The following is a 71791-nucleotide window of genomic DNA, read 5'->3' on the forward strand; positions in this document are numbered from 1 at the left end:
TATTTTTAAGTGCATGTGGAACATTCTCCAGGAGAGACCACGTGTTAGACTGTAAAACAAGTCTCAATAAAAAAAAGGTTGAAAGCATACAAAGAATGCAGTCTGACCACAGTGAAATGTAGATAACAGAACAGAAGACTCTGTTGTCTGCTGGAAAACTCAAAATATGTGGAAATGGACACTTCAAAACCTGAAGGATCAAAGGAGAGACCACAAATGAATTACAGTATAAAACACTACACAAATTGTTTTTTGTAAGCAAAATTATTTTTTAAATTTTATTTTTGGCTGTGCTGGGTCCTTGTTGCTGCACAGGCTTGTCTCTAGTTGGGGCGAGTGGGGTCTAAACTTTGTTGCAGTGTGCAGGCTTTTTATTGTGGCTTTTCATCTTGTGGAGCACGAGCTCTAGGGCGCTTGGACTTCAGTATCTGTGGTGTACGGGCTCAACGGTCGTGGTTCCTGGGCTCTGGAACATGGGCTCAATAGTTGCGGCTCATGGGCTTCGTTGCTCTGCAGTATGTGGGATCTAACCTGTCGTCTCCTGCATTGGCAGATGATTTTTTACCACTGAGCCCCCAGGGTAGCCCTACACACCAAAATTTAATATGCAATTAAGCAGGAGGAGAAGGGGACAACAGAGGATGAGATGGCTGGATGGCATCACCGACTTGATGGACATGAGTCTGAGTGAACTCCAGGAGTTGGTGATGGACAGGAAGGCCTGGCGTGCTGCGATTCATAGGGGCACAAAGAGTCAGACACAACTGAGCGACTGAACTGAAAGCAGTTTAGGGAAATTTATAGCTGTAAATGTCTACAGATGAGAGGACTCAGTCAACCTAACTACAACCAGAGGCAGTAGAAAAAGCTAAATCCAGAGCTCATGGAAGGAAATAACGGAAGAGCGAATAGGAAAACAATAGAGAACCATTGTCAGCAAAGTTGTTTCTTTGAAAAGCAACAGAATGAAAAAACCTTCAGCTAGACTGACTAAAGAAAAAGAAATGACCAAAATAGGAAATGAAATTAAGAGAAATTACTAACGAGCTCACCTTAGGAGAATCAGTCAGTCAGTCAGTTGTTCAGTTGTGTCCAACTCTGTGACCCCATGGACTGTAGCACTCCAGTCCTCCCTGCCCATCACCTGCTCTGAAGCCTATTCAAACTCATGCCCACTGAGTCGGTGATGCCATCCAGCCATCTCATCCTCTGTCGTCCCCTTTTCCTCCCACCTTCAATCTTTCCCAGCATCAGGGCCTTTTCAAGTGAGTCTGTTCTGTGCGTCAGGTGGCCAAAGTATTGGAGTTTCAGCTTCAACATCAGTCCTTCCAATGACTATTCAGGACTGATTTCCTTTAGGATGGACTGGTTAGATCTCCTTGCAGTCCAAGGGGCTCTCAAGAGTCTTCTCCAACACCACAGTTCAAAAGCATCAGTTCTTTGGTGCTCAGCTTTCTTTATAGTCCAACTCTCACATCCATACATGACCACTGGAAAAACCATAGCCTTGACTAGACAGACGTTTTTAGGCAAAGTAACATCTCTGCTTTCTAATATGCTGTCTAGGTTGGTCATAACTTTTCTTCCAAGAAGTGTCTTTTAATTTCATGGCTGTGGTCACCATTTGCAGTGATTTGGGGGCCCCTAGAAATAAAGTCAGCCACCATTTCCCATCTATCTGCCATGAAGTGATGGGGCCACATGCCATGATCTTTGTTTTCTGAATGTTGAGCTTTAAGCCAACTTTTTCACTCTCCTCTTTCACTTTCATCAAGAAGCTCTTTAGTTCTCTTTCTGCCATAAGGGCGGTGTCATCTGCTTATCTGAAGTTATTGATATTTCTTCTGGCAATTTTGATTCCAGCTTGTGCTTCATCCAGCCCAGCATTTCTCGTGATGTACTCTGCATATAAGTTAAATAAGCAGGGTGACAATATACAGCCTTGATGTACTCCTTTTCCTATTTGGAACCAGTCTGTTCATGTCCAGTTCTAACTGTTGCTTCCTGACCTGAATACAGATTTCTCAAGAGGCAGGTCAGGTGATCTGGTATTCCCATCTCTTGAAGAATTTTCCACAGTTTATTGTGATCCACACAGTCAAAAGCTCTGACATAGTCAATAAAGCAGAAGTAGATGTTTTTCTGGAACTCTTGCTTTTTCGATGATCCAGTGGATGTTGGCAATTTGATCTCTGGTTTTTCTAAAACCAGCTTCAACATCTGGAATTTCATGGTTCATGTACTGTTGAAGCCTGGCTTGGAGAATTTTGAGCATTCCTTTACTAGCGTGTGAGATGAGTGCAATTATGTGGTAGTTTGGACATTTTTTGGCATTGTCTTTCTTTGGGATTGGGATGAAAACTGACCTTTTGCAGTCCTGTGGCCACTGCTGAGTTTTCCAAATTTGCTGGCATATTGAGTGCTTTCACAGCATCATCTTTCAGGATTTGAAATAGCTCAACTGGAATTCCATCATCTCCAGTAGCTTTGTTCATAGTGATGCTTCCTAGGCCCACTTGACTTCACATTCCAGAATGTCTGGCTCTAGGTGAGTGATCACACCATCGTGATTATCTCGGCCATGAAGATCTCTTATCCTTAGGAGGGTAAGAGAATATTATAAATAGTCGTGCACCAACAAATTATATAACTTAGGTGAAATGGTCTGATTCCTAGAAGCACAAATAACCAAAACTGGCCCAACAAGAAACAAAATATGAGCAGACTTACCAGTCCAGAGATTGAAACTATAATTAAACCTCCTCCAACACAGAAAAGTTGTGGGGGCACATGGCTTGTAGGGTGAATCCTACCATGTAAAGGATTACACCAACTTTCCTCCCACTTCTGTAAACATTGACAAGGAGGGAATACTTAGAGTGTTTCTTAGAGGCGGCTCCCTCCGTTGACAGCCTTGTCTCCCTCTAGGTTTGGCGGTCTGTGTCCTCTCCCTGGGGCTTCCAAAGAGGTGCTAGTGTAAAGAACCTGCCTGCTGAAGGAGGAGGCAAGAAATGAGGGTTCAATCCCTAGGTCAGGAAGATCCCCTGGCAGAGGGCATGGCAATCCACTCTGAATCCAACAGACAGAGGAGCCTGGTAGGCTACAGTCCATAGTATCAAACAGAGTTGGACACCACTGAAGTGACTTAGCACGCACAGCACGCACACATGTCCTCTCCTTGCAGTGAGGGGCCGCCATGCCACCTCGTTCCTCTTAGCTCCACTCACTGCAACCCCAGCCTCACTGCCTTTCCAAGCTTGGGTGGCCGTTGAGAGTGTCCTTACCTGCCACAGGTTCAAGGAGAGAAGGCAGGGACGGTAGGGCAATGGTCAGAGGGAGAAGTCTAGACAGCATTAAGGAAGTGTTTCATCGGCCCAGGGACTGTTGAAGATTTTCTCTTTTTTTTACTGTTTACTTTTTGTGTTGGAAGTCATTGGCCTGATTCATTTGTTTAACTTGACATACAGAAGTGAGTTCTCTAAGGTCATGCACCCGTGGATCCACTGTCACAGTGAAGACAGAATTTTCTACCACTCCCCCCACCCCCTCAGCTATCGCTGATCTGGCCTCTTTCATCAGAGATTAATTCAGCCTGGACTTGAGCCCAATATAAGTGAATCATCCCTTGGTTAGCTGCCCCTTCCTTAAAGTTCATGTTTTTATTTCCATGTAAGTTGCTCCTGTTTCTTCATTCTTAGCTATGACTAGCAGTGATTGACACTGCTCCCCCAATGAGACACCCAGCTCTTTCTGGCCAGGGCTCTCCTCATTAAAACCTTCTCCATGGGGTGTTAGCCACCACCCAGTTGCAGGTGACTGTGACCCACTCAGAACCAGCTTATGAAAGAAGGGTTCGAAACTACCATCCTGAAAGGACCACCAAGGACCTTGGGGCGAGACAGGCTGGGATCCTGGGCCCTTTGCTGCTATGCTGGTACCTGGACAAATGTCTCTTTGAGCAACAAAATACAAAGAAACTATATGGGACTAAAAACAACTGGGTGCATGTGCAGCTGGAGCAAATTATGGACAAAAAGATACAAAGAGCCCCAAAATCCAACTGCCATTTTTGAAGAGCTGGGAGGAAAAAGTGGGTGTTGGGAGCGAAAGCAGGGTACTGCATATGCCCCTTGCACTCAACACCATCCGAGGGATAGGCAAACCACCTAAGCCACCCCTCCAGCTCAACCCCTGAACATGCCCCTACCCTCCCTCCATATAAGGAACCAACTCACCCCTCCAAACGTTTCATCTCTACATACTCCAACATGCACCTTGAAAAAACAAAAACGTTTTCTTCTACCATTATCACACCTAAGAAAATGAACAGTAATTCCACAGCCTCACCTATTACATTCAAAGGTCCCATTTGTCCTAAAATGCAGCCCCCAGTTTTTTGGTTACATGTACCCCAATGTTCAATGCAGCGCTATTTACAATAGCTGGAACATGAAAGCAACCTAAATGTCCATCGACAGATGAATGAATAAAGAAGCTGTGGTACATATATACGATGGAATACTACTCAGCCATCAAAAGAAACACATTTGAATCTGTTCCAATGAGGTGGACAAAACTAGAGCCTATTATACAGAGTGAAGTAAGTCAGAAAGAGAAATGTAAATATCATATGCTGATACATATATATGGAATCTGAAGAGATGGCACTGATGAATTTATTTTCAGGGTAGCAATGGGAAAACAGACATAGAGAACAGACCTATGGATATGGTGGGAGGAGAGGAGGGAGAAGAGATGTATATAGAGAGCAACACAGAAATTTATAATACCGTTTGTAAAATAGATAGCCAATGGGAATTTTGCTGTGTGACTCAGGGAACTCAAACAGGGGCTGTGCAACAGGCTAAAGGGTTGGATGGAGAGGGAGGTCCGGGAGAGAGGGGACCTGGGTGTCCCCTATCTATGGCTGATTCTTGTTAATGTATGACAGAAAACCGCAAAATTCTGTAAAGCAATTATCCTTCGATTTAAAAATTTAAAAAGGATCCCCCCAAAAAATGCAACCCCTTTTTTTGGTTGCATTGGGTCCTTGTTGTGGCTTACAGGCTTTCCCTAGTTGCAGCGCATGGGGGCATCTTTCGTTATGCGGCACAGGCTCTAGAGCGCACAGGCGCAGCAGTTGCGGTGTGCAGGCTCTCTAGTTGAGGCACGTGGGCTTAGTCACACTGTGGTGTGTGGGGTCTTAGTTCCCCAACCAGGGATCGAACCTGCATCCCCTGCACTGGAAGGCAGATTCTCAACCACTGGACCACCAGGGAAGTCCCCGAAAGCATTTTATCACTTTCTTTTTCAATCTGGGATCCAATCAAGGTTTACTTTTGCAACTGATTACTGTGTCTCTTTAGTCTCATTTAATCTAGAACAGTCTTTGGCCTTTTTTCCCCTTACATTGATATTTTTTTAACAGTTCAGACAAGTCACATTATAGAATGTCCCACATTCACCTGGCTGTCCCCTCCTACCATTGCTCAGTTTTCTCCTTTATCTCCTGCGTGTCCTGGCACCTACCATGGAAGTCTAGAGCTTGATTAAACATTTTTGGGCAGAGGAGATCATAATTTTTATCTGTTATTCCCCCACAAGACTGTGAACTCCCTGAGGGCAGGGACCAGATCTCTCCTGTGTCCCGATTTATTCCGACGCCCAGAACATTTGTCAAAGAGATTAAGGCAGGAACAAATAGAGTGGATGCAGAGCTGCCTTTGGGAGGTGCTGTGGCCTGGCCCACGCTCCCCAAGGGCTGTCACATCTGCCCATTGCTAAGCATCTCACAAGCACACTGCGCTCTTGTTGGCATCTTCTCCATTTAGGTGTCCAGGGGGCATTTGCAGGTTTGATTGAGGAAGAGTTCTGCCCTCTGTTTTGATGCTTGGTGGCAGAGCAAGACCTAGACACGGTAACCTTGCCCTCCCCTGGAGAAGCAGCTTCCTTCCTGGCTCCCCTGAAGCTCCTTATGGCCCCTTCAGGTGCTGAGACCCTGGCTGGCTTCAAGGGGCTGTCTCCTCTGTCCTGCTCTTCCCTCCTGCTGCTGGATGTGGGCGGGGGTCAGGACTGGACCAGGAGGTGGAGGAGGGTGGAGCAAGCTCCACCAGATGGACTGGCCAGCCAACCCTGCTGACGTCAAAAGAAACCATGTGACCTGAACTGGTGTTGTTTGGTGTTTCCAGTCTGTAGCCAAAATCCCTGCTGACTGCGACGGAGTGGGACCACAGAGCCTGAGGTCTCCAGAGGCTGGGGACTGCTCTTTTTCCCACCCTATCCACAGGAGCCCATATAAGAAGAGTCTGAAGTGGAGCCGCTGCCTACTCCCAACAGTGTCACTGTCTGCTTGACTTTCTTGCAACACGAGCAGGAAATGCTGCTTTCGTACAGTAAATACACACTCATAATAAAAAATAAAACACCAAGACAACAGGAACCTTCATCCACTGCTGGTGGGGATGCAAAATGGTCCGCCCACTTTGGAAAACAGTTTGATGGTTTCTTATAAAACTCAACATGCTCTTACTATACAATCCAGCAGTCAGACCCTTTGATATTTATGCAAAGGAGTGGAAAACATGTCCACACAGAAACTTGCACACAGATGTTTATAGCACCTTTATTCACAAGTGCCAAAATCTGGAAGCCACCAAGATGTCTTTCAATAGATGAATGGATAAATAAACTGTGGAACAATCAGACAATGGAATATTATTCAGCACTAAAAAATGAGCCATCTGTTGTACACCTGCAACTTTTATAATACTGTGCATCAACTACACTTCAATAAAAAATCTTTAAAAAGAAATAAGCAGCTGAACTACACAGAGGAAACTTAAACGCACATTACTAAGTGAAACAGTCAACCTGAAAAGAATACATACTGTGTGATTTTCATCATATGACATTCTGGAAAAGACAGAACTATGGAGACAGTAAGAAGATCAGTGGTTGCCGGGAGTTGGGGGCTGGGAGGTGAACAGGTGAAGCACAGAGGATTTTTAGGGCAATAAAAATGTTCTGTGTAATCCTTAAAAGTTTAGTTCAGTTCAGTCGCTCAGTCGTCTCCGACTCTTTGTGATCCCACGAACCGCAGCACGCCAGGCCTCCCTGTCCATCACCAACTCCCGGAGTTCACTCAGACTCATGTCCATTGTGTCGGTGATGCCATCCAACCATCTCATCCTCTGTCGTCCCCTTCTCCTCCTGCCCTCAATCTTTCCCAGCATCAGGGTCCTTTCAAACGAGTCAGCTCTCTGCATCAGGTGGCCAAAGTATTGGAGTTTTAGCTTCAACATCAGTCCTTCCAACGAACACCCAGGACTAATCTTCTTTAGGATGGACTAGTTGGATCTCCTTGCAGTCCAAGGCACTCTCAAGAATCTTCTCCAACACCACAGTTCAAAAGCATCAATTCTTCAGCGCTCAGCTTTCTTTATAGTCCAACTCTCACATCCACACATGACTACTGGAAACACCATAGCCTTGACTAGATGGACCTTTGTTGACAAAGTAATGTCTTTGCTTTTTAATATGCTGTCTAGGTTGGTCATAACTTTTCTTCCAAGGAGCAAGCGTCTTTTAATTTCATGGCTGAAATCACCATCCACAGTGATTTTGGAGCCCAGAAAAATAAAGTCAGCCACTGTTTACACTGTTTCCCCATCTATTTTCCATGAAGTGATGGGACCAGATGCCATGATCTTTGTTTTCTGAACGTTGAGCTTTAAGCCAACTTTTTCACTCTCCTCTTTCACTTTCATCAAGAGGCTTTTTAGTTCTTCTTCACTTTCTGCCATAAGAGTGGTGTCATCTGCATATCTGAGGTTATTGACATTTCTCCCGGCAATCTTGATTCCAGCTTGTGCCTCTTCCAGCCCAGCATTTCTCATGATGTACTCTGCATATAAGTTAAATAAGCAGGGTGACAATATACAGCCTTGATGTACTCCTTTTCCTATTTGGAACCTGTCTGTTGTTCCATGTCCAGTTCTAACTGTTGCTTCCTGACCTGCATACATGTTTCTCAAGAGGCAGGTCAGGTATGGACACTTGTATTTATATGTTTGTTAAAACCCATAGAAGGGACTTCTCTGGTGCTCTGGTGGTTAAGACTCTGTACTTCCAAAGTAGATGGAACAGATGGGTCCATCCTTGGTCAGGGAACAAAGATTCCACAAGACACCAGGCATGGCCAAAAAAAATCCCCAAATCCCATAGAATATACAACACCAAGAGAGAACCCTAATGTAAACTGTGGGTTTGGGGAAGTACAAGGTGTCAGTGTAGTTTCATCAACTGTAACAAATGCACTACTCTGGTAAAGGATGTTGATAATGGGGGAGGCTGGCAGAGCAGGGGATGGGTGGGCGGGGACAGGGAATGTACAAGAAATGTCTGTACTTTCCCCTCAGTTTTGCTGTGAGTCTAAAACTGCTTTTAAAAATAGTTTATTTTTAGAAAGTCTGTTTAAAAATTGGCATCTTATGTATTATTTGTAAATACAATTCTTAGTTATTATTGCTGACTTAAAAAAAAAGGCAAAACAAGGACTTCCCTGGTAGTCCAGTGGCTAAGACTCCAGTGAAGGGGGCCTGGGTTCAGTCCCTAGTCATAGAACCAGATCCCATAAACCTGAAAGTAAGACTTGGAGCAGCCAAATAAGTAAATAAATAAATACCTTTAAATAAGTGAAGTCTCTGCCTTATGACACAGGCCTTCACTGGGTCTGGTTCTATTGACTGTTGTCTTTCTAGATGATGGGTCACTTTATCTAGTGTGTGTTTGTTTGTTTTTTTCTTTTTCCTTCTTTTTGTGTCTATATTTAGTTAGAGTTCTCCAGAGAAACAGAACCAACCGGGGATATGTGTATTTGTTTGTTTATTATGAGGAATTAGTTCACATGAGTATGGAGGCTGACAAGCCCCAAGATCTGTGGGGTGAGTTAGCAACCTAGACATCCAGGAGAACCAACAGTGCAAGTTCCAGTCCAATGGCAGGAAAAAGTCAATGCCCCACTTCAAAGGCAGTCAGGCACGAGGGATTCGATACTGAATTCCAGACACAGTGTGTAAAGCGCAGCAGCGGCTGAAGTAAAGCGTCAGGACACCCAGGAAATGGAGCATCCTTGCTGTCAGCTGCTGGGCTCAGCCCACCTGGCCTGTGGGTGAGCTCTGTGGCAGCATTAGATTCAGTTCAGCACAGACAGCAGGACTGGGCCTTCCTTTGCTGGCATCGGCATCTGAGTGTGTGAGCGTCTCTTGCAGCAGGCCCTGGGCCCCTGCACCGTGGCGGGTGGTCTCACTCTGCTCTTTCACCTCCTCAGGGCAGCTGGCCAAGTCCTGCTGTCAGGACATAGAGGCCCCACATGCCTGTCCTTCGGGAGGTCTTGTCTCTCCTGCCACATCCCCAGTGGCACGTGGTGTCAGGCCTGGCATGGTTACTCTCAGGCTCCAGGAGCCCCACATGCTTGAGCCTCAGACCCAGGCCTCACTCATTGTCCCCTGAGGGGCAGACAGTCACTGCCGGGTGCTTACTGCCAAGCCTCTGTCGTTGGAGGGTGTCTCAGGCCCCTGTTCCTCCCCCAGAGCCTCAGGTAGTCTTCTCCATCTCCTGGACCAGCCTCCACTCTTCCTCATGAGCACTTGGTGATGGCCTTGGAAAACAGTCAGGGGGTGTGTGTAAAGTCCCCTGTGCCCAGGGCTCCCAGGCACCTGATGCTTTGCCACCAAAGGCAGTGGCAGAGCTGGCTTCAGGAGCCGCCTGTAACCCCCGTACCACCACCCCCCCCCCGCACTTGGTTTAATATTCTGCTGTCTCTGTGCTGGAACCCTTGATAATTTTTTAACAAGGGGCCTCACATTTCATTTTGCTCTGTGCTCTGTACATGATGAGCTTTCCTGGTGGCTCAGATGGTAAAGATCTCCTTGGAATGCAGGAGACCTGGGTTCGATCAGTGGGTCAGGAAGATCCCCTGGAGAAGGGAATGGCAACCCACTCCAGGATTCTTGCCTGGAGAATCCCCATGGGCAGAGGAGCCTGGTGGGCTACAATTCATGGGTCGCAAAGAGTGGGACACGACTGAGCAACTGAAACAACAACACAACGGTATGTGACGTAGGTGCTCCTGGGCAGTGGGCTGGATGGTCCTTGCCGCAGTTCCCTCTGCTGGTTCTGCCTTCACCTGCTGAAGTTCTGCCTTCAGCATTAGAGAAAGAGGCCTAGATGGTCACCACAGACACTTGGCTGAAATCACCCCAGGAACTTGGAGAACTGGGCTCTGTGGGTAAAGTGACCTTCCCTTTCTGGTAGGATTCAAATACACACCAAAACTGAGTGTGACTTATCACACACCCAAAGATGAGATCAAGATAATGGCTACAACCTGGGCATTCAAAAAAAAAAAAAGACACTATCAACAGAATGAAAAGGCAACCTACAGAATGGGAGAACATATTTGTAAATTATATATATGGTAAGCAAAGAGTCGGACACGACTGAGCGACTGAACTGAACTGAACTGAAGGGATTAATATCCAGAATATGTAAAGTCTTCCTAAAACTCAACAACAAAAAGCCAGACAACTCACTTAAAGAATAGATTAGGCTCGAACAGATATTTCTCTGTTCAAAGAAGACATACAAATGGCCAAAAGCATAAGAAAAGATGCTCAACAGCACTAATCATTAGGGAAATGCAAGTCAAAACCACAACGTGGCACCGCCTCACACCCATTAGGACGGCTATCATAAAAACAAACAGAAAATAACACGTTGGTGAGGATGTGGAGAAATTGGAACTGTTGTGCATGGCTGGAATGAATGCAAAATGGTGCAGCCGTGGAAATGGTGCAGTATGGAAGTTCCTCAAAAACTTAAAGCAGTATTATTGTCTGATTCAGCAATTCTACTTCATAGAATATGCACAAAGAAATTGAAAGAAAGGACTCACCAATGTTCATAGCAGCGTTATCCTCCATAGCCAAAAGATGGAAGCAACCTAAGTGTTCATGGATAGAAGGATGGATAAACAAAGGAATATTATTCAGCTACAAAAAAGAAGGAAATTCTGACACATACTGCAACCTGAATAGAGCTTGAGGACATTATGCTAAGTGTAATAAGCCAGTCACAAAAGGACAGATACTGTATGACTCCACTTATGTGAAGTTTCTAGAATAAGCAAATTCATAGAGGCAGAAAGCAGACTGATGGGTGCCAGGAGCTGGGAGTGGAGGATGGGTAGTTAGTGTTTAATGGGGACAGTTTCAGTTTGGGAAGATGAAAAAGTTCTGGAGATGGATGGTGGTGATGGCTGCATAGTAATAGGAACGCACTTTATGCCTATGAACTGTACACTTATTAGTTAAAATGGCAAACTTTATGTTACACATACTTAACATGATTTAAAAAAATTTCAGGACATGGCATGACAGTGAGTAGCACAGGACCCAGAGCCAGGTAGAATGGGCATCAACCCTGGCTCTCTCTCTCCGAGGAAGTTACTCAGTTTCTCTGAGCTTGTCTCCTCTTGTGAAAAATAGCAAAAATAATAGTACTTACTTCAAAAGACTGCTGTGAGAATTAAATAATGATCTTAATAATGGCACCCGATACCTCCTGGAATCCTGACTTCATTATCTTAAGCCTTATTTATCCTTGTTTGGTTACTGTGCCCCTTTCTGTATTAGGGAAATGCCCCACCTTCTGAGTGGGAAATGCATGAGAACAGCAGACACCACTTTTCCCAGCCTCCTGTGATCTGGGGTGATCGGGGAGATTGGAATGATCTGGGCTCCAGTAAACAGATGCAATCCCCACTGTGCCATCAGATCCAACATTTCTGGTGTGTGTGGGGGGGTGGCGGCGTGGTCCTCCCCAGCCAGGCTGAGTGGAGTTTCTCCCTGTGCCCTATTGTGCCTGTTTCCTAAGGACTGAGAACGCCCTCATCCCTCCCAGTCTATCCCTTTCCTGCTGGGTGACAATAGTTGGTGCCTTGGATGCTATCTGTTATCTCCCAAATCATCCATTTTGCCTTCCTTCTTACTAACAGAAGCCGGGTGGCTCGGTTGGCAATGTGCCCAGATCAAATTATTCATCTTCCTGGATTCCTGCAGCCAAGGGTGAAAGCCACTGGGCAGGGCTCCTGGGAAAGCTTAGCCAACAGGATTGTGGTGGCATAATTCTCGGGCCTTCTTCCCCTTTCCCTTTCTCCTTCTTCCTTAGTCTTCGCAGCAACCAGACTATCTTGAACTTGGGGCGATGCAGGAGGGGAAGGGAGGTGGTGGCATCATCCAGAACTGTGAAGTGGCCATCCTGAGGACAGAAAACCAAAGGCCCCAGGGCCCTTGACATGTAGATTGGAGTCCTGCAGCTTCTTTTTTATGTACAAAAGCTACTCAGTGTTTGTTATATTTTATATTTGTTTCATCATGTTTTCACAACTGATATTTAACTTATTAAACTACCATTTTAAAACCTAGTTCTTTAGCTTGTACATCATATTAGTCTCTTTATAAACATGGCAGATTTGAATTCTTTTACTACATCTTCCAACATTTAAACTGCATTTATAGGTGTAATACATTTGGTTTCCTTTTGAAGTACTTAATTGTCCAAATTAGCAAAGAAAAAAACCGCCTTGAGCATTAAATAGTTCTAATAGACTTTTGAATATGTTGAACCTAAAGTTCTCTTAAATGTTTAAACACAATATATAAACTTTATAGTATTTCCATTTCAAACCACAAGTCTAAATCACTTTTTAACTACAGAATTTTAAAAGCAGTTACTGAGTGGAAACAAGGAATTACAAAAAAAAGGGCACAAGGTACTTGGGGTGAGGGACACGTTCTAAAATTAGATTGTGGGGGTATTTGCACTGCTCTGAATTTGCTAAAAAATTACTGAATTGTATGATTATAGCAAGTGAATTTCATGGTATGTAAACTACATCTCAATAAAACTTACACACCATGAAATTCACTTGTTAAAAGCTGTTAAAAAAGAAATGCAGGGACTTCCCTGGCAGTTTCTGAACCAGTTAAGACTCTGAGCTCCCAATGCAGGGGGCCTGAGTTTGATGCCTGGTTAGGGAACAAGATCCCACATGCCCTAACTAAAAATCCCGCATGCCACAACTAAGACCTGGAGCAGCTATATAAATTAGAAGGAAAAAAAAAAAGGAAATGCAAGGAATCTCCTGGCAGGCAAGTGGTTAGAGCTCTGAGCGTTAACTGCGGAGGGAATGGGTTCGATTCCTGGTCAGGGAACTAAGATCCCTGCATGCTGGGCAGTGCAGCAAGGAAAAAAAATTGCATAACTAAGTCAAAGAGAGAAAGAAACCTACTGCACATTTTAACACCTGACTCAGGTGAATAAGGGCCAGGCTGGCCTGGCTGCAGACAGACTCCTTTTGGCCTGCCGCAGAGGCCCCCATCTTGGTCCTGCACAGAACAGTCTGCCTTCCTTTCAACTTGAATGAATCCTCAGCTACATAAACATCTTTTCTGTCAACATCTGATCATCTCTGTATGTGATAGGCATTCTGAACTCCTGTATAGGCTTCACAGGCCCACATAACTCTCAGGGATGGGAAAGTGGTCCTGCTGGAATTTTGATCATTCCATGCGGCTTTCCTGATTTCTAACCACAGCGCAGTAGGCCCATCTATTCAGTGCTACTCTGATCTGCGCCCTGCCCTGGATTTCTATTGTTGAAACTGGCTCCTGCCTGAGGTTTCTCCTGCTTGCTACTGAACAAATTCTGAACAGCAAGGTGGGTACCTGGGGATGAGAGCGCAGAACCCTGCAGCATGATGGGGTCAAATGCCAGTGGTCATAAAGCAAATGAATCTCGAGTTTATAAACGTGAGGTCCCTGGAGGCCTTGGCTAGGGCAGCTTGGGGTTAAGGGTGGGAGCAGGAGTCTGATGACATGTATGAAGGGGGTAGTGATTGGACAGGTCACAGAAGCGTGGACTACTCTTACGAGTGAATTAGGAGGGAAGAGGAGGGTTGCAAGGATGTGGTCTTCAGGGACTGGTGGATAAGGAAGATCCAGGCAGCCAGAAGAGCTGCAGGAAGCTCTTTTCCTCTAAGAGGGAAAGGAAGAGCAGCCATGGGGCTAGACAGCCTGGATGGGCCTGGATAGATGTGGACAGGAGGGAGGATGGAACCAGCAAGGAGTGAGGGTGCGGGCAGGCGTCCCCCGCAGATGGGCGGACAGTACGGTGGGGATGAAGTGAACGTCTTCAGCGCCTGAACGATGTTTAGTGAGGAGCTGCTTGTCAAGTGGCTGGATGATTACTGATGCCAGAGTGGGATGCAGAGTCATCAGCTCTGGGCAGTGTGTGCAAATTAATTAACAACCCTACTGAGGAGTCGCACTCCAGGGCCCACTTTTGTTTTTGTTTAAGCAGTGTGGCATGTGAGATCTTAGTTTGCCCACCAGGGATTGAACCCTTGCCTCCTGCTGTGGAAGACCTGAGGACCACCAGGGGAGTCCCCAGGGCTAGGTTTTGGTTGGCCCTTTCTTCATGGATTTATGCATTCATTCAATACAAGTCTTCTGAGTTTTGAAGCTGCAGACCAGACCCAGTACCTCTGGGAGAGCCAAGGAAGATTTCCCATGGGGACCACAGGGTGAGGTTTGGTGGCACAGGCCATAGGCAAAGAAGGAGTATACTGGAAAGGGAGGGTCGGGGTGGTAATGAGAAACAACGTGGCAGGAAAAATCCCAGCCAGGAGACTGAAAAGCAAGTTAAGACCAGACTGTGAAGGGGCTGCCTGGTCACTATGGGTGACCAAGAGGTTGTACAGCTTGGGAGTTACAAAATCAGATGACTTTGCGAATGACCATTCTAGAAATAACAAGAAAACCTGGGCCAAGTAACCAGTTAGGAGGCTGCTGCAAAAGGCCAAGCCAGAGTTGTTGCGGTGGGGAGGGAGAGCAGGCCTAGGGACGGGGAGGACTGGGGAAGAGGGTAGGTGGCAGAGCTCTGTCTGAGGGTTTATTCTTGAGGAGAGATCCAGTGGGCAAGGAGGAGCCACCTGGAGCTCTGGAGTGAACGTGGGCCTGGAGCTTGGTTGAGAAGTTACCTGAGAATCTGAGCCATGAGAGTGAATAAGGTTGACCATAGCCAATGTGTAAGGAACAAAACAAGATCAAATATATGACTATGACAGGACAAATGTGTGGACAGTTCAAGAGGAAAAGGTCAGGGTTGCAGATATGGGAGAGAAAAGTCCAGCCCATCAAGGAAGCAGGAGGTGGTGCCTGATGAAGAGTTATATCAGGAAAGATGTGGCCTGGAGAAAGCCATGGGTATGTGAGTTGTGATGTCACTGCGGGTCTCAGCAGAAGCCATGTGGCAGAAGCACAAGAGAGGCCCTGAGCCTGTTTTTATAATTTTGAATAACCTGACTTTTCCCCGTTACATTCTCTCTAGAGACATTTTTGAAGTAAGCATTTGTTTATAATATGCCCCATGGAGAAAGTCACAGACTTCTGCTTACCAGTTGGTGGTTGGTAAGCTAACCAGATCAGGGCTCTGTTGAATTCAGTTGGATTTGCTTTTGGTCAGAATCATCCAAATAAGGCACTGGACGGCCTCACATTCCTGAGGTTCTATGTCTGCTGAAAGTTTACTGGGTAAGGAAGTCCTATTCAAGAGATGATGCTAATAAAGGATCCCCTACAACACTGGCTCCCCCTTTAACAAATAGAACACGTGCATTTATTTTCTTGAGTGTACATATGGTATACCTGTGTGAAGTGAGAGGATGATAGTAAAGAGAAGACTAGACTTTGAATAGTAATGTGAGGGAACCCATAAGTGATGCTCTTACTATTCATTCATTTATTTCTTAGGAGGGATTCCTAACTGTTTTAAGATTCAGAGCGAAGGAGATAGAAGTTGAGGGAGTTTACCCCTGAGGGCCTCGGGTCATTTTTTCTGTGTCAGATAAAGACAAGCAGCTTCCTCAGGGTCACAAAGCAAAAGGTGATGTGGAATGAGTGGGGGGGGGGGGGGGGAGGCAGTTTCCAATTCTGGCTTTGTTAATACTCCTAAACTGGTTATTCTGAGCAAGCTATTTAACATGGAAGATGCTCTCTTTCCACTTTTCTGTAAATGGGGATTATTGGGTGGTTGTGAGAACAAAACCACACTCTATAAATTCTGAGCACATGTAAGCTCACAATGCCATTATTAATAATGATGGCACGATGCCAGACACTGGATTTCATCAGTCATAAATTCTCATTTGCTTCTCAGATCCCTATCCTGGTTTTGCAGATGAAGAAACTCAGTTTCAGAGATATTAAATAACACTCTGAATGTTGCAACTAATGTTGGAGGATATATAAATTTTCTTCTCAAGGTTTTCTGAAACAAAAGACCAGGGTCATATAAGTGCATTTAGTACTGATAGTAAAAGCATTATTAATATTTTTGACTAAGGGAATTCATTTTTAAGTTGTGGGTTTGTCTTTCACCCAGAACTCAATTCTGCCTCTGAAAGACGGGGTGCGGGGTAGAGAATTTAAAAGATTTAAAAGGAAGGCAAAAGTGCGCAGTGTGTCTCTATAGATGAGTCTGCCAGCCTCTTGCTTTAATGTCTTCCTCCTGGAGAAAATTCAAGTAGAGTGTGCAAGATATTTTCGGAAAGTAGGACATTTTGGAAGCATTTCATAACCTCTCAGACTAGAAGGGAGAGGGGGAAGCAGAGGGGGAGGCGACTGGGCCTCAACCTCATCTGCAGTGAGAAAATGGTCATGGCCAAGGCCACCTAGTCTCTCAGAGAGGCGCGCTCCCTGCACTCCAAGCGACCTTGGCGGGCGGCGCGACCTTGAGGCCTGCGTTCGCCTCAGTTGCCCCCTCTGAGCAATGGGGAGACGTCCTGGTCGCGAGGCCGGGCAGGTGCACGGCCCTCCAGCTCCTACCGGCCCACCAGGGCGATCGCCACGCCCGACCCCCGTCCCCACAGCAGTCGCTAGCGCGCGATCCCACGCCGCAGCGCGGAGACGGAGCCCGCGGGCGGGAACCTTCCCGCATCGCCCAGCACGCACGCGCGTCTCCAGTCCTGCCTCTCGGGCGCCATCTCTACTCATAGGCCAGCCATGCCGTCATTTCGACTGACCCGTGGTTGCGATTGGCCAGAGATGAGGCGCGCGACCGGCTGTAGGCGGGGCTTGAACTGACTATAAAAGAGGAGGGCGGCGGGGCTCGTGCTGCCTTGCAGACGCCGCCACCTCGGAGCCTCCTTCACTGTCTAGCCATGGTCAACCCCACCGTGTTCTTCGACATCGCTGTCGACGGCGAGCCCTTGGGCCGCGTCTCTTTTGAGGTTGGGGCAGGCGGTGACGAGCCGGGTGGGCCCGAGCGGGCGGCGGGGGGGGAGAGGCTGAGTAACCGGGTGCGAGCACCCTGCTTGAGGAACGCGGGCGGCGCGGCGCCATTTCCTGACGAGGGGCCATTTTGGGAGGCCGGGGGCGGCGGGTAGACAAAGGCGGGGCGGGCGGGGGAGGGGCGGCCGCGCCCTTCCGGCCGCGCACGTGCTCGGGCTGCTAGCTGTTGGTCGCCACGCGGGACCGCAGGCCCCAGAGGGTCGACAACGCCCTAAACGGAAGGCAGACGCCGGCCCCAGGCCGCTGCGACCGTCCCGAGGCCACCCTCGAGGCCTCGGAAGCGGCTCCCTTCGCGCTGACCCGACGGTCGCACCTGAAGGCTGCTTTTCCCGCCCCGGGCGCGTCAGGGTCGGTGGGATTAGCAGCCTAGCCCTGGTCCCGGAGGACGCCTGCTAGTTCAGGGTTGAGTTATAGAGCTGCGGGTCTAGCTCCAGGGTTTCCCCAGATGTCTTAAAATCTTGAGATAAATGTAGAAAGAGGTCCCTCGCGCCCCTCCCGGCCCCCACCTCGAGCGGAAATTTGCAGGCGGCCTTCCCTCCGCTGGCGCCGAGGCCCGCCTTCCGCTGCGGTGACTGGGTGGGAGGCGCCCGGGCTCCTCCCGGTCGTCGTCCTGCAGAATGGACTAGTCCAGACTGGCTCCGCGGCAGGCCACCTCTGATGGTTTCTTAACTAGTTAAGGGATATTAGGAGTACTTATTAATCAGTTTGTGATTACAGCAAGGTAGCTAAGTAACTCGGCGTGCTCTTGAAACGGTAAATGCGATTCCGTTCCAGTTAACCGGGAGGTCTTGAAGTGTCCATTCGCTCAATCGTGTCCAACTCTGACCGCATGGACTGCAGCACGCTAGGCTCCTCTGTCCTGCTGTCTCACTAGCCCTAAGTGGTTTTATTCTCCTTAACGACCTCTCAAAAGCTGTCAGTGGTTAGTTTTAGGATCTTATTCAAGGATGGATGAGGGCAGAGGGTTTCCTGTCATGATAACTGTCCACGTTGGAGACACATAGAAGACGCCTAAACCCTTGTTGGAGATAACATTAGGTTGTATTGAGCCTATACCCTACTCGTACTGTAGTCAGAACTAAGAATTGGTAAGGACCCACGTGGAAGCTTGCCCTGAGGTAAAACTTTTCGGAGAAATAATAGATCCTATTGATCTACGCCCCACTGTTATCTGTAGTCAGCTGATAATTGATCCGGAGCCACGTGGAAACTTGGCCTAAGCCTAAGGCTTCCTAGAGTGTGTCTCGCGTTAGCCACAGGGCTTAATGGAAATGAGATAGGAACTCTTGGCATATCCATTGGTGAGAATAGAGATGGAACTGCCAGTACGGACTTTTAACTTTAGTAACGGTTTACAAGGGAAGCGGGTGACAACAGGGTTTGAGAAACGTTAGACTTAGGAGAGACCATATGTTTTACATACAATACTTAGAAGCTAAATAACTAGATCTAAGAAACATACAGGATTTCAATAGATGATTTAGTCACAGATCTCTGGAATAGTTAGTAAAATATTATAAAGGGTTTGTTTAAGCATGATGTTTAAGCGTTTTTGGCCAAAATGTTTTATATATGCAGGAAAGGTTTGAAGCAGTTGTACTAGAAACCAATCTTTATTTTTTACCCCACTACTAGGTAAGGGACCTGGAAACCAAGAAGTGACTGCTCATCCAATCCATAAAGCTATGTTAACAGATTGGAGGTAGTAGCATTTTCATTACCAGTGACTGAAATTACACCTGTTTACTCCCTGATCAAACAGGAGTACTTGCTATTCCTGAAAATCTTGTCCTTAGGTTCAAACTGAAGTTGGGGGAGGTGATGTACATTTGAGAAGCCATGTATGTGTTAAGAAGTAGGTGTGATAACACATAAAAGTTTTAAGTCACTTTTTAGAAGCCTCACACTATTTGAGTCATCGCTGGTTCTGGATTTTTGGCACGTCTTTGGGTCTCATGTTGCTAACCCAACACCACAGGACTTAAGGCTGTCAGGAACAGTTCTTATTTGGGATTCAGAGCAATTACTGAAGAAGCATTCTGTTCTTGTGAGAAGACGAATTTATGATTCAGAAACCCCTAAAGACAAGGGTACTAAGCAACAAAATATGCAAACAGATGTTAATTAACTGTCATTTTTCTCTTACAGCTGTTTGCAGACAAAGTCCCGAAGACAGCAGGTTAGTTAAACAAAGGTATTCTGATTATTAACTGTTCTGTGTGTGTCATCTTCTCTCTCTCTCTATATATATATATATGTGTATATATACTTTTATTTTAACAGAAAACTTTCGTGCTCTGAGCACTGGAGAGAAAGGATTTGGTTATAAAGGTTCCTGCTTTCACAGAATAATTCCAGGATTTATGTGCCAGGTATGAAATAGACTGATACTTGACTTGGGTTGTCTTAATTTAGGATTGAACTAGAATATTCCAGAATGTATATATGGTTTGTCTGCACTGGTGCCAGTCTGTTAAACTTTTCTGGTCCATTTGTTTATTTTATGATTTTGCACTGATAGGATGCCATCTAAATTGCTATAGTTGTATAATGTTATTAAAAATACATGCACATATGAAGTGCTATTCTACCATTTTGGTTCCAAGTGACCTCCTAGTTTCATTTATGTAATATTCATTTATTTGGCTGTGCTGGGTCTTGGTTGCAATGTGTGGGATCTAGTTCCCTGACAAGGAATTGAACCTGGACCTGCTGCATTGGGAGCATAGTCTTAGCTACTGGACCACCTGAGAAGTCCCTTGACCTTCTTGTTTTGAACTTGAGTCTTAAAGTTTGGACTATGTAGACATGGCGTATTTTCTAACTGTGTCTAAAAGTGACATGTTTCTCTTTATGTTCACAGGGTGGTGACTTCACACGCCATAATGGTACTGGTGGCAAGTCCATCTATGGCGAGAAATTTGATGATGAGAATTTCATTCTGAAGCATACAGGTCCTGGCATCTTGTCCATGGCAAATGCTGGCCCCAACACAAACGGTTCCCAGTTTTTCATTTGCACTGCCAAGACTGAGTGGTAAGACAGGAGATGGCAAAGGCACCCTTTCCCTGCTGTTGCCTGCCCTAAGGTAGTGGAAGGGCATGGACCATAGTTAAAATTTCTGTAGTGTGCTTATAGAAAGTAAGTGGAGATACTCTAGCAAAACAGGGCATTTAGCTGATTGGTTTAGTTACCAGTGGTGCTTTCATCTAATTGGCTTGTGATTTGTTAGCTCTTTTTAAGGGGTCTGTTCTAAAATTAGGATTCCTAACAGTGGAGACTCTTTTATGTTTTTTAGACTAGCCTAAAGCAATCTATTGGTGTTGTAGTTTTTTTAGGTAGAATAAAATGTTTCCAGTATTTAACATCTCTGGTCACAGGTAGTAATGTTTATTCTGTTTCTAGGTTGGATGGCAAGCATGTGGTCTTTGGCAAAGTGAAAGAGGGCATGAATATTGTGGAAGCCATGGAGCGCTTTGGGTCCAGAAATGGCAAGACCAGCAAGAAGATCACCATTGCTGACTGTGGACAAATCTAATAAATTTGACTTATGTTTTACTTAACCACCAGACCATTCCTTCTGTAGCCCAGGAGAGCACCCCTTCACCCCATCTGCTCGAAATATCCTATAATCTTTGTGCTCTCGCTACAGTTCTTTGGATTCCATATTTTCCTTATCCCCCTCCAAGTTTAGCTGGATTGCAAAGTTAAATTTATGATTATGAAATAAAAACTAAACAATTATCTGTCTTTGTTTGCATTAGAGTATTGATGTAGGTTTCATTTTAAGCAGCAACAGGTTACTTCTAAGACAGAAGTGTTTAGAATCAGCTTTTGTTTAGTTGCTAAGTTGTGTCTGATTGACCCTGTGGACTATATTAAGATGTCAGGCTTCCTTGTACATGGGATTTCCCAGGCAAGAATACTGGAGCAGCTTGCCATTTCCTCCTACCCAGGGATCTATTTGAAAATTGCTCAGACATGTCCGACTCTGCAGCTCCATGTACTGTAGCCTACTAGGTTCCTCTGTACATGGAATTCTCCAGGCAAGAATACTGGGATTCTTCCCTACCCAGTGTTTGAAACCAGTTCTCTTGCATTGCAGGCAGATTCTTCACCATCTGAGCCACCAGGGCAGTCCCTAGTTGGCTGTGTGTTCAGTCGCTCAGTAGTGTCAGATTCTTTGCAGCCTCATGAACTGTAACCCGCCAGCCTCTGTCCATGGAGTTTTCCAGGCAAGAATCCTGGAGTGAGTTGCCATTTTCCACCCCAGGGGATCTTCCCAACCCAGTGATTGAATCTGCATCAGTGGATTCTTTATCCCTAGCGCCACCTGGGAAGCCTATTTGATTGTTAGCTGTCTTTTAAATCTAGAATAGTCCTACTTTCTAACAATTTCTATTAATATTAAAAACTTGGTATTATAATGTGTAATATACACTACATAATATACCATGTGGTGCTAGTGGTAAAGAATCCTGCCAATGTAGGAGGTGTTAAGTAGATGTAGGTACAACCCCGGGCTGGGAAGTTCCCCTGGAGGAGGGCATGGCAACTTACTTCACTATTCTTGCCTGGAAAATCCTCTGGACAGTGGAACCTGGTGGGCTACAGTCCATGGGGTCACAAAGAGTTGGACACGACTGAAGTGACTAGGCAGGCAGGCAGGTGTATACCATATATGGTATGTACATAATATACAGTTCACCCGTTTTAAGGGTACAGTAGTGAATTTACTAAGTTATGCAACCATCCCTGTAATCCACCACACTAGGAAGAACCTCATGCCCCATTCGCAGTACCTCTGACTTCCACTCTCAATGCCTGGCAAACTACAAGACTGTCTCTAGATTTGCCTTTTCTCTGTTTCATATAAGTTGAATTCTACACTGTGGTCTTTGACCTCTTTTTTTAATGATGTCAACTCCTTTAAGTCCAGCACATTGGCTGTGGAATATCACCTTTGGAGCTGCTGCCAATGTCTCCACTTTGTGTTACTTGCTTTTTCTTCTCGTTCTTGTATTTAGAGAAGCTTCAATGGACACAAGTTCCTAACTTTTAAGCAGAAAGTCTTTCGTCAGTTCAGTTCAGTCACTAAGTCGTGTCTGACTGCAATCCCACGGACTGAAGCACACCGTTTGCCTGTCCATCACTGACTCCTGGAGCCTACTCAAACTCATGTCCATTGAGTCTGTGATGCCATCCAACCATCTCATTCTCTGCGTCCCTTTCTCCCGCCTTCAATCTTTCCCAGCAACGGGCTTTTCCAGTGAGTCAGTTCTTCACATCAGGTGGCCAAACTTGGGAGTTTCAGCTTCAGCATCAGTTCTTCCAATGAATATTCAGGACTGTTTTCCTTTAGGATGGACTGGTCGGATCACCTTGCAGTCCAAGGGACTGTCAAGAGTCTTCTCCAACACCACAGTTCAAAACCAATTCTTCAGCACTCAGCCTTCTTTATAGTCCAGCTCACATCCATACATGACCACTGGAAAAACCATAGCTTTGACTAGATGGACCTTTGTTGGCAAAGTAATGTATCTGCTTTTTAATATGCTGTCTAGGTTGGTCATAGCTATTCTTCCAAGGAGTAAGCATCTTTGAATTTCATGGCTGAGTCACCATCTGCAGTGATTTGGGAACCCCCCAAAATAAAGTCTGTTTCTGTTGTTTCTCCATCTGTTTACCATGAAGTGATTGGACCGGATGTCATGATTTTAGTTTTCTGAATGTTGAGTTTTAAGCCAACTTCTTCACTCTCTTTCATCAAGAGGCTCTTTAGTTCTTCATTTTCTGCCATAAGGGTGGTGTCATCTGCATATCTGAGGTTATTGATATTTCTGGTAATCTTGATTCCAGCTTGTGTTTCTTCCAGTCCAGCGTTTCTCATGATGTACTCTGCATATAAGTTAAATAAGCAGGGTGACAATATACAGCCTTGACGTACTCCTTTTCCTATTTGGAACCAGTCTGTTCCATGTAGGTTCTAACTGTGGCTTCTTGACCTGCATACAGATTTCTCACGAGGCAGGTCAGGTGATCTGGTATTCCCATCTCTTGAAGAATTTTCCACAGTTTATTGTGATCCACACAGTCAAAGGCTTTGAAATAGTCAATAAAGCAGAAGTAGATGTTTTTCTGAAATTTGCTTTTCCTATGATCCAACTGGTGTTGGCAATTTTATCTTTGCTTCCTCTAACTTTGCTAAATCCAGCTTATACATCTAGAAGTTCACGGTTCATGTACTGTTGAAGCCTGGCTTGGAGAATTTTGAGCATTCCTTTGCTAGTGTGTGAGATGAGTGCAATTGTGCAGTAGTAGTTTGAGCATTCTTTGGGATTGGAATGAAAACTGACCTTTTCCAGTCCTGTGGCCACTGCTGAGTTTTCCAAATTTGCTGCCATATTGAGTGCAGCACTTTCACAGCATCATCTTTCAGGATTTGAAATAGCTCAGCTGGAATTCCATCACCTCTACTAGCTGTCCATACCATTTCCTAAGGCCTACTTGACTTCTCATTCCAGGATGTCTGGCTCTAGGTGAGTGATCACACCATCGTGATTATCTGGGTCATGTAGATCTTTTTTGTATAGTTCTGTGTATTCTTGCCACCTTTTTTTTTGTTTTTCTGTAGTGGTTTTGCCATACATTGACATGAATCAGCCATGGGTGTACGTGTTCCCCATCCTGAACCCCCCTACCACACCACCTCTTCTTAATATCTTTTGCTTCTGTTAGGTCCATATAATTTCTGTCCTTTATGGTACCCATCTTTGCATGAAGTATTAGTTTGGTATCTCTTACTTTTTTTGAAGAGGTCTCTAGTCTTTCCCATTCTATTGTTTTCCTCTATTTCTTTGCAGTGATCACTGAGGAAGACTTTATCTCTCCTTGCTATTCTTTGGAACTCTACATCCAAATGGGTACATCTTTCCTTTTCTTCTTTGCCTTTCGCTTCTCTTCTTTTCACAGCTATTTGTAAGGCCTCCATTTTTCCTTTTTGCATTTCTTTTTCTTGGGGATGGTTTTCCTGCACAATGTCACAAACCCTCGTCCATAGTTCTTTAGTCACTCTATCAGATCTAATCCCCTGAATCTATTTCTCACTTCCACTGTATAATCATAAGGGATTTTATTTAGGTCATACCTGAATAGTGGTTTTCCCTACTTTCTTCAACTTAAGTCTGAATTTGGCAATAAGGAGTTCATGGACTGAGCCACAGTCAGCTCCCGGTCTTGTTTTTGCTGACTGTATAGAGCTTCTCCATCTTTGGCTGCAAAGAATATAATCATATTTTGTAGGTGATGCTATATGCACTTAATTCTGCCTCTTGTCAGCTGGCATATGAGCTTAGACTTAACAGACCATCAGCTGCTCCACTGGAAAGGTAACTTTGTACACTTCCTGCTCAGTAGGTAACCTGTGGGATGGTACTTTGCCTGTGTGAACTCTGTTCCCAGATCTTTCACCTGATTGTTTTGTTTCAGTATCAATTACTGGTCTTCACCTGAATCAATTTAAAAAAGGTTTTGGCTGCATCAGGGTGGCTTGAAGGATCCTATTTCTCTAGTCAGGGAATCAGGGACTGAACCCATGCCCTCAGCAGTGAGTGTGTGAAGTCCTAATCTACTGGACCACGAGGGAATTCCCCTGAATCAATTCTGTGGTTGCAAAAAATTGAGGAATCTTCTAATCTGTCCCTCCCTCTATAACAATAGACTCAAGGATTTCCATTCAATGTATTACAATTGCACACATTATTTTTGATGTTAGAATCATCCCACTAGTATAAGCCCCCCTAAATTGACCTCTGTGTGTCTTTGACAGAATTCCAGTAGCCTTTAGGCCGTCCCAAAGTTCATGCTTCCATTAGAATACAAAGCAGAGGCCTGGGAAGTGTCAGGGATATTCAAATTTTCAACAACCCAAAATGAAACTCTCTGTGTTAACATGTAAAATGGAGTTTAAACTTAGATGCATTTTTCACATGCACAAACATCTGATGTTTGGAAGTCAGTGGGGCAGTCTCAGGCATTTTAACACATGCAGCACTACCCCCATCTATTGGCAGAGGCCCACAAACTTTCAAACTGCCTTCAGGCTAAAAATCACTGACATAATGAGATAGGATGTAGTGGTTAAAAGAATAAGGTAGTGCATCTCCAGAATAGTGTCAACTAGACTTTTAGGTGAAAAAAAAAAGAGCAGTAAAATACCATATAACATATACTGTTGTGATTAGGCTAAGTCGTGTCCGGCTCTTTTGTGACTCCAAGGACTGTAGCCCGCCAGACTTCTCTGTCAATGGGATTTCCAAGGCAAGGATACTGGAGTGGGTAGCCATTTCCTCCTCCAGGGAATCTTCCTAACCCGGGATCAAACCCAAGTCTCCTGCATTGGCAAGCGGATTCTTAACCACTGAGCCATCAGGGAAGCCCTATAACATGATAGTTTTTGTAAAAAAGCAGAATAAAGTGTATCTTTGTGTTTTTATATATCCTTCAGAGAATACAGAGAAATGTTTTCCAGTGGGTGTCTTTGGGTAGAGGGGTGAAGGCCTACGGGCAGAGAGGATTTTAATCACACATTCCTTTTACCTGTACTAAATATTTAAAATTTCAAAAACATTAAAACAAATCTATAGCACAGTTTGTCCTCCATATCCACAGAGTCATCCAATCATGAATCAAAAATATTCGGGAGGGAGCTTCCCTGGTTATCCACTGGATTCGCCTGCCAATGCAGGGGACATGGGTTCAATCCCTTGTCTAGGACAATTCATGTTAAAGGGCAACTAAGCTTGTGCATAACTACTGAACCTACATGCCCTAGAGCCTGTGCTCCACAAGAGAAGCCACCACAATGAGAAGCATGCACACAACTAGACGAGCCCCAACCCTCCACAAGAGAAAATATGCCCTCAGCAGTGAAGACCCAGCATAACCAAAAATACTGGAGGGACATCCTTGGTGTCCAGCAGTTAACACTTTGCTCTCCCAATGCAGTGGGCCCAGGTTCCATCCCTGGTCAGAGAACTAGATCCCACATGCTGCAAATAAGAGCTGGTGCAGCCAAAGTAAAAAATATTGGAGAAAAATATTCCAGAAATTTCCAGAAAGCAAAACTTGAATTTGCCATGCACTGACAACTATTTACAGAACATTTACACTGTATTTACAACTATATATAGTATTTACAGTGTTTTAGGTATTATAAGTAATCCAGAGATGAGTTAACGTATCTGGTCCAATCTTGTGTGCAAGTGTTATGCCATTTTATATAATGAATTTGAGCATCTTATGGATCTGAGTATCCAAGGGGTCCTGGAACCAATCCTGCATGGATTCTGAAGTATGACCAAATTTGGCTCACTTCAAATTGTTTATTATTGGGACTGCCCTGGCAGTTCAGTGGTTAAGACTCCATGCTCCTAAAGCAGGGGCTCAGGTCCCTCCTGAGGGAACTAAGGTCAGGGAACTAAGATCCTGCATCCCACTCAGTGTCAGGGGAAAAAACAAAAAATACACACACACATACAAAAAAACATGTAACACACACACATACATATAAACCCTTCCTAGTTACCTGTGAAGGTACAATAGATGAAATATGATGGTTGGGACACACTTTACAACAAGCCAGTAGGAGGAAGCGGTGTACAGATGCAGCAAGATGGACCAAACGTGAGGCTGAGGCCCAAAGTACCTGGCCCAATCGCTCTAGTTTTCTTCCATTAGAAAACAAAAATACAATCCTGGGGAACACAGTACATAGCAAATAATTACATTACCAAAATTTGAAGCAAATCTCTAGAGAACTCTATAGTAAAACTCTAGTCTTAATTCTGTTAAGATTATTTTGCCTTCTCTATTGCTACTTTGGTTTCTAAAAACTACCAAACTTCACACATGACAATTGTAGATCTTCTCAATATAGAAGCTTCTTCAAAATATGTGCCAAGATTTAGTAAAATCCACACTTAAGAGACAATCCTATAGAACTGTTTCTTCAAAAAAAAAGAGAGACCTATAGATTGAAGAGAAACTTAAGAGCTATCAGTAAAACGGAAGACATACGGTATGGATCCTGATTCAAACAAACCAATTGTAAAATTAGGAAACAATCAGGAATATATGAATACTGACTGGATATTGGCTATTAGAAAATGTCTCAAAATAATGGTATTGTGGTTATAGTCTAAAAAGTACCCCTTCTTTAATGACACATACTTAAGTATATAGATACGAAAATTATGCCTGGAACGGGATTCAAACTAATCAACTAACATGAGGGCTTGAGGAGGGATATAGGTAAAACAAAATTGACCACAGGATAACTGGTGAAGTTGGAGGATGAGTACATGGGTGTTCATCATACTATTCTCTTTATTTTTGAAAATTTCCATAATAAAATAAGTTTTAAAAAATGAGAGTTTTGTACTGATACTGTTGTATTAGAAAACATTCAAGAATTTCCATTGTCAATGAAGACTTCCAGGCAGAAAAAATATAATTTCCTGATGGACCATTAACTGGTACATTAACTTAAATCTTACAACAGTTACTTAGAAACTGACAAAAATATTTTTAAAATATTGTACAAATTACCGAATATTACTGTACCAATAAAAGATCACTAAAGGCTGGAATTTTAAGCCAAAAGCAGACAACTTACATAACCTTCACTTCAATTCTAGGTTTAAGTGTGTGGGTTCTGCAGTCAGCCAAATCTAGGTTTGTATCCTACTTCTGCCTTTTTCTATCTACTAGATAAATTTTTCTGGCAAGCCATTTAACTTCTGTGAGCCTCAGCTTCCATACCTTTAAGATGGAGGTAAAGCACTTAGTACAGAACCTGCCATATATAAGTCCTCATTAAGTAATTTAAATAATTTCACTCTCATATTTCATTTCTTGAACATGTTTTTATATTCTAAGATCTCTGAAATTTGGATGCATCTTATAATTGATGGCATATCATGGTTTAATAGGCAGTTTTTCTTTAGTGGTATGTAAAATAATTGTTACATACTACAAATAGGTACCATCTAAGATCCAATATAATATGGTATCAATGATAGAAGCAGATTCCCAATTTCTGATTGTTCTGAATATATAACCAATTTGAAATATTAAAAATTTCAAAGGATGAGCAAAATATTTCCAACACAGCACAAACAGAACAGTTTTGAGACGTTAGTTTTTTTAAAAAATGGTTTATCAATTCCATTTTTGTATAAAACACAAGGGAGAAACCTAGCCAATCAACACAACTGTTGCCACATGAAAAGGTACTTTTATCAAACTTCAATTCTAAGAACGTACAAATGTTTCTTTTATCATGTCTACAGTAATTGTCTATGGTTTTCCATTTAACTGTTTTAAAAATTCCACATAACCCCATTATTTCTTCTGTCCCGTTACAGTACAACGACAGGGAGGAAGAGCGTTGGTTACGACAACTCTCTAAGCAGTTTTCTGCTGTCCCTTCTTTCCAATCAGAGACTTGTGGATGTGAGGGATCACTCCTAGAATGAGATGAAATGAAACTGTATTAGCAGAAAAACTTTTATCAGTTCAGCCCCTCAACCCCAAAGAGCAATCCACAAAGAATGAAGGTGTTTTTTTTAAACTGAAGGATAACTGCTTTACAACGCTGTGCTGGTTTCTGCTGTACAGCAACGTGGATCAGCTCTAAGTATACACATATCCTCTCCCTCTGGAGAGCCCTCCCAACCCATGAGGTCATCACAGTGCAGGGGCGAGCTCCCTGTGCTGTCCAGCAGTTTCCCACTAGTCATCTATCTCACACATGGCAGTGTATGTATGTCAAGGTTACTTTCTCAGTTCCTCCCATGCTCTCCCTCCTCCCACTGTGTTCACAAATCCATTCTCTATGTCTGAATCTTTATTCCTGCCCTGCAAATAAGCTTATCAGTAACATTTTTCTAGATTCCATATATATGTTAATATACGGTATTTGTTTTTCTCTTAGAATGAAGTTTACTTAAGTATCTATACCAAGGGATCTTCATCTTGGGGTCTGGGAACCCCCTTTAAAACTGTATGTAAAATGGTGTGATTTTCTGTGTTTTGTTTTTTTTTTGAGAAGAGTAACCACAGCTTTCAAGAGGTTCTCCAAATGTAATCCAAAAAGGATGAAGAACCACCACCTTATATCTCACCTTCGCTGATTCTGACTCATTCAGTTACCCTCAGTCTGACTTTTAAGAGCATCACATTATGCAATTTCTCAAGATGATTTTATTGAAACACAGTTTAAAGGATACAGGAAATATTTTAAACACTTGGTTTCAAATCTCATCTATGAAATTTAGCTGAAGAACTTCCTTTTAAAAACAGCATTGTATGTGGAGAAGAAATTTTTATTCAGGTCATGAGAAGAAGCCTAGAACAGTAACAGACTTAACACTTTTGGAATTTAACTTTCTATGTTCTCAGTACTGGATCACTGATCTGAATTACGTATTAGTCATTAAGGGCAATAACAGTCTACGTTATTGAGTAAGAGTAAATAATACATACCACCCCCAGCTATGGTAGCTTTGATAAGAGAATCCAACTCTTCATCACCACGGATTGCAAGCTGCAAGTGGCGTGGAGTGATCCGCTTAACTTTGAGATCCTTGGATGCATTACCTGCCAGCTCCAGCACCTACAAAGCACCCATGAGATAGCATATCAAACAAGGGTGAAGTGTGTAAGGATTCTGTTTAGACTTACAATTATAGCTAAAAGATCACTATAGCATCTACACATAAAATACAAAAGATACATAAACCAACAATAATTTATTTCCAAATTTCTACAGTAAGGTTATAGAACTCTTAGTACTTCATTTGGTCCTTTTATATTAATTCTTTGCAAAATAACTAGCTGCTAAGTCACTTCAGTCGTGTCTGACTCTGTATGACCCTATAGATGGTAGCCCACCAGGCTCCCCCATCCCTGGGATTCTCCAGGCAAGAACACTGGAGTGGGTTGCCATTTCCTTCTCCAATGCATGAAAGTGAAAAGCGAAAGTGAAGTCGCTCAGTCATATCTGACTCTTAGCGACCCCATGGACTGCAGCCTACCAGGCTCCTCCATCCATGGGATATTCCAGGCAAGCGTACTGGAGTGGGGTGCCATTGCCTTCTCCGCAAAATAACTAGAAACGAGCAAAAATCATCAACTTCTATAGCAAGAAATAAGTGTTATTATCCCTTAGCCAAGATTCTAATTGTGAACATCTAGAAAATGATTATATTTTAATATACCCATGTAGTCTAATTTTTCATAGCCCTTAACAGCTGAAATTTATTGCTTACGACTTGTAGAAAAGTTTAAAAGTATAAAGATAATTCCTTTTTCAGAATTTCTAACACCGCTGGGCTTTATAATCTGTAGGGAGTATGCCAGAAGCCCTTTATTCTATAATGGGAATTTTCAGCAAGAGTAATTTCAAAGTCCCAGCTGGCCATAAAACTGCATTTCTCTTTTCACCTCCACAGACTGTACTGGTATTATAAAACTTTTGATGGAAACAATACAAAACTAACTCCACAGAGCCTCCTGATTTAAGCAGAGTGGTGGAAAGCCTTGGTATACATCTGGAGCAATCAGTACGCTTTAAAAACCACCAGTACTCTATTCCATTCTCCAATGCAACTGTGAGTGGACAGAGGTGAGGTCAGGCACCACCATCTTTTGAAAGCTTTTGCAAGTGATTCTAGTGTGAAACAAACACTGGAAAGTTAATTACCTCCAAACTTAAGATTTCATTATTTCCTTTACTTCTAAAACCCCAAACTTAGATATCTGGAAGACGTTTTGATTATGTATGTATACATGCTTGTGTGTGTGTGTGAATGTGTATATTTATTTCATTATTTAATCTTAACCTAAAAAGTCATAATCAAAGTTCCTAAGAACAAAGAAAATGGGAGTTCAGATGGCACATGAACGTTCTGAAGCAGAAGCCTGTATCTTCACGAGTGAACAAAATGCATACCTTTCTGAAAAGCCTACAGCTAAACAAATATTAATGAAAACTGATATAAAAGTGATAGACGAGAAAGGCTAACTAGTACCAACAAAAATATTACCAACACAAAAATCCCTCCTTGTAACACAGTAAAGTTGAAACTATCAATGTTAAAGTAAATGTTAAATCTCCAATGGGAAAACAAATGATTTGGTAAAGTTAATGAAATGACAGCAGTGATGATTAACACACAGGTTAAACCTAAATCTTTCAACCTAGCTCCCAAGCACATCTTTCCCAAGTGAATCTTCCCCTTGCTTCTACTAGACTGGCTAACTCTATCACTTGACTTGCTTGCTACTCAAATTACTCTCCTGGTTTGGAATGCAGTTGAAGGAGTCTCATGATGTCCCTTTTGTTTTACTTAAGAGGGATTACTATGGAGGAAGTGATGGTCCATGAATAAAGAACTTTTGCCCAAATAACTTCTAATTTCCTGAAAAGTCAAACTGAGTTAAGATACAGCATTTTATGTGTATAACCACACAGAGCACCAGGACTGATTAGGTCTTTTACCAAATTTCATGTCATCATATCATCATAAGAGTTGCGATGGACTTCCTTGGTGGTTCAGTGCTGAAGAATCTGCCTGCCAATGCAAGGGACATGTGTTTGATCCCTGGCCTGGCAAGAGTCCACATGCCGTGGAACAACTAAGCCCATGTGCCATAACTACTGAAGCTTGTGCACCCTAGAGCCCATGCTCCACAACAAAAGAAGGCAATGCAGTGAGAAGCCTATGTACTGCAATGAAGATCCAGTACAGCCAAATAATAAACATAAAAAAATGTAAGATCACATTGCTAAAACTTTACTCCACCTCAAATTTTTATTAATTAAGAGTTATCCTATAACTTCACAAATACTACTTTTTTGGGGGGGAGCGGGGGCATGATGCCCAGCATTTGGGAATCCTTCCTGACCTGGGATCAAACTTCCCTGCAGCGGGGCGCAGAGTCTTTACCGTTGGACGGACCATCAGTGAAGTCCACAAATATCACCTACTGCTTATATACATAGTTCAGAATTTGTTTAATTAGCAGTATGGTATTTAAATTATTTTACACTTGTTTGTCAAGTCAACTTAAAAACATGGATTACTGACCCTCAGTTCAGGCTTTCCTGGTAGCTCAGCTGGTATAGTTCAGTCGCTCAGTCATGTCCGACTCTTTGCGACTCCATGGACTGCTGCATGCCAGGCTTCCCTGTCCATCACCAACTCCTGGAGCTTGCTCAAACTCATGTCTATTGAGACTGTGATACCATCAAACCATCTCATTCTCTGTCATCCCCTTCTCATCCCACCTTCACTCTTTCCCAGCAACAGGGTCTTTTCCAACGAGTCAGTTCTTTACATCAGGTGGCCAAACTATTGGAGCTTCAGCATCAGTCCTTCCAATGAATATTCAGGATTGATTCCCTTTAGGATTGACTGGCCTGCTCCTCCTTGCAGTCCAAGGGACTCTCAAGAGTCTTCCCAAACACCACAGTTCAAAACGTGCTCAGCTTTCTTTAAGGTCCAACTCTCACATACATACATGACTACAGGCAAAACCACAGCTTTGACTAGATGAACCTTTGTTGGCAAAGTAGTGTCTCTGCTTTTTAATAAACTAAGTCAGTCATAGCTTTTCTTTCAAGGAGTAAGTGTCTTAATTTCATGGCTGCAATCACCATCTGCAGTGATTTTGGAGCCTCCCAAAAATAAAGTCTCCCACTGTTTCCACTGTTTCTCCAACTATTTACCATGAAGTGATGGGACCGGATATCATGATTTTAATTTGAATGTTGAGTTTTAAGCCAGCTTTTCACTCTCCTCTTTCATTTTCATCAAGAGGCTCTTTAGTTCTTTTCTTTCTGCCATACGGGTGGTATCACTTGCCTATGTGAGGTTATTGATATTTCTCCCCGCAATCTTGACTCCAGCTTGTGCTTCATCCAGCCAGGCATTTCAAATGATGTACTCTGCATATAAGTTAAATAAGCAGAGTGACAATGTACAGCCTTGACATACACCTTTCCCAATTTGGAACCAGTCTCTTGTTCCATGTAGTTTCTAACTGTGGCTTTTTGACCTGCATATAGATTTCTCATGAGGCAGGTCAGGTGGTCCGGTATTCCCATCTCTTTCAGAATTTTCCAGTTTGTTGTGATCCACACAGTCAAAGACTTTAGCACAGTCAATGAAACAGACGTAGATGTTTTTCTGCAACTCTCTTGCTTTTTCGATGATCCAGAGGATGTTGGCAAGATCTCTGGTTCCTCTGCCTTTTCTAAATCCAGATTGAACATCTGGAAGTTCATGGTTCATGTACTGTTGAAGCCTGGATTGGGAGAATTTTGAGCATTCCTTTGCTAGCGTGTGAGATGAGTACAATTGTGTGGTAGTTTGAGCATTCTTTGGCATTGCTTTTCTTTGGGACTAGAATGAAAATTGACCTTTTCCAGTCCTGTGGCCACTGCTGTGTTTTCCAAATTTGTTGGCATACAGAGTACAACACTTTTACAGCATCATCCTTTACGATTTGAAATAGCTCAACTATTTGAAATTCCATCACTTCTACTAGCTTTGTTCATAGTGATGCTTCCTAAGGCCCACTTGACTTCACACTCCAGGATGTCTGGCTCTAGGTGAATGATCACACCATCGCGGTTATCTGGGTCATTAAGATCTTTTCTGTATAGTCCTCCTGTGCATTCTTGACACCTCTTTTTAATATCTTTTGCTTCTGCTAGGTCCATACCATTTCTGTCCTTTATTGTCCTAACTTTAAAAGTGAGCACACCAAAGTTCTGTTTGACACTAGTACTGGCTGATAAGATCCATCTAAAAACCGCTATTAAAAGAAACTAACAAGAGTGAGTCTTTTTGTTTCAAACTCATTTTCCATGGGTTTCAGCCATTTATGTCTAGGACAACTCTGGGATTCCAACACATAATTATTTCCACCACTAACCTCAGCGGTGAGGTACTCCAGAATTGCAGCACTATACACTGCAGCAGTGGCACCGACCCTTCCATGGCTCGTGGTACGAGTCTTCAAATGTCTATGGATGCGGCCCACAGGAAACTGAAAGAGAGACCATCCAAACGGGAAACACTGAAGTTTTAACATCATGTTACTGAACATAATGAACAGCTGAATGACATAAATCCAGATAAAAAATTTGGTTACACTTATTAGAAGTCAAAATTATTTGCCAATTAACAGTTCTTTGGGCTTGTAAGTTAGTATTAGTCCTAATAATTAGCCCCAAATGGCCATGACTAATTTTACACCCCCTGAAGACAGAATTTAAAAACAAAAACCACTCACGGTTTTACAAATTCCTGCATAATATGGAGTCATTATACAATAAAGAGAAACTATGCAGTATAGTCACCAACTACACATTCTACAGGGCCTAATAACCGTATTCGTATTTAATTAATTCCTTCACATAACAGGCTCATGTGACTATGAACCTCTACCACCTTCTTTAGGCCCCAACTTCATTCTTCCTTCCTCAGTTTCAAGAGGTAACCTGATAGTTAAGAAAACCAACATTGTGACTTCCTACTTTCTGAGAATAGGTACCTTCTCATTTCCACAGTACCCTAATCCCACTTGTCTATGCCTCTGACTACACCCACCCCCCGCCCCCCGACTTTAAGGACCTTCCTCATCCTGTTACTTCTCCATCATTCAACAACTCAATTACCTCCTTTTCATGGCTCCTTTCCTTCTGCACAGTTCAAAGGTCTCTACATGTCTAGTCTACTGTAACTGCCTCCAGTTACAGTCTAGACATTCCTTTCCAAAGGCAAAATTTAAAAGTAAACTTGAAACCTCTTTCTTGTCACCCATTTTCTCCCAATCAAAACTTGGCTTCTGTTAAACACCATTCTTAAAGATCAGCAGTAACATTTTAATTACCAAATCTACTAGCCACTTCCAGATTGTGTGCTTCAGAAGAAAATGCATGACTGTTCTATTTACATTCCTTCCCTAATTCTAAGGTCCCAAAGACCAGGATCTATGCCTTACTCGCTTTTAGATCCTCAGTGATTGACATGTTGTCTGACACAGAGGACCTTGAAAACCATTCTTCTCAGGCTACAAGGATTACACAGTTCTAACACTAACTCTGACTACTCCTCAGTCTTCATTGTTTGACTCAAATATGTCAAATACGGTGAGGAGTCCACCAATGTCTTTTTGTTCTTTTCTCAAGCACTACTGAGGAAACTCATCCATAGCACAAACTACCAATTTTACTGAAGTGATTTTAGATTTGTAATTCTTTTGATCACTTCTCTTGGAAAGCTAGACTCAAATCTTCAATTTTTGGATATTTTCACATGGTTATTTTACTGGAACTTCCAAATGATTCCACTCAAAATTCTTATTTCATAACTTGCTCCTACTACAAACTCCCCTTAGGGTCTAGGCCTTAGAGAAACTTCTGACCTTCCTCTCAAACCTATACCTCTCCTCTCATTTTTTAGGAGCATATATATGCCTTCTGTTCTTTTCCATACCACTCAAGTTCAAGTTGGAGAAGGAAATGGCAACCCATCCCAGTACTCTTGCCTGGAAAATCCCATGGATGGAGTAGCCTGGTAGGCTACAGTCCATGGGGTCGCAAGGAGTTGGACACGACTGAGCGACTTCACTTTCCTTCTTTCTATAGTTCCTTTTGGAGAAGGAAATGGCAACCCACTCCAGTGTTCTTGCCTGGAGAATTCCATGGACAGAGGGGCCTGGTGGGCTACAGTCTATGGGGTTGCAAAGAGTCAGACACGACTAAACAACTAACATACACACACACACACACATAAGCTCAAGTATGCGTTACCTTACTCCTAAACCACTGCAATAACCTGTAATCTGTCTTCCATCTCCAACTTCAAGGTAAGGATACTTAAATAAATTCCACTTGTCTTTTTTTTGGCTATGCAGCTTGCAGGATCTTAGTTTCTCGACCACGGATCAAACCCGGGCTCTTTGCAGTGAGAGCACCAAGTCCTAACCACTGGACTGCCAGGGAATTCCCTCAAATAAATTCTAATGGATATTTGCAATGATGTTCCAAAACAGAAAGTACCCATAAAGGTTAAGTTCTTGCCCTCCCATTTCCTTCAGTACCACTCAGAAAATGTCATCTTCTTCCTTAAAAATTTTGCATCACTACCTTATAGTCTGGCCTTCAAACTTTCCTGTTTAAAAAGTATCTCTTACACGTAAAGCAATTAATTCTTACTCATCCAGAAAAATTTGAGTTTCTGGATTAAAGTTACAGCAATTCATATATACAAAATCTAGTGTTCTTGAGGATATATAACTCAGTCTACATTTGAAGGTATTGGGGAAAGACTCAGACGGACTAGTGGACAGTCCATTCTATTTCATCCTGAAAGCTGATATACCACTAGAAACACCTTCTTCAAAATGAAAGCAACAGCATACTCACTTCAATATGATAGTTTATAAAAGTACTAGGAACATAATTATAATCTAGAAATAACAGATTTTAAGACAGCAAAATCACCAAATTTGCGTAAGATGTTTTCCTAACGTGTCGTTGCTTAGAAGAGTACAAACTAAAAGGCAGTTGCTTTGTCGTTTATATTTTGACCAATTAATTTCATTATCAACAGTCAATAGTACATTTTTGTAATTAAAGAAACATTTGAGTCATGAGTTACAACTGTTAAGAAATTAATTTAATAATGAATCCGTTACCTGTAGCCCAGCTCTCTGTGAGCGAGACACTGCCTTGGCCTTGGCCTTCCCACTGTCCTTTCCAGCTTTGCCTCCAGCCTAAGTGAAAAAAGTTCCAGATGAAGATTCAAAAATGCTATTTCAAAAGTATCTAGGAAACAAAATTTCTTCTAGTTTTATTTTAGGTAGTTAAAAAAAAAATTCTCTTTCAATTTTAAATATCCATGCCAAATTGCCATTTATTGATTTATATAAAGATGAGATCAAAACTTAAATACTTATTTAAAATGAGATTTCTAAATATTTGAACATATTTTTCAAATTTCAGACTGAAGAATATTCATCATCAATGTAACTCTTATGTTACAAATAGTTCATAATAAAATAATTTTTTTAAATGTTAGCATCTATCATTTCCATAGAAATATTCAGAATTTACCTCTTTTGAGAGGAAAAAAAATACCATCTTGAGAAAAAAAAAAACCCTCAAAAAATTAAACACAGAATTACCTTATGATCTAGCACTTCTAGGCATATACTCAATAATTGAGAGCAGGGACTCAAACAGATTATTTTGTATACTATTTGCTATTTTATTCACAGCAGTATTATAAATAGCAGCTAAAAGACAGAAACAACTTAAATGTCCATCATGGAAAACTGTGGTAAGAATGAAGGAAATTCTGATACATGCTACCACACGAATAAATCTTGAAGACATGATGCTAAGTGAAATAAGCCAGTTGCAAAAGGACCAACATGTCTGATTCCACTTAACATGACCTACCTAGTCAAAATCACAGGAACAGAAAGCAGAAGGGTGGCTGCCAGAGGCTGGAAAGAGGATGGAATATAGACTTGGCAGGCATTTTAAAAACTGCAAAATGGTCACTGTTATGTGCATTTTAAAAAAAAGAAGACATTCAAACTTATTCTTAAGGAGTTAAAGAAAAAACACTCTCAAATGATAGAAATGTTTCTCAAATAACCTGGATGTTCACAAATAGGACACAGTATATAAATGCAATGGACTATTATGCAGCCATTTCAACAAATGAATTATAGACATGTGCTGATATGGAAGAAATCACAATACATATTTGGGTAAAAGGCAAGGTATGTACAATCGCAGTGAGCTTTTGTTTATGTAAAAATGAGGTACTGCAGAGTGTGTGTATAACATACATTTCTAGAAGGTCACACAACACACCAGAAAAGTTATTTGCCACTAGGGAAGGAATACTAAGGATCTGACTTGAGAAGGAAACCAATACTCCCTTTTGAACTGCTTGATTTTACTATTTAAATTTATTTCTTGTCTGCTAAAAAAAAAAAAAAAAAAAAATCAGTTTACAAAACTGGCCAGTTGTTTGAGGGTATTTGTGAAGTAGAAATGGCATATCCCTTTTGTAATGCTTTATTTTTTAGACTAAAAATCAACTATGTATGCCCCATACCCCATCTCTCAGCTGAGCCAATGTTTATCTCTCAAATCTATATTCAAGGCAAAAAAATAAAAGGCCTTAGCAGGCGTTAGGAGCAGGAACAAAAAATGAATAACTAATTAGTATCTTTCTTAAATTTAATAATCTATTGAGAGACTGGTTTAAGTTTAACAAAGAGAATTGAGAAACTTTAGATTTCTACAAGAATGCCTCATATATTTTTAATAATTTCTGACCATACTGCTATACAAGAAAAAAATACTGCATCATCTTTGGATTTCTGAGGTCAGTTCAAGTAACCATGTGCTTTCACTTATTCTTCAAATAAATCTTTTCAGCTCTATTTGCCCTGATGTAAAACATAAGAAACATCTCAACTAGTGCATGAGGCTAAAACTATAATCATTATTTCTCTATGACTGAATTATGAAACACACAGTTATCAATAAAAAGTTATTAACTGCAAAAGTCCTCAGGTTTCCCAATTTACTTATCTTAAGCAATTTTATCCCTACCGTTCCAAATCCATTACATTTGCTGTTTAACCTATTTGTTTTTTAAGGAAGTAGGCAGGAAATCAGTTTTTTAAAATCTCAGTAAATTAAATGACTATTTCCGTGGCTTGGAGAGTCCAGATACATTTCTTATACTTAGCAAAAACAAAACTTTATGGAATTAAACTTGTGAATATAAAACTGCATAGTAAATGAATACTTTCCTTTCACAACCTCCTCAAAGTCTGTAAACACACCCTCCCAACTTCGCACAATCATTTTAATACGTTTGCTGAGAAACAAAATACAAGCACGATAAAATTTTTTATTCTAAAAACTGAGTTAGTATTAACCTGGGCTAGGCATCTCCAGGTAGAAAATATGCCTATGGAGGCCAATGGAGTATATTTCATTCAGAAAAAGTTGCAAATTGGATGTCAAGGAACTTGCAAATTTGTTTAACAGATACAGGTTCACTTCCCATCACGTTTAAAATTTCAAAACAAGAATGACAACTCCACGCCTCCAGTATTTTTAGCCATGCGAACGCGTATGTATTTTTAGCTGCTGGTAAAGGGACAGCCAACATATAGTAGGTTGCTAGAGATTAAACGAGTGACACCTTTTGAAACCAGCAAGCATCACGAGAATTGTCGGCTCGAGCAAATCAGTTTACAGAGCAGATGTAATCTATGCCAGAGTCTGCCTGTGAAAGCGCTTCCGTTAACCGCACAACTACAAGTTACACAGCCCGGGTGCTACCATCCACAAGTTCGACTCTAGATCTAAGACGCGAGAACGTCACAATAACCACAATTTCTGTTTGTGGTTCAGCCTCGGGCAGGGCTGTCTCCGGAGGGCGCTCGGGCGGACACCACTCGTCGCCTCGGCTTTACTGCTTCACTCCCGCGCAGGGCACAGCCCCCCTCCAACGCCTTTCCCTCTCAACTTCACAAGGAGCCCGGTTCCCTCCATTCGCGTTTCTAAAAAGCCGCACTTTTCTTACCAACGCATAATTTAAGACTCAAAAGTCAGTCGCAGCAGCTACGGAGGTGCTGTGGAGCAGCGAGGGATGTCCTGCTCAGGGACACCCGGCCTCAGCCCGCGCAGCTCGATTCGCGCCGGCGCCGCGGCGAGCGAGGCCGGGACCGCTGGCAGCCCGGCCGCCTGACGCCCGCCCCACCGATGTCGTCGCCGCCTGACGCCCGCCGCCTCAACAGGTAGTGGCGCCACTCGGCCATCGCCGCCCTCCCGGCCGCCCCGCAGCCCTCACCATGGTCTCGGCCGCTCGTGCCCTCGGTCCCGCCGAGCCGCCGCCGCCGCTAGCGCAGCACCGACCGCCGTTGCCGCCGCGGCCGCGAGAGCCCGGACAATAACCGGGGCCCGCCTCGCACCGCCCCGGCCAATGCCCGCTCGCCTTGCTCATTTGAACCCCGTCTGCTGCCCAATCGCGCACTTCCTTCTAACCAGGCCCCGCCCCTCAGCCCCTCCTCCCTAACGGCTGTTTGTTTTTGCACACGGCACGAGGAGGCGGAGCCTCCTACTCCAACACAGACGCGCCTGTGCGCGACTGGGGCGGAGCCAGACTCCGTTCTCCGCCTGTCTACAAGGCCCAACCTGACGAACGGAAGAGCTGACCAATGAGAGCTGAAGGCTGGCGGAAATCAGCCGATAAGAACATCGCCCGCGAGCAAGGGAGGCGGATCTTAGGGAAAGACAGCGCGATTGGCCAATGGGTGGACAGATTGGTGGCTGCGCTGGCTTTCCCGCTCTTTCTCAGCGTCGACTCTAGGGTTTCTGAGACTTGATTGGGAAAGGAACAGTCGTGCTCGTAGCTTCTCCTCGTGGTTTTTCACAGATTCCGAGGATTTCTCTGTGCTAGCTGGGACTCGCTCCGCGGTGGGCACTATTTCCAGGCCTGGCAGCCCTTCTCCGCAGCGCCTTCCCGCTGGCCTTAGGTTAAACGCTCGTTGCAAAGGGAGAGAAATTCGGAAATGGGGTTGGAGTCCCTGCGCCCGCTGCGAAGCTGAGGGACCGGCGCGAAGCAGGGCTTTCTCACTTGTCAGCCTACGGCTGCTCCCCAACCCCCGCGACCCCGGCAGCCCCTAGGCGGTGTGCTGGCCCGATCATCCCCTGGACCGCACTGCCGCTGGTTGCCAGGTCCCAGGCCTAGGCTCCGGGCCAGTTCTCACCCGCTGCAGTTAGGAACCTTTGCTTTTTTTCACAGTTGTCTGCACTGACCGCGCCGGGCAGGGTTCCAGGTGTGTGGAGCCGATGGTCCCCGCGGATATTTTTTTCTGGCGGGATTTACCCAGCCGGGAATTTCAGAAGTATACCAGATGGGCAGATCCTATCCCAAAGTGAGAATTCTCTTCTGACATGGAGAAGTAACATGTGGGGTGGGGGGACCCCTGAGTCTCTAAGGAAATGTAACGAGTTCCGGGAGAGGAAAAAGGAGAACTTATACATAAGAGTTTGGAAAAATATGAGTGAGTTCAGTTCAGTCGCTCAGTCGTGTCTGACTCTTTGCGACCCCATTAATTGCAGCACGCCAGGCCCCCCTGTCCATCACCAACTCCCGGAGTTCACTCAGACTCAGGTCCATCGAGTCGGTGATGCCATCCAGCCATCTCATCCTCTGTCGTCCCCTTTTCCTCCTGCCCCCATTCCCTCCCAGCATCAGAGTCTTTTCCAATGAGTCAACTCTTGGCATGAGGTGGCCAAAGTACTGGAGTTTCAGCTTTAGCATCATTCCTTCCAAAGAACACCCAGGACTGATCTCCTTTAGAATGGACTGGTTGGAGTGAAGGTGTGTGGAAAAATATGGGTGAAGGTGTAGATGAACGTGAGGAAGGAGGTGCCTGAAGACAGGGGGAGGAAAACCTGAAAAGGTGCAAGAGTTGGGAGTCAATTCAGTAAGCAGTAACCATTTTTAGTTAATTGCTGCTCCTCCTTTCGTGTTTTTGGCCTCAGTGGATGGCATTACACGTCTGCCAAGGCATCCACCTGTGACTTCACCTTCAACCAGGCACCTAGTGGTTTGTTGGCACTGTTTGAAGGCACTGTGCTAGGTCCTTGGGATTCAGGGGTTGGCAAAATACACTTGTCCGTGCCCTAAGAGTCCCTGATAGCAGGGGTGAGATGTTAAAGAAGTAAACAGACAAATGTGTGAATTATAATAAATGCAAGTGCATAGTAGGAAAAGAACAAGGTGTTGTGAGAGAAGTGGGGGAAATGTGATTTACAATGTTCAGCCTCTAAGTCCTGTCTAACTCTTTGTGACTGCATGAACTGCAGCACGCCAGGCTTGCCTGTCCTTCACTATCTCCCTGAGCTTGGTTAAACTCATGTCCATTTAGTCAGTGATGCCATCCAACCATCTCATCCTCTCTTATCCATTTCTCTTCATAAGGTGTAATTTAGCAATGTTCTGTGAAGAAGAAAGCAAGTATAAAGGTTCTTGAGGTGAGAAAGAATTGTCACAATGAAGGGACTTTAAAAGCAAGCTGGTGTGGCTGTTGCAATTCTATCCAGATCCCTCTACTTTCTGAATATCAAATCTGGCTTTTCCCCCCACCCCTGTGTATTAACACTGACTCAGTTTAGCATTTGCCATTTTTCACCTTAATAGTGCAAAAACCTCTTAACAAATGTCCAATCCTTTTCTTCCTTCACTTCACTCTTTCTAAAATACAGTTCTTGCTATATTTTCCTTTAACCTCATTGACTTTAGAATAAAATCCAGATCCTTAGCATGGTGTAAAAGCCCTACATTTTTCTGGCTTCTGCTCATCTCAGGTTTTGTTTCTCCTTACCACCCCTGAAACTCAATCTTACCTTTGCTCATGCCTTTGCTTGGAACATTCATCCATCTTAGCTTCTTTTTTGCTAACTTTTAATCATCCTTCAAGGGCCAACCCAAATATCACTTTCTTCAGTATGTCTTCCTTGACAGCCCTGATTTGGATACCTGTATTACCTAGTATATTCTGCTATCATCAGTCCTTGTCATGCTCAATTGTGTTGATCTCCCTTGGTTGTCACTCTACTTGGTACAGTACTTAGTACCCTGAAAATGTCACTTGGCAAATGAAAAGAAACAATACTAACTCATTTTTAGATAGGCAGTGTGGTCTGTGGAAAGATTTGAGTTTGAATCCAAACTCCTTACTTACTAGTTGTATGATCTGGGTGAGGGATTTAATATTATCTATTTTGTCATTTGTAAAACAGAATAGCAAAACCTATTTTACAGGTTGTGAATTAACACTAATTCAATGATGTATAAAAGGTACCTAGTATATAATAAATAGCCAGGAAATATTAATTTCTTTCCTTAACAGGAAGTTCATTTTCTCACTTGCCATTCTCCATTTCATTGATTCACATTTTGATGAAAATGGAATCAGGTTGAAAGAAACTGGTTCTCATCACAGACAACAGTAATCTTTTTAGTGATTTATACATCCTGTTTAGGGATTAAAGAAATATATCAAAGCCCACAGACTTAAGGAAAATGGATGCAAGTTTTCTGACATCTGTAAACAGAAAAACTGCCTATTAACTCTTTATGAAGCAAGTGTGTTAGTGAATAAAATCTAGTTTACAGTGAACTGGGGTTGCAAAGAAGGCAGTATTGACTCATAAGGAGCACATCTAATCAGAGAATCTTAAGTATTAGCATCTATAAATTATAAACTACCAAACATTAACAAATTATTCACCTTTGCTAGATTTAACCCAGTAAGACACTGTGCTATTGTTGTTTAGTTGCTAAGTTGTGTCCAACTCTGTGACCCATGGACTGTAGCCCACTAGGCTCCTCTGTCCATGGGATTTTCCAGGCAAGAATACTGGAGTGGGTTGCCATTTCCTCCTCCAGGGGATCTTCCTGACCCAGGGATCAAACCCCCATCTCCTGCTTGGCACTAAGCCACCTAGAAAGCCCCAGTATTGGTTCTCAAAATGTGATCCCTAGACAGCAGCATCAGTACACCTAGAACTTGTGAGAAATGTAGATTCTGACCTCCAGCCTACACCTACTGAATCAGAAACTGCAGTGGGGCCCATCAAGCCCTTCAGGGGAATCTGCTGTGCACTAAAATGTGAGAACCACTGGTATAGTATAAACTATGGTCTGTAGTTCAGTGTTGACTGATTATTGCCTAGTAGTCTCCTCCGAGGAATTGTACTTGCTCAAAAGGAGCTGCATCACCCAAGTTTAACCCCTTTTCAGCAGGCAGCCTCCTTCCAAGGACTGGTGGAAGTGAGATAGCTGCCCAGCTGCTTTGCCTTAATTTGGGACAACTCTCTAAAGGGTCATTCCCGGTCCAGAATTTTCTGTGATTAACACCAGTGTTTGAACTGCGTGACAGTTCAACTTCTCCCACTACTTAATCCTATTTCCTTCATTTTCTCGTAATAATGTTGCCAAGAATATCACTGTGGAATCAGTAAACTTCTCTGAAGGTAAATTAGAATCTGGGGCTTGTTGTTTAGTCACTGAATTGTGTTGGACTCTTGCGACTTCATAGACTGTAGCCTGCCAGGCTCCTCTGTCCATGGCATTTCCCAAGCAAGGATACTGGAGTGGGTTGCCATTTTCTTCTCCAAGGGATTATCCTGACCCAGGAATCAAACCCACATCTCCTGCACTGTAGGCAAATTCTTTACTAATGAGCCACCCCAGTGAAGCCTCAGAGTTTGCTGGGAAGCCTGATCTAAGACGATGGCTTCTCTCTGAAAAAATTTAGTTAGTTTTTGATAGGGCAATATATTCACATGTACAATATTTTAAAGGTACGAAGGATATACAGTGAAAAGACCCTTCCCATCCCTTACCCAATTATCCATTTTACCTCTGCATAGGCAACCAGTGTTGTCAGTATAGTAGAAATATTTTAGCCTTTAGAGAGGAGGGTCTTAATCATTACATGGACTCCAGGAGTTTTTAATTTCTATGTTTAATTTTAAATTCCCCTTTAACACTGCAGTACTCCCCTCAAATAATAAAAAGCTGTTAAGAGACAGAAATTTTCTTTTAGTCACTCTAGTTATAGGACAAATTCTTTTTATTTTTAAAAATATTCCTGGAGGTTAATGCCAGATCCCAGTGGCTGGGCAGCTATTTACATGAGCCAGAAGCTGTCAGATTCTAATGAGGTCAGTCAGGATGCAGTATCCACCTACCTACACTGAGCTTTGTGATTCTGAGGTGGGGACTCTGCAAACATTTCTGCTTTGCCTTCTGCTTCCCTGCTAAGGCTTTGCCCGTTAGGAGCACTAGAGGGAAACTGTAAGAGTGGAGGAAGAAGGGACTTACTCCTTTCTGTTTCTCTGAGCATCATCACCAACGCAATGCTTCTTTACTCTGGCAGCAGCAGTTCCTTTTGTAGGAGCAGCTAAATCAGCTTTCTCAACACTTGAGAAACCAGTCTCTTTCCTCCCTTCCCCTCCACCAGCAACCAGCTCTTTTCCCAGAGGTTTGAGTTCTTTCTAGTTCCACGGGGCCCTTCCTCTAGGTTTCTAAGGCATTCCCTTTGTTTCTTCAGGGTAGCTATTTGTTAACTTCCATGACACCTTAGAGCTCTCTTTTTACCATTTAGCAGGTAACAACTTTATATCCAATTAACAGTACTCTGTTAGTACTCTTTGTTCAAATAATTGGTATGTTTTCTGCACACTGAATGGACCCTGATTGATAAGCCTATGATATGTATATATATATATTTCTAACTTTTTATTATGGAAAGTTAAAGATATACAAAGTAAAGAAAATAGTAAAATGAACCTGATGTACAATGTCATACAATTGTAATGAGCATTAATTCATGACCACATTTGTTTTATTTTACATTAATATTTACATTTGCCCCTCCCTTAAGTGGGTTACAATGAAACAAATTCAAAGTAAAGGAAAGGGACAACAAATATTTTTACAGGAAAATAGTTTCCTTACAAAAACGGGTCATCTTGAATTTGTACAATGTGCATTCATTGCTTACCTAAACAGGAAGACAAAAAAGAAGAGCAGGACTTCCCTGGTGGTTTAGTAGTAAAGAATCGCCTGCCAGTGTAAGATACACAGGTTTGATCCCCGGTCCAGGAAGATCTCAAACTACTGCGGAGCAACCAAGCTTGTATGCCACAACTACTAAGCCTGTGCTCTAGAGCCTGGGAGCTGCAACAGCTGAAGCCCCTGGGCCTAGGACCTGTGCTCTGCAATGAGAAAAGCCATTGTAATGAGACGCCTGTGCACTGTGACTAGAGTAGCCCCCGCTCACCACAACTAGAGAAAAGCCCACAGTAACGAAGACCCAGCACAGCCAAAATAAATAAATAAAATTTTTTTTTAAAAAGAGCAAACAAAAAACAAGCAGAACCAAGAAAATAATAAAGATCAGGAAAAAAAAAATGGAAAAGGAATTGGCAACTCATTCCAGTATTCTTGCCTGGAGAATCCCATGGATGGAGGAGACTGATGGGCTACACCCATGGGGTCTCAAAGAGTCAGACACGACTGAGCGACTAACACACACACACACACAGAAATAGAGAATAAGAAGATCAATAGGAAAAAATAATGAAATCAAAAGTTGGCTCTTTGTAAAGTTCAACGAAATTGACAAATCTTTAGAAAAGAAAAAAGATTCAAATTACTAAGAAATTAAAGAGGATAAATCACTACTTAGTTTACACAAATAAAAAGGACTATCGGAATCCTTTTGAATAACTGTGTGCCAGCAAATTAAATAACCTATATGAAATGGGTATTCTTAGGAAGAAATAAACTACTGCAACTTACTCAAGAAGAAAGTCGAAAATCTGATAGACCTATGACAAATAAAGAAATTGAATTAGTGATTTAAAATCTTCCAACAGAAGCCCAGTCTTATGCTCTGTGATGACCTAGAGGGGTGGGATGGGGAGTGGGGTGGGAGAGGCACAAGAGGGAGGGGAGAGATCTATCTATCTATATATGTATCTATCTGTATATATATATATCTGTACTTAGGTTGATTCAAGTCGTTATGTGCAGAAACCAACACAACATTGTAAAGCATGCATTCTCCAATTAAAAAAAAAAAAACTTCCTACAGAGAAAAGCCCAGTCTTTACTGTTGTATTCTATCAAATGTTTAAAGAAGAATTAATACCGGGCTTCTGTCGGGGTCCAGTGGTTAAGAGTCTGCCTGGCAATGCAGGGGACATAGTTTTGATCCCTTGTCCCACATGCCTCAAAACAACTAAGTTCTAGCAACAACAAAGACCCAGTGCAGCCAAAAATAATTTTAAATCAATTTTTTTTAAAAAAAAGAATACCAATCCATCACAAACTCTTCCAAAAAATATGAGGCAACATCTCCACATTCATTGTATGATGCCAGTGTTACTCTAATATCAAAAAGAGACAAAGATACAGCAACAAAACAACAACAAAAAACCTACAGGCCAATATCCTAACAATCCAATCCATATAGTGTGCCATATTAATAGACTAACGGGCAAAACCACATGATCATTTCAATGCAGGCAGGAAAAGCATTCAACAAGATGCAATAGTCTCATCAAAAAACATTCAACAGCTAGGATTAGAAAGGAACTTCTTTAACCTGATGCGAGTCATCTGAAAAACCCACAACTATCATACTTAATAGGAAAAGATAATATTCCTGAGATCTGGAACAAGATGGCAATGTCTACTCTTGCCACTTTTATCTAACATTTTACTGGAACTTCTAGTAAGGGTAATTAGGCAAGAAAAAGAAATCCACTAAAAAGCTATTGAAACTAAGAAACAAGTACAGCGAGACTGCAGTATGTAAGATCAACATACAAAAATCAGTTTTATTCCATACAGTAGCAAAGAGTAAACTGAAAAGCACTTCCATTTATTACAGCATCTAACAGAATAAAGTACTTGGGAATGAATTTCACAAAAGAAACACAAGACATACTCTTAAAACTACAAAACACCGGTGAATAAAGTTAAATATCTAACCAGAATCTCAGCATGCTTCTTTGTACACATTGATGAAACCATCCTAAAATTCATATGGGAAAATAAGTGAGCAAGAATAGCCAAAATAACCTTGAAGAAGAGTGAAGTTGGAGGACTTACCCTTCTTGATTTCAAAACCCATTTCTGCTTATTTTAATAGCAGTAGAAATAAATATTACCTTGTAATAAAAGTTGGACAAATGCTAAATCTTGGACAAATGGGACACTTGAAAACAGACAAAAATGTGAGGGTCCAGAGCAAACACTACCTGTGGAAAGAATGGATATGGGTAGAGAAGAGAGTTAGGAATAAGACTTCTCAATTTCCTTTTTATATTGTTTTGATTTTGAAATATGTAAACACTATTTATTTTAAAAGTTAGAGAAAAGCAAGAAGTAAAATAATTTATAGGGACTTCCTTGGTGGTCCAGTGGTTAAGACTCCACCTGCCAACGCAGATTTGATCCCTGGTCTAGGAAGGTCCCACATGTCATGAAGCAACTAAACCCATGTGCCACAACTACTGAGTCTGTGCTCCACAACAAGAGAAATCACTGAAATAAGCCCATGCCCGAAGCGGGGAGTAGCCTCTGCTGGCCACAATTAGGAAAAGCCTGCACACAGCAACAAAGACCCAGCACAGCCAACAATAAAACAAATTGATTAATTTAAAATTTAAAATAATATATAGAATGCGATCTGTTAAAAAAAAAAAAACACCTGCCTATACTTTCTTTTTCTAAAGACTACCAGAAATTCTTTTTTAAAAATTTTATTTATTTGGCTGTTCCAGGTCTTAGTTACGGCATGTGGAACCTAGTTTCCTGACCAGGAATTAAACTCAGACCCCCTGCATTGGGAGCTCAGAGTTTCAGCCACTGGACCAGCAAGGAAGTCCCTATAATTTCTTTTTAAACAATATTCTGAGGCTCCTCAAATTTGACTTGTAGTCAGTGAGAAGTCAAAAATATAAGGAAATCCTTTTGTTATTCCAAGTAAACTACTCAGCTTGCTGTAAAAGCAAAGGTTAGGATTATACTATCAGTCAGTTCAGTCGCTCAGTCATGTCTTTTTGACCCCATGGACTAGCACGCCAGGTTTCCCTGATCATCACCAACTCCTGGAGCTTGCTCAAACTCATATCCATTGAGTCAGTAATGCCATCCAACCATCTCATCCTCTGTCCTCCCCTTCTCCTCCTGCCTTCAATCTTTCCCAGCACCAGGGTCTTTTCCAATGAATCAGTTCTTCGAATCAGGTGGCCAAAGTATTGGAGTTTCAGCTTCAGCATCAGTCCTTCCAATGAATATTCAGGACTGATTTACTTTAGGATGGACTGTTTTGATCTCCTTGCAGTCCAAAGGACTCTCAAGAGTCTTCTCCAACACCACAGTTCAAAACCATCAATTCCTCAGCACTCAGAATTATTTATAGTCCAACTCTCACATCTATACATGACTACTGGAAAAACCATAGCTTTGATTAGATGGACCTTTGTTGGCAAAGTAATGTCTCTGCTTTTTAATATGCTGTCTAGGTTGGTCATAGCTTTCCTTCCAAGGAGCAAGTGTCTTTTAATTCCATGGTTGCAGTCACCATCTGCAGTGATTTTGGAGCCCCCCCAAATTAAGTCTGTCACTGTTTACACTGTTTCCCCATCTATTTGCCATGAAGTGATGGAACTGGATGCCATGATCTTAGTTTTCTGAATGTTGGGTTTTAAGACAACTTTTTCACTCTCTTCTTTGATTTTCATGAAGAGGCTCTTTAGTTCTTCTTCATTTTCTGCCATAAGGGTGGTGTCATCTGTGTATCTGAGGTTATTGATATTTCTTTCTGGCAATCATGATTCCAGCTTGTGCTTTATCCAGCCAGCATTTCGCATGATACACTCTGCATACAAGTTAAGTAAGCAGGGTGACAATATACAGCCTTGAAAGCGAAAGTGAAGTCGCTCAGTCGTGTCCAACTTTTTGCGGCCCCATGGACTGTAGCCCACCAGGCTCCTTCGTCCATGGGATTCTCCAGGCAAGAATACTGCAGTGGGTTGCCATTTCCTTCTCCAGGGGATCTTCCCAACCCAGGGATCGAATCGAGGTCTCCCGCGTTGCAGGCAGATGCTTTAACCTTTGAGCCACCAGGGAAGCCTGCCTTACTCCTTTTCCTATTTGGAACCAGTCTGTTGTTCCATGTCCAGTTCTAACTGTTGCTTCTTGACCTTCTCAAGAGGCAGGTCAGGTGGTCTGGTATTCCCATCTCTTTCAGAATTTTTCACAGTTTGTTGTGATCCACACAGTCAAAGGCTTTGGCATAGTCAATAAAGCAGAAGTAGCTGTTTTTCTGGAACTCTCTTGCTTTTTCCATGATCCAGCGGATGTTGGCAATTCGATCTCTGGTTCCTCTGCCTTTTCTAAATCCAGCTTGAACATCTGGAAGTTCACGGTTCACGAACTGTTGAAGCCTGGCTTGGAGAATTTTGATCATTTCCTAGCTAGTGTGTGAGATGAGTGCAATTGTGCGGTAGTTTGAACATTTTTTGCCATTGCCTTTCCTTGGGATTGGAATGAAAACTGCCCTTTTCCAGTCCTGTGGCCACTGCTGAGTTTTCCAAATTTGCTGGCATACTGAGTGCATCACTTTCACAGCATCATCTTTCAGGATTTGAAATAGCTCAGCTGGAATTCCATCACCTCCTCTAGCTTTGTTCGTAATGATGCTTCCTAAGGCCCACTTGACTTCATATTCTAGGATGTCTGGCTCTAGGTGAGTGATCACACCATCATAGTTGTCTGGGTCATGAAGATCTTTTTTGTATAGTTCTTTTGTGTATGCTTGCCACTCTTTTTTTTTTTTAAATATCTTCTGCTTCTGTTAAGTCCATATCATTTCTGTCCTTATTGTGGTATAAAGTGTATAACAGTTCAAAACAGACATTTGGTCAAAAATGAATAAATATAAATTCAATTTTTTATTTATTTCTGCAAAGTCTACAGCTATATTTTGGGTAGATTCCTAGAAGTAGAATTGCTGGATCAAAGGGCAACTTCTTAGGTAATTTGGCTGGGTACTGCCAAATGTTTTCACAAGGGATTGTGTGTTTTCCACAGCGACATATGAACATACCTGTTTACCCACAGAACTGCCAGTAGAGTTTGTTGTCAGACTGTTTCTCATCTGGCAGGCAAGAAACAGTATCTCAATATGGCTTAAAATTTCATTTATCTTCTGAGTGAGATTGCATATATAACTATGAACCATTTGTATTCCTTTTTTTCTATGAATTGTCTGTATCAATTACTTACACACATGTGATTTGCTTTTGTTGTTGTTCAGTCGCTAAGTCATGTCTGACTCCTTGTGACCCCATGGACTGCAGCACACAAGGCTTCCCTGTCCCTCACCATTTCCCAGAGCTTGCCCAAACTCACGTCCACTGAGTCAGTGATGCCATCCAACCATCTCATCCCCTGTCACCCGCTTCTCCTCCTGCCCTCAATCTTTCCCAGCATCAGAGGCTTTCCAATCCGTCACTTCTTTGCATCAGGTGACCAAAGTACTGGAGCTTCAGCATCAGTGCTTCCAATGAATATTCAGGGTTGATTTTCTTTAGGACTGACTGGCTTGATCTCCTTGCGGTCCAAGGGACTCAAAGAATCTTCTCCAGTACCACAATTCAAAAGCATCAATTCTTGGGTGCTCAGCCTTCTTTATAGTCCAACTCTGACATCCTTACATGATTACTGGAAAAACCATAGCTTTGACCATATGGATCTTTGCTGGCGAAATGATGTCTCTGCTTTTTAATATGCTCTCTAGGTTTGTCATAGCTTTTCTTCCAAGGAGCAAGTGTTTTTTACTTTCATGGCTGCATTCACCATCTGCAGAAAATAAAATCTGCCACTACTTCCACTTTTTCCCCATCCATTTGCTGTAAAGTGATTCCCCAGGACCCAAATACAGGATCCAGAAACTTCTATGGCAGAATACCCATATTTTTTTTAACTGTTGCTGCTCTTTGGCTGTAAGTAAGTCTCTAATGCCACAAAATAGTTCTAGCACAGGGCACTGAAACGTTGCCAGTTCTGGAGAATTTAGCTCTTCTTTTGGGATCCTGGATCAGTCTGGAGAGTTGTGACTGGAACATCCCATGTGTCAGTCATCTATTAATATTTACTGAAATTTAACAATGGTAGAGTAACTTCTCCCGAGCATAGTAACTATGTGCTCCTTGTTTCAAAGTTAGTACAGTGAAAACATCACAGTTCCTGGTAAAGACCAAGCTTGTGAGCTTGATGGGCACATGGAAAGGCCCCTTGTTGGGCTTAGTGAATCAAAGAATGACCATTTCCTCCAGCCCCACTCTAGAACACACCCTAGCTATGATGTCAGACCTGAAATCATAGGGCAGGTGAGAACAGCTTTTAGGGAAAGTAGAAGACCTGGCCCCATTAAAGTGTGGCCTTTGAAGCCTAAATGGTATGTGTAGTATAGAAACACCACAAAAAAAGCCGCCAAAATTCCCCACAAGTTTGTTTCTTGTCCACAAAAGAGGAAACCTTGAGCTGACAGAGGCTGGGGAGAGTTGAGCCGTTGCATCCAAAAGAGAGCTTGAGGTCCCCACTAGGAAAGACAGGCGCCAGATGGAGAGCAGGCAGACGAAACCCCGCTGCCCTGATGTGCCACTTGCTGAGTGATGTCACCAGCTGAGTTTTCACAGCAGGAAAATCAGCAGCTGCTGGACTAGAACATTCCACATTGCTGACAGCAGCCCTCCTTCCCTCAGCAGACTTTTGTACTATTCTTCCCCAGAATCTAACATGCTTTCTCTTTTTATGTTATTTATACTAGTGTGGGGAATCTGACTTTCTGTTTTGAACTATACATTAGCAGTCAGTCAGTTCAGTCGCTCAGTCGTGTCCGACTGCGATCCCATGAATCGCAGCACCCCAGGCCTCCCATCACCAACTCCTGGAGTTTATTCAAACTCATGTCCATCGAGTCAGTGATGCCATCCAGCCATCTCATCCTCTGTCGTTCCCTTCTCCTCCTGCCTCCAATCCCTCCCAGCATCAGGGTCTTTTCCAATGAGTCAAATCATCGCATCAGGTGGCCAAAGTACTGAAATTTTAGCTTTAGCATCATTCCTTCCAATGAAAACCCAGGACTGATCTCCTTTAGAATGGACTGGTTGGATCTCCTTGCAGTCCAAGGGACTCTCAAGAGTCTTCTCCAACACCACAGTTCAAAAGCATCAATTCTTCGGCGCTCAGCTTTCTTCACAGTCCAACTCTCACATCCATACATGACTACTGGAAAAAACATAGCCTTGACTAGATGGACCTTTGTTGGCAAAGTAATGTCTCTGCTTTTTAATATGCTGTCTGGGTTGGTTATAACTTTCCTTCCAAGGAGTAAGCATCTTTTAATTTCACGGCTGCAATCGACACCTGCAGTGATTTTGGAGCCCAGAAAAATAAACTCTCACACTGTTTCCACTGTTTCCCCATCTATTTTCCATGAAGTGATGGGACTGCATGCCATGATCTTAATTTTCTGAATGTTGAACTTTAAGCCAACTTTTTCACTCTCCTCTTTCACTTCATCAAGAGGCTTTTTAGTTCCTCTTCACTTTCTGCCATAAGGGTGGTGTCATCTGCATATCTGAGGTTATTGATGTTTCTCCTGGCAATCTTGATTCCAGCTTGTGTTTCTGCCAGTTCAGCGTTTCTCATGATGTACTCTGCATAGAAGTTAAATAAGCAGGGTGACAACATACAGCCTTGACGTACTCCTTTTCCTGTTTGGAACCAGTCTGTTGTTCCATGTCCAGTTCTAACTGTTGCTTCCTGACCTGCATATAGGTTTCTTATAGGAGAGATTATATATTCATAAAGATGCTTTCTTTATTCTGAGCAAAATCTTCAAGATCAGAAGCAGCTAGATGTAGGTATAATTTTTTTTAAACTACAAACAGAAATACCTCACTATAGGTCATATAACAAAACCAAGTTTTCTTATTCATAACAGTAATTTCTTAACATAAAACCTGAGCGTATGGGTACCTCTACTCAGCTGGATGGATTCTCAGCAATCACTTCATTTAAAAAAAAAATTATTTATTGGCTGCACTGCAAAGAATGTGGGAATCTTAATTCTCTGACCAGGTATCAAAGCCATGCCCACTCCTTGGAAGGCAGAGTCTTAATCAGTGGATTGCCAGGTTAATCCCCAATCACTTCATTTATTGATTTATTAATTTTTATGCACGTTGTTTACCTGAAAGAAACACAAAATAGAAAAGATCTATGAAATGCAATCAGTAAATGCTCATTTTTCAGACCTCATGGAATAAAGACATTTTTCTCTAAATCTAGAGGCTGGAGAGTTTTTTGTTTTACCACCAGAGATGTGTTTGCCTGTGCCTGACTGGATGGAACCTAAAATTATGAAAATTAAATTATTTTTCAATTTAATTTCTCCATGAGTTGTTGGCTTTGTAGCACAGCTTAATAATAAGGTGTGTACATTAGAAAATATCACAGGCAATAGCTATCAGTGTACCTAACATGAACTCCTTATTAAACCTATTTAGTTAATATTACATTTTTTCATTGTTTATCAGTACATACGTAAATGCGATGGCCATTTAATACTGTTGAGTTTTTAATTATCAAAAAATTTCAGAAGGATGTATGCTAAATTATTTAACAGTAGTTACCCTTGAAAAGTGGGTTTAGGGACTTCCCTGGCAGTCTGGTGGTTAAGACTCTGAGTTCCCACTGCAGGGGCTACAGGTTGGATCCCTGGTTGGGAAATGAAGATCCCACATGCTGTGTGGCTCAGCCAAAAAAAAAAAAAAGCACGTTTGAAGGAAGAGAGCACATTCATTTTTGTTTCATTACAGTGATTCTCTTCTGTTCATACTTGTTAAATTGACTGCATTCATTTTTATGATGAAAGTTTGGAGATTATAACTGCCAAAAATGACACCCGCCAATTATGAGGGGTATTGAATAAACAGGCAAAGGATAAGGCAGTTTTGAGGGTTGGACATCTAGGGACAGCTTCCTGGTAGAGTCCTGAAGGTGAGAAGATGGGGACGCCCATGTAATGGTTGTGTCTTGGCCAGTCCTGTACGCATAGGCTTGAGAGCCTCACTCCATCTTCCGCAACATCTGTTCCAGAAAATACCTGTGGGAATCCAGATCTAGAGTTGCATGTGGACCACTGTTCCTTCTCGGCTATTTCTTGGTTTGACACCTAAGATAGGGAAAATACACAATGACATAGAAAAGAGGTATTCTGAGATCCATATTGCTTTATGTTGCTGATTTCATAGTGAGTACCTGATTCCAATCTGCTCTGGCAACATGACATTGTAACCATTTGTATTCTGATGAGGACATGATTTTAACATATAGAGGGTGGGCTGCTGGTACTTATGATTGAAATGGGGATCCTAAGCTGTTTGCCCTGATAGAAGACCAGAATTTTATTTTTGTTCATTGATACAAATGAATCAGATTGGTACGTTTTTATTTTTTATTTTTTTAACTAGGGGAACTATTTTAAATTTGGTTCTCAGACACCTTATTCTGAAAACATTAACATGACCCACAGTTTCTACATCTAACTGCCTTTGGGCAGAAACTTTACTCAGTTCTGCGGAGTTTTGTGAAATTCCTGTGGATTCATGGTGTGTCATCTCAGGCTCCTGGCACAGGAACACACTCCTTTCTGTGGCTCTGTGCTGCAGCAGCCGAGAGAACCAATTTAGATGTGCGTTCACTCTTGCCACTAATTAGTTTGGAGACCTTAATTGGGTTCACTGAGACGTCTTCCAGGGTACCACAGAAGTTGAAGAGAAGTTACCTCTTGTGTGGAGAACATTTTTACTTACAGTTTCGGTTTTTTATTTATTCATTTGGCTGTGTTGGGCCTTCATTACAGCACACGAGATCTTCCACGTGGCCATGTGGCCTCCAAAACTCACAGGCTTGGTAGCTGGGGCACACAGGCTTAGTTGCCCTGTGGCATGTGGGATCTTCTCAGACCAGGGATTGAACCCACGTCCTCTGCACTGGCAGGTGGATTCTGAACCACTGGACCACTAGGGAAGTCCCTACAGTTTCTTTTTTTTTCAGTTTATGCTTTTAGTTTTTGTGTTTAGTTTATTTGCATAGTGTATATATTTTTTAATTTTTAAAAATTGGAGTATCATTGCTTTACAAAGTTGTGTTAGCTTCTGCTGTACAAGTTTTTATCAGCTGTATGTACATGTATATCCCCTCCCTCAAGAGCCTCCCTCCCCTCCCCCCATCCCATTCTTAGTATAGTTTCACTTGTCTCCTATAAGGAGTAAAAGGCCTGGGGCAGGAGGCTTGCAAATCAAATTCTCTATTGCCTGGATTGAGGGAGACTGGTTTACTCAGATCTCATTAGGAACTAACTGATTTAGGGAAATAGAGGAAAACAATAGAATGGGAAAGACTAGAGATCTCTTCAAGAAAATTAGAAATACCAAGGGAATATTTCTTGCAAAGATGGGCTTAAAAAAGGACAGAAATGGTAGGGACCTAACAGAAGCAGAAGATATTAAGAAGCGGTGGCAAGAATAGACAGAAGAACTGTACAAAAAAGAGCTTCACGACCAAGATAATCAAGATGGTATGATCACTCACCTAGAGCCAGACATCCAGGAATGTGAAGTCAAGTGGGCCTTTAGAAAGCATCACTATGAACAAAGCTAGCGGAGGTGATGGAATTACAGTGGAGCTATTTCAAATCCTGAAAGAAGATGCTGTGAAAGTGCTGCACTCAATATGCCAGCACATTTGGAAAACTCAGCAGTGGCCACAGGACTGGAAAAGGTCAGTTTTCATTCCAATCCCAAAGAAAGGCAATGCCAAAGAATGCTCAAACTACCGCACAATTGCACTCATCTCACATGCTAGTAAAGGAATGCTCAAAATTCTCCAAGCCAGGCTTCAGCAATACATGAACTGTGAACTTCCAGATGTTCAAGCTGGTTTTAGAAAAGGCAGAGGAACCAGAGATCAAATTGCCAACATCCGGTGGATCATCGAAAAAGCAAGAGAGTTCTTGAAAAACAGCTACTTCTGCTTTATTGACTATGCCAAAGCCTTTGACTGTGTGGATCACAATAAACTGTGGAAAATTCTGAAAGAGATGGGAATACCAGACCACCTGACCTGCCTCTTGAGAAACCTGTATGCAGGTCAGGAAGCAACAGTTTAGAACTGGACATGGAACAACAGACTGGTTCCAAATTGGGAAAGGAGTACGTCAAGGCTGTATATTGTCACCTTGCTTATTTAACTTATATGCAGAGTACATCATGAAAAATGCTGGGCTGGATGAAGCACAGGCTGGAATCAAGATTGCCGGGAGAAATATCAATAACCTCAGATATGTAGATGACATCACCCTTATGGCAGAAAGTGAAGAACTAAAGAACCTCTTGATGAAAGTGGAAGAGGAGAGTGAAAAAGTTGGCTTAAAGCTCAACATTCAGAAAACTAAGATCATGGCATCTGGTCCTATCACTTCATGGCAAATAGATGGGGAAACAGTGGAAACAGTGTGAGAGTTTATTTTTCTGGGCTCCAAAATCACTGCAGATGGTAATTGCAGCCAACCTAGACAGCATATTAAAAAGCAGAGACATTACTTTGCCAAAAAGGTCCGTCTAGTCAAGGCTATGTTTTTTCCAGTGGTCATGTATGGATGTAAGAGTTGGACTATAAAGAAAGCTGAGAGCTGAAGAATTGATGAACTGTGGTGTTGGAGAAGACTCTTGAGTCCCTTGGACTGCAAGGAGATCCAACCAGTCCATCCTTAAGGAGATCAGTCCTGGGTATTCATTGGAAGGACTGATGTTGAAGCTGAAACTCCAATACTTTGGCCACCTGATGCAAAGTGCTGACTCATTGGAAAAGACCCTGATGCTGAGAAAGTTTGAGGGCAGGAGAAGAGGGGACAACAGAGGATGAGATGGCTGGATGGCATCACCGACTCAATGGACATAGGTTTGGGTGGACTCCAGGAGTTGGTGATGGACTGGAGGCCTGGCATGCTGCAGTTCACGGGGTTTCAGAGTTGGACACGACTGAGCGACTGAACTGATGGAAGGGTGGGCAAGAAGGAGGACCTATGGGGCCTGGTCAAAGCCCAGTGCTGGTGCTCACTAGCTGGATAAGCTTGGGGCACACATCCCAGCAATGGGACCTCTCCCCTCCCAGGTCCTGTGTGGCGAGAATGCGGACCAGGGCTCTGAGCGAACTCTCCTACTCCTTCCTTCCTCTGTTCACCTATGCTGGGCCCGCTTCCTCCCTGGGGTCTGGGAAAGTAGCTTCTCAGGATCTGAGACCGCACAGAGGTGTTTTACTGAGGAAGGAAATATGTCTAGTAAATTTGAGCTGCAAACCATCTGAGCCTCCTGGAGATCTAGGGTCAGACAGACCAAAACATTTGATCCTAAATATACGTCGGTCCAATGTAACTTAGTTCCTCCTAGTTCTTCCTAAAAGCTTTTCTTCTCTGGAATAACTGTTAAATTCCATTTGGAACATGGACCACATTTTCTACACCTAGTGTAACACCTGGCATATAGTATGCATGAGTTTACAAATGGTATGATCTCACAAAGGTTATTAAAGATTTCAGTACTGACCACCAGGTGGCTCTCATTTTCCTAAGACCCAGTGTCTTCTCTGGGGAAACGGGACACTGTTGTAGGACCTTAAGGATTTTTAAATGTTAAAGATACTATCTCAGACTCACACTATCAGTTTATGACAGATTCGGGGACAGAACCTAGCTCACAACATCCAAAATACCGTAACTATGAGGTAACAGCCCTATTCCTTGAGGCACTGGCTCCAATAAAACTGCAGACTATATAGCCTGGTTACATTTCGTCCTTAAATTCGAGGTGACAGCTTCACATCAAGAAAAAAAATTCAGCAGGGCTATGGCAAACCGATGCATCAGGGTAGAGACTTCCTGACCTCTTGCCACCTTAAATTGGTGGCAAAAGCTACTTTTCCCAACTTTTGTGATTTCTGCTGCAGAATCCCAAAGTGTGATCCTCAACTAGGAGCAGCAGCACCTGGGAACTTGTTAGAAATGCAGCTTCTCAGGTTACACCCAAACCTGCTCAAAAACTCGAAGCAGCCGGACTGGTGGTGGAGTGGGGTGGGGGGAGGTGACTGATGCACACTAAAGGGTTCTGCTAATAAAAGCCCCACATTTCCCCAGCGAGGGGACTACTAATACAACGCTTGATGATTCCATTTGCAAACTTTTCTCAAGTTTAGTTACTTGGGGGTTTAAGTGGACTTCGTGTGGGTAACTTAGGCAACATGTTATATAAAAGTGTAATTTATATAACCAAGCTAGTTCAGTGGGTCTCAAAGAGTGATCCAGAAACCTCCAGCAGCCCTAAGACCGTCAGGGAGTCCAGAAGTGTGAACTACTTTCCTGTTAGCTGCTTTGTTCACTTTCATTCTCACAAGTTTACACTGTTTTCCAGAAGCTAAATGATGTGGTGTCACTGCTTTGAGGCAGATGGAATGTGTACTGTGGTCTTAAAACAGTTGTTTTTAATATGATAGGTATCAACTGATACAGGCCTGAAGTAGGATTGCTCCTTGAAGGTCTTTAGAGAATTTTAAGGAAGTAAAAGGCTTCCTGAGACCAAAAAGTTTGGAACCACAGCCAGGATCAATACAAAATTTTTATTTTTCCTTTAGCTTGGGGTATACAACACTGGTTTAACCTACTTTCTAAGCAGTTAGTTATGATAAACGACAAGTGAACACATGAGTTTCTTTACAGCCATTTGAAGTGATAGGGCCTAAGAAGAGGTAGAAGAGAAAGAAATTAGGGGAAGCAATAAGCACTTCCTCTGGAATATGAACCAAAGCATGAAACCATTTGCAACTTTGATTTACTCCATAGACTGCTTACTAACTAGAAAAGGGTTATGTAAACCCAGAGGGTCTGGAACTAAATGGCTGTATTTCAGATGAAATGTGCAAACAGCTTTTAAGTCACTTCAAGTGGAAACTCACCCAATTCCAGACCCATTTATGAACCCCAGTAGATGGCGTGTGGTACTTCCCTCCCAGTCAACACGTAATTCCTTAAATGAGAGACAACCAACACCAGACTGTCATTCACGTTTCCGCATACTTTATTTGTTACAAACATACAATTTTTTAAATATAGACTGTAAAACTCCATTTGCAAAAGTCTGTTATTGTAAGGAGTGCACACCAGCAGTAAGGATTCTTTTTTCTCTATGAGTTTTTCTGTCAGTTTTGCTAGTTAGTGGTAAATACGGGACCCGCCATTTTACAGACTGACTGAAGCTTTTGGCTGTATTCACATTGTTCTTTTGAAGCAGCCCTGCTCGTCTCAAAATTGACCGGAATCAGCTTCAACCTCCAGGCAGTGAGATCAACAGCCCGTCTAGACTATGCTTTTGAATGGTTTCCAGGAAGTATGAGTTCTGAATGGGTACTGCACTTCACGGATTTGTTTGAATTGCCCATGCAGCTGTGTTTGTTAAAGTGCATTCTTCTTTTAAAAAATAAGAGGAATAATCTTTACTCTTTAACCAAGGTACTTAAAAAAATGAACTTTTTGGTCTCTCAGCAGATATTCCCAAATTGATCCTATCACTACAAATTTTAGTGTTCTATTTACAAATATTTATAGGGTAACAGGTGGAGGGGACCTTATAAAATTAAAGGTGCAGCTTCTCTTGAAGCAGAAATCAGTTCTACAAATTCATACATAGGAGTACACACTTGGTTTACAATGCACAAGCATTTGGATATTTACAGAGACTGAAGACATCCCAAAAAACCCTCTTTAAAGTAACTTCCAACCTCAACTCTAGTTGTACATCTAGATCAGGAAGCTGTCTCCTATCAAGTTTTGGTTTTAATTTATTCTAATTATGTCTGTAGATTCTCTATGGGCAGGACATCAGTCCCAACTTTGGAATGAAGAATCATCTAGTCTAAGGAAACCCCTGGTAGATCTGACTGGCAGTGAAGGTTACTAAAGAAAGTGTGTTATTTGGAAATATGTCAGAAGATGGACAGACTTCTAAAAATGGACTTGGAAAAACATCTGCATAGAGGTGTAAGACAGAATAAATACTAATCATTTTAGAACTTTGGAAAAAGAGGAGCCCAAATATATTGATAACCACAGCTATTATTCCAATTAATTGATAATCAGTGGAAAAAACTCAAATTTACTTGCCTCCTACTGTAACATGCACAACTCTCAAGTATGCCCTGTACTTTTAAAATCAGTTTCTGGACTTCTGCCCAATCTATTAGCTTCTAGGAATACAGGCAGCTTTTGAAACAGAAGTGACACGTGGGCTAGGAGAAAAGGGTTTATGCCTCATATCTGAACAGATTAAGATGCAACTCTCAAACTTCTACAATACAAATGTTTCTGTTTTTCAATTTTCTTTCTACCTGCAGTTATATATGTCCTTGAAAAAGGAATTTTAAAAGGGAAGAAACCTACCACTTGCCACTCCACTTCCACATATGTATAATAAAGACTTTTTGAGCCGGCTTGATCTTGTAATATAGAGCAAGGAATGGGGATGAGAGTTTAAGAAATAAGAGACAATCTACATAAATTTTCTTGAAAGATTTACCCACTGATGTCTTTGAAGTAGGGAAGGAAAAAAGACAAACTCATGTCTTCTTCAATATGCTAGTGGACAATTAACTTGGATAGGTTTATTGCTTTCTCTCCAATACTCTGGGCCCACATTTCATCACACTAAAGGTATGATCAGCCCTCTCTTATCCATGTCAGTAGGCATTTTATATATATAATATGGGGAAAATGAAATTTGCTCCTAGACTCAAAATCCCATGTTAATAAAGTACAGTCATACTCTTTCATCAAACCATGTTAGAATCACCTATGGAAAAAATAACATTTCTGCATCAGACAAAGCTTTGCCCTCCTGTAAGTAGAACTCTTACTAAGCAGTGACACTACCAATACAGCATTTGCTGTTATTTTAACATGGCTTTACCTATCCCCACTGCAATGTCTAATTCAAGAGGAATGAGTTAATTTTCAAATGAACAGTAAAAGATTGCAAATAAAGGCGATTGCAAATAAAGGCGATTACATTGATGGCATATTCCCTATTTCATTAGGAAATATAAAATACATTCATAAAGGTCTTAACTTGGATCAGGGGTACAGATATCAACTAGATATCAATTTCTAGATATCTAGAAATTACTAATGTCTTCATGATGCAATATTTTTCAAATTTAATTTTCATCCTGACAATTGGACCACATTTATTAAGTAAGAGTCTGTTAAACCCATCAGTAATGAAACTAAGTTTTAAGACTGAGGGCTGCGAACAGTGACTTTAAATAGCAGGTAAACATATCAAGAGAAGTCATCATTCAACTTGAAGCTTTTGGGGGTTACCTATTTGAAAATTAAAGACTTTGTTTTTCTAGATTAAAAACAGAGGAAATGAGGTTATAATTTCCATTTCCACTTTATGCCTGGAATTCCAAATGGGGCACTGTCATGTACTTTTGTGTCTATACATGTATTTTTTAGGTAAATGTGGTACTTTTCTTTTTCTACAATCACCACCCACGCCCCGGCCCCATTATCCAGTTTATTCAATGGGAATAGTTAACTGTTTAGGAAGACAGCTAATTGATTTACAGTACTCTAAAACCAACCCTGAAAACTGGCAATTTCATTCATTTACTGTAACTTCAGTGCCGTATTGACAGAAAAAAAAAGTTACCTTAAGGCTCAAGGGAAAGTAACTTATTAAATTGTGAATGCAGCATTGTTTACTCTCCCGTCCATTGGAAACTAGCAAAATGCATTCTAGACCAGTAATACAAACTTTCTAACATTAGCAAAGATTTCTACTTTTCTTATACAGAGTTAAAACAATATTCAAAAGCAAATTATCTAGGGGAGCCTGAGAAACCATGATCCACATCACACACAGATTCCATGTATTTCATGATCAAAAAGTGCTTTATCTTTGAGAAATATGTCAGGGCTAAAATGGAAATACACAAGGAAAAAAATCACTTGACACTTTCTCAAGTGAAGTACAAAATGGAAAAGGAGCAAAAAGATGGGAGGCGCTGCTCTTTGAACAGGCCTTATGCAGGTGACTTTTAGGGGATACGAAATTAAAATTGTTTTAAGAGTTAACAGTGGAATTTTACACCACTATATGTATTCTAAAACCTGAGATTGGACATCAAAGCAGTCTACTTTCTTACTTATCAGAGCAATTCTGATACTTCCTAAAAATAGAAGACAACTCAATTGAATTAATAACTCCAGGGTCAAAAACATTAACTTTCCCCAATAAACAAGGAGACCGACCACATTAGATACCAAGAGTGCTACAGAATGCCTCTCGACAAAGAGTCATTTTTACATAAGCAAAAAGTCACTTCTCTTCTTCCCCTTCTCACAGATCAAGGCCACGCTATTCTCAAATGAATATCTACTGAGAGATCAGCTGTGCATTGGACAAAGTACCATAACTGGGTTAAAAATGAAAACAAAATTTACAGTGAAGAATACCTATGTGCATGGCTTACACACTCAAGCTTCTCAAGTTCATCCACCTCAAGAGCAAGGTAGACACAAATGGATAGTTACCTTTTAATACCTTGTGGAGAGCACATTCTACCTCCTGTAAAGCCAGTCAAGGTCACATTTAACAAAGCATCCTCAGCAACTATAGTGCCTGAAGTGTGCAGCCATTTACAGACCACTCAATATGAGGGCATTATTATAACCAGCCTCTTTTGCCCACAACCCTGCATTTTCAGATAAGCCAGGATAATTGTTTTGTTTTTTGAGAAAACTGAAGCTTGAATCTCTTAAAAGACCTGCAATTTATTGCAAAGTGATAGAGAGGTAACAGGGAAGCAATAGGTTAACAGCCTGCCTGCACCAAAGCCTCAATCATTTTGCAGTAAATAATTATGGAAAGTGACTTGACAAGTAGCCATGTGTGTATCACAGCTACAGTCATTTATACCACCTACATGCCTCCCATAGTAACATAGGGTGTCTGGGTTTTTGGTTTGGTTTTCACTTTGATTTTTGGTGCCATACAGATCTACACTGTGTACTGTGCAGCATATGCACTGAAAACTTTCTCTGCTGACTAGAACTGCCATTCTACTTGAATGAAAGGTAGGGACAATAGAAACCAGTAGGCGAGAGTAGTATCTCATCACAAATTTTTGATCTTAAAATTTCTCATGTCTGCAGCAGTTTGAAAAACAGACATTCTACCAATTCTCCGAAAAAGAATTTGTTTCCCACTTCTCAGGAATATGACTGTTTTGAACACATGATTAGCTGGGATGTTTGCCAAAGTTGAAAAACAGTCCTAAATCACTGTTCATAGTAGCGGCTGAAAGACAAAACACAAAATTGCTTTCATAGTCTGTGTAATGCTATTTTCTGACTGGAATTAACAAAGATCATTTCCTTTAATAGGCAGTATTTATGAATGAGTTCTGAAAGCCAGCCTGTTAATATCACTTTGTTTAACAAACCACACACCGAAAGTGTAGTCTGTGCTTTGCAGATTTCTATTGTCCCTAGCCCTGAATGAGGACCAGTGAATGCTACAATTAATCCACATCCTCCTGTAATCTTCCTGCAGCGAGAAGAGAGACAATGAACCACCCCCCGCAGGAGAAACAAACCTTTGAGATCGGTTAAGACTTAAAAACCCACCACTATGACATTTACCATTTAATCTTACATAGGCAGGTCAAAATTTTAATATAAATTACTTTTTCCAACACATAGCTTATGCATTCTTTGCTCCTTTTTTTGGAGGATTCTCAAATTGATATCTAAAGATTTACATATGATATATTACTGTTATATGGTCTAATGACTAAGAAAATTTCTCTGGTAACCAAAGCTGATGCCATATATGGTAGTGTTCTTGGCATATACTCTATATGCCTCAGACCACTTCCACATTCTTTCTATTCAGCTAATTATAGCTTAGTAGCCACTGGTGAAGGATTGTGAAGACCCTGTCATTTCTACAGAGTAGAAAGGCAAGGCTAGTTACTGCAATTCAGCCAAACAAAAAGAAAAGAAAAAAGAATAAACCAACCCCTTAAAAAGGAGAGGTACTGCACCTTTGCAAAATTGAACTGGCTCACTGCAGCTGAGCAACAGAACCACCACTGAAGCAAGAAAACAAGTTGGTCTATACAGGAATTATACATGTTTTGAAAATGAAAAAGTTACAGCAATCAACTAAGAGCTGCAACTTTAATCTTCATTGCTGCCTCAGAGTTTGAAACTTATAAAGAGTTTATGCAAACCTAATAATGCTAGCTTCTTCTCAGCCCCTTTAAAACTATTTAGGGATTTGTTCTCCGCAGCAAAGAAATAAACACTCAAAACACATAGGTAAATACAGCAGGACATTATTGAAAACAGCTGCCTTGTAGTACAAAATACAGTACAAGTATACAGATGTCATTAAAACATCAAAAATACTATTGCTCCCATACAATTTAGGAAACATTCTTTGCAACGGAGAAAAATTTTTTTTTAAAAAAGAAAAGCTTAAAAAAAATCTGTTTAAAAAGTCTACTGTGGATGATGAGTAGAGAAATAGTCTGAAAAGGGCACCAATGTTTGTGGCTCTTCCACTTTTTAAAAACAAAAAAGTCTAAGATCAGTGATATTCTGAATCAAATCTAATTTTTTAAAAAAGCCTAATTTTATATACACAATTATTCCCTCCCTCTCAGCCACAATTCATGAAAACGACCTTTTTGTATATTACTTATTTCCCAATAAATACAAAAAGATTGTAAATTGAATAATACCAAAATAAGATAATAAAAAGGTATGCAATAAATTAAAAGGCAGCTCAAATAAAGGGCAGGCATGCAGTTTAAAAAAAAAAGAAACTAAGATTGTGGAGGTGGGGTTACTTGCCTCCTTGTTGAGAAGGTGTCGCACAAAGTATACCTGAAAACTTTGGAAAGACCATTAGCTCCCATTCAATTCAAAGTTACCTAGGTCTATGACACTTCTAGGAATACCTTTTGATGGGGTGGGATTAACTTGATTAGTAAAAATCATACTGAAAATCCATTTAAAATATAGAAGAGGCGATCCTTGAAAACCCCAACTTTTATTCTTGAAAGACAGCTGGATAAACTGGCAAAAGCCAGTTTGTTGAAATTTCAAGATGGTATAAAAATGCTTCCAGGATATAGTCAGCATATTCACGTTCATTTCAGCTCCATTCAAATGGATTTCAGCTTCAAAGGGCACGCTGCTTGAATCACTCATCCATCATTTGCCAACTTTGATTGTGAGGTACTGATACAATGGACCAAGTTCTTAAAAATTTATTTTAAAAGAATAAATGATGCTGGAATTCTGGACCTGAGGATCTTTAGTATTTGAACAAATCCACAGATTAAACTGAAGGTAGATGACTTCAGTTTTGGTTACTTCCAACTTTTCTGTGTGGACTTATATTCCATTAAAGCTCAGGCTTGTAGCCACAATGTTCCTTTTGTAAAGATGTTCAAGTTTTATGGTTTAAAATCCAGCCAACCAGTGGCAGAAACAGCCGAATTAGCCATAATTCACTGGCTCACACAGTGGAGCCACGGGTATCTGGCTCTCATTCATATCTAAGCCATGACCTCCATATTTGGAGATCGGGGAAGAACTTTAGTGAGCAGCAACCAATCCACTCAAACAGTTTTCCTTGTGCTTTATGCCTGATTTCTTCTTGTGCCTACCTCAGCAACCCCCAATGTAAAACTGCTTTTATCTTTGAAAAAAATCTGCCAACTTCCAAAACATTATAGTAAGGGATTCTAGTTCAAGGACTGACATCTGAATCCATTTGCATCCCGGAAAATAATTCTGCAAAGACAAGACATGGGCCTTTGTCCAGGTTCTATGCAAAACCATTTAAAACTGGATCCAATTTGTTTCTGTCCCTGGTGGCTTCTTGAATTCTTATTTTGCCCTGTCTATGATTACGTAAAGTTGCATTCCTTTTCATGAAACTTGTACCCTCAGGACTGGGTAACTGCAAAGGCCTCTCTCTTCGCAAGAATTCCATGAAGATCTAGATCCAAAACGCTGATTTCAATGGAGGTGAAGGGATAGACACTGCAACAATGAGGTCTAGAAAGATCTTTAGACCAGGTTACCCAAATATAACACAAATTGAGCTGTCATCAACGGGTCTGGGTAACTCGAGGTGTTCCTTGGCCAGCGTGCAGGATCTCTCCCATCCAGGGTTATCCCGATGGATTTAGGAATCTTAGCTGGGAAGGAAGAGACGCTGAGACTTCTGCTCAGGTGAGGAGACACTGTTATCCTCTCTTTGCAGGTTGCTGTCAATTCCTTGGAACTTTACCGCTTTTCTCTAATTGTCCTGACTGTTCTCTTATGGTTATTTCTCTTAATTAACTATATTATTTAAAATTGTTTTCCTCCTCCGGGGCCTCCCTTGCTTCCCCTCCACTAGCTCACTGGGGATGAATAGGAAGGGGAGCTCTCTAGCCAAGGAAACGGTGGTGGGGTGGGGAGGCCCGTAGGGGAGGAAGCCGCGCGTTTCAATCCTCATCCACCTCCTCTCCCTCTGACTCGTCCCCGCCGCGTCGCTCATAAAGCTTATCCCTCTGCCGCTCCTGGATCTCTTTCATCTCATCCGCATACCGGCAAAACGCGCCCCCGAACTTGCCCCAGGCCTTGAAAGGGACCGTGATGGCGTTGCGGTAGGACGGCTTCACCTCGCTCACGCGCAGGAACACTCCATACTTGTTACAGCCCACGTCGAAGAAGAAACGCTTGGAGTCCACCGTGATGGAAGTGCCTTCCGGGAGCTCCCCGTACAGGCCGCCCCCAGGGCCTCCGGCGCCGCCGCCCGGGCCACCCGCCAGCTCGTCGTCCTCGCCGCCGTAGTCGTCGATGAGCTTGGCCAACGCGTCGCGGAACTCTATGAGGCCCTGGGCGGGTAGCGCAATGGTCTGGCCGCTCTGCAGGCCGCCGGGTCCGGGGCCACCGCCACCGCGGTTGACCGTCTGACGGATGCGCAGGAAGCGGCCGCGCTGGTTCTCCTTGAGGTCCAGGTAGTACTTGCGGTTCTCGCGCACCAGGAACTCGCTCTTGAGCGCGCGCCGCGGCCCACCGCCCTCCTCGGCGCCCGCCGCCGCCGCCACTTGCTCCGGGCTGCTGGGGCCCAGCTGCGCGTAATGCTCGATGAAGTCGCCCAGGTAGTCACGGAATTCGGCGGCCACCGCCATGGACAGCGTGAGGCGGCTCTTGGAGCCGCCCGCGCCCACCTCGGCGATCTTGAGGAAGCGGCCTTTGGCGTTCTGCTTCACATCTAGGTAGAAGCGTTTGTTCTGGATGTCCAGCCGCTTCGAGGCCAGCTCCTGCGTCTCCTGCTCGCCGCCGCCGCGGGACGCAGGCTGGAAGCCGCCGGGCCCGCCACCGCCGCGCTCGCTGCCGCTGTCGCCGTCCGCCATCTTCTCGGCCGCCGCCGCCGCCGCCGCGCCCAGGCCGCCGCCCGCCGCCCGCCGCGCTCGCGCCCCTGCCCTCCGCCCTGCGGCTCGCTCTCCCGGGCCCCCCAGCCTCGCTCGCCGGCCCGCTCACGCGCGCCCGCTGTTCATCGCCGGCAGCCTCCGCCGCCGCCCCCCCATCGCCCCCGCGCCCCGCCCCGCCACTTCCGCCGCGCCAGCTTCCGGCGCGCGCCTCCGTGACGCCGCCCCGTCCCGCCCCCACGTCCTCGCTGCCGGAAGCGCCGCGCAAGGCGGCGGCTGCGGGGCGCAGGGCAGTGACGTCACGGGTCTGCGGGGATTTGGGGACCCTGGAGACCCGGGTGGGTAAACTGGGAAGGAACTCTGGAAGCTTACGGGCGACGGAAACAGTCTGCATCTTGTTTGTGGTGGTGGTTTTACAAGATAGCCGAAAGTGATTCAAATTACGCTTTATATAAGTTCTGTTTATTCTAGGGAGATTACACCGGAGTACAGTTATTATTTATGAAAGAGGAATTGAAGGAAGGAAGATGTTGGGGATACTCCAAACTAACCTAATAGGATTGCTGTATAAGAATCCGTGAGTGATGTTTAGCATAATGATTGAGTTATCGTGAGTGCTCAATAAATACGTACTCTTAGTTCGTGGAATACCGTACATAGTGCCTGGAACATGCTTGGTAACATCATCACCGTCTCAGCGGCGTAAGATAAAATGATGGCCTGAACTAAGTAGTGGTAGTGGGGATGGAGAGTTTAGGAAAGGAGTTAATTTTTATAAAACACGTATGTACAGGGACTGGTAACCATTTTACACGTTAACTTGGAAGAATACTTGTTCTATGTGTTACATTGTGTGGAGAAACAGGAATGGATTTAAAAAGTGAAAAATGGGACTTCTGGTGGTTTGGTGGCTGAGATTCCATGCTCCCAATATAGGGGGCTAGATCCCACATGTTTCAACCAAGAGTTCGCTTGTAACTAAAGATGTCAATGCTGCAGCTAAGACCGGCAACAGCCAAATAAAGTGAAAATGAAAGTCGCTCAGTCGTGTCCTACTCTTTGCAACCCCATGGACTGTACAGTCCATAGAATTCTCCAGGCCAGAATACTGGAGTGGGTAGCTGTTCCCTTCTCTAGGAGATCTTCCCAACCCAGGGGTTGAACCCAGGTCTCCCGCGTTGAAGGCAGCTTCTTTACCAGTTGACCCACCAGGGAAGCCCAGCCTAATTAATAAATATTAAAAAAAAAAAGTAAAATGTGTATCTTTCGATGGGAGGAGGTGTGTGCTAAGAGTCATTCTGCCTGGGTCTGAATCCCATACTGGTTGTGAGGTTTTGGGTATGTCAGTTAACTTCTTAAGCCTTAGTTGCATAACTTGTTAAATAGGAATAATAGTAACTATCTTGTGGAGTTGCTATAAGAATTAAGTGAGATAATGCACAGTAAGCACTTCACCTGGCACAGAAGAAGCACTCCCCACGTTTTCCCTCTTTTTTGGATGTGTCATGAGGGATATTAGTTCTCCAGCCTGTGTCCCCTATACTGGAAGTTCTGAGACCAAACCACTGGGGAGCCCCTCCCCAAGTGTTTAATCATCCTTTGTCCTGATTCATAAAAAAGACCCAAACAAACAAAATTAGAATAATACCTCTCAACAACACAGAAGAGTCCAGGGGAAAGCATCAAATTTGGGGTCTTGAACATTTCAATCTTGGAGAGAATTTGGACATATGAAATCCCTAGGGAAGAAATAAGCTCCTTCTCTAATTTCTTGCTAGCCAAACCACTTTCTGCATAGGGGAGCCCAACACTCAGTTCATGTGAAGGACTCTCTACCCATGTTTTCATTCCTTATCAGTTCAGTTTTAATGTCAAATCCTGTTTAATGAGTTAGACACATTGCTTTATTTCCTTTTTTTTTGTCTGTGCTGTGCGGAATCTTAGTTCCCCAACCAGAGATGAAACCTGTGCCCTCTGCATTGGGAATGCAATTTTTACCACTGGACCACCTGGGAAGTTCCTGCGTTGTTTCCTTTGAAATTTCATTCTTGGATTTTAAGCTTAGCATCTTCTCCCTTTTTATCTATTTGAAAATCATACATTTCCCAGACTTTTTACAGTTCAGTTTTTAATAGGTGTGATTATATCATATATCTTTAGTTCATCTTTAACTCTAGTTTATCTTGAATACATTTTGGTGAATAGTATGAAGTGAAGAATCTAAAAAATTTCCTTCAAATGACCAATTGTCCCAGTACTATTCATTAAATAACCCTTCAAGGACAGATCTCGACAGGTGGAGATGAATGTAGGTTATTTTGGGCAGAGGGAACATGTGTTCCCAGATGGTGAAAAGTCTAGTTTGGCTGGAGCCCAAAGTCTGTGAGGAGTGGGTAGTGAACAAAAGAGTTGGAGGCAGTTAAACCTGGGCTCAGTGGGGAGGCCTTCACTTGTGGGCAGGAGAGTGGGCTTGAGTTGAGGGGGAGCCCCTGGGGCTGTGTGAACAGGAGTGTGATGGAGAGGAGGAGGCCATGGCAGAGGACAGCACGGGTGGGCTTGGTCAGGAGGCAGCAACCACCTGGCAGAACCAAGCCAGCGGGGACTGGATGCAGCTGATTGACTAAGAAGGAGCCACTGGGGCTTTGAGGGCATGAGAAAGGACCAGATTTAAAAACTAGATGAGGGGACGGGGGAGAGGCATGAAGGGTGGTTTTAGAGTGTGTGGTCTGAGTGACTGCTGTCGAGGCTGTTGTTCGAGATGGTAAGAGCACTGATCTAAGACTTCAGATGCTGCAAATGTTAGGTTTTCCTCCCCTATGAAATTCACAGTAGACAGGACCCAACAGGAAGAGCTGCTTTGATGCATTTTTGCAATACCAAATTCTTCCCTGGGAAGTTTATTACCTCTTGGTGGCCTTAAGCACTTGTTGGGACTGCCTTTTGGCAAATCCAGCATGAGTGAGTGTGAATCTTAAGTACTGGCATGTGAAGTCTGAGCAGCCAGCTGGGTGCTGGGCGGGGAGTGTCCAAGCAGCTGTGGGACCCAGA

The 71791-nt window shown here is 42.7% G+C and overlaps 3 protein-coding genes across 5 annotated transcripts; 1 reads left to right on the top strand and 2 right to left on the bottom strand.

Moving 5' to 3' along the window:
* On the top strand, nucleotides 17192-21161 carry PPIA (peptidylprolyl isomerase A). 2 transcript variants are annotated; one of them, XM_018047035.1, is made up of 5 exons: nucleotides 17192-17350; nucleotides 19560-19590; nucleotides 19695-19783; nucleotides 20275-20447; nucleotides 20817-21161. In XM_018047035.1, exons 1-5 carry the CDS (start codon nucleotides 17282-17284, stop codon nucleotides 20947-20949), a joined length of 495 nt encoding a protein of 164 aa, XP_017902524.1. In that variant the 5' UTR covers nucleotides 17192-17281; the 3' UTR covers nucleotides 20950-21161. The 2 variants fall into 2 exon arrangements, with proteins under 2 accessions (XP_017902524.1, XP_017902525.1); XM_018047036.1 differs by lacking the exon at nucleotides 17192-17350 and adding an exon at nucleotides 17804-19113 and having other exon boundaries at nucleotides 20817-21159.
* On the bottom strand, nucleotides 27780-40528 carry LOC106502044 (histone H2A.V). 2 transcript variants are annotated; one of them, XM_018047037.1, is made up of 5 exons: nucleotides 40376-40528; nucleotides 37185-37262; nucleotides 34416-34529; nucleotides 29958-30087; nucleotides 27780-28939 (listed from the first exon to the last, which is right to left on the bottom strand). In XM_018047037.1, the coding sequence occupies exons 1-5, from the start codon at nucleotides 40526-40528 to the stop codon at nucleotides 28878-28880; spliced, it is 537 nt and encodes a 178-aa protein (XP_017902526.1). In that variant the 3' UTR covers nucleotides 27780-28877. The 2 variants fall into 2 exon arrangements, with proteins under 2 accessions (XP_017902526.1, XP_017902527.1); XM_018047038.1 differs by lacking the exon at nucleotides 34416-34529.
* On the bottom strand, nucleotides 60299-68752 carry PURB (purine rich element binding protein B). Its single transcript, XM_018047039.1, has one exon. It carries the CDS (start codon nucleotides 68726-68728, stop codon nucleotides 67814-67816), a length of 915 nt encoding a protein of 304 aa, XP_017902528.1. The 5' UTR covers nucleotides 68729-68752; the 3' UTR covers nucleotides 60299-67813.

This window comes from Capra hircus, chromosome 4, assembly GCF_001704415.2.
Source record: "Capra hircus breed San Clemente chromosome 4, ASM170441v1, whole genome shotgun sequence".
NCBI classification, from domain to species: Eukaryota; Metazoa; Chordata; class Mammalia; order Artiodactyla; family Bovidae; genus Capra; species Capra hircus.

Bases quoted from the DNA above. Each gene is read 5' to 3' on its own strand.
- PPIA (XM_018047035.1), top strand. From the start codon at position 17,282: ATGGTCAACCCCACCGTGTTCTTCGACATCGCTGTCGACGGCGAGCCC. The intron at 19,591-19,694 runs GTTAGTTAAACA...TTATTTTAACAG, and splicing joins CAAAGTCCCGAAGACAGCAG to AAAACTTTCGTGCTCTGAGC. The intron at 19,784-20,274 runs GTATGAAATAGA...TTATGTTCACAG, and splicing joins TTCCAGGATTTATGTGCCAG to GGTGGTGACTTCACACGCCA.
- LOC106502044 (XM_018047037.1), bottom strand. From the start codon at position 40,528: ATGAGCAAGGCGAGCGGGCATTGGCCGGGGCGGTGCGAGGCGGGCCCC. The intron at 37,263-40,375 runs GTGAGGGCTGCG...TTTTTCACTTAG, and splicing joins CACGAGCGGCCGAGACCATG to GCTGGAGGCAAAGCTGGAAA. The intron at 28,940-29,957 runs GTATGTATTATT...ATCTCATTCTAG, and splicing joins AGCTACCATAGCTGGGGGTG to GAGTGATCCCTCACATCCAC.
- PURB (XM_018047039.1), bottom strand. From the start codon at position 68,728: ATGGCGGACGGCGACAGCGGCAGCGAGCGCGGCGGTGGCGGGCCCGGC.